This window comes from Glycine soja, chromosome 19, assembly GCF_004193775.1.
Source record: "Glycine soja cultivar W05 chromosome 19, ASM419377v2, whole genome shotgun sequence".
Taxonomy (NCBI): domain Eukaryota; kingdom Viridiplantae; phylum Streptophyta; class Magnoliopsida; order Fabales; family Fabaceae; genus Glycine; species Glycine soja.
In genome coordinates, this window is record NC_041020.1 from 167,604 (window position 1) to 237,445 (window position 69,842).

Below are 69,842 nucleotides of genomic sequence, written 5' to 3' on the forward strand. Positions count from 1 at the left end.
TTTTGGAACATTTTCGTCCCCTTGTGCCCATTAGACTTTTTTTATTAACAGTAACAAACAAAAATTAACAAGTGATGAATTTATCACATTTTTTCACTTTCGAAGATTAAAATTTAAATTTTCATCTTTCAAAGATGAATCTATCAACACTCTATACATTTAAAAATAAAAATAACTATTTATCCAAATAAGTTTAATAACTTGATCTCGAAATAATTACTGTAACTAAATTCAAACGATTTCATGTCTATTATACGTCACAATTAGAAGCAAAGGTCTTTATCTCTAATAAAGTTTTCTTTTTAGACATATATATATGAATACGTACTCTTCTTGAATTTGCAGTATCATACGTTGATATTTTTCTTTGAGCGCCACACACCCATGATACTTTTTAATGATTAATGAACCCGTGATTTCATATTAGTATCTCATTAATTAATACTCAATCTCAAATAGTTTAAATCAACTTAATTAAATAATAAGATAATTAATTAATATGTATATCAATATTTACTCTCTTTTTTAATCAGTACGTAATAACACTATCAACTTGTTATAATTATTTTTGAATTATTTTTTTATCAAATAGTAAATAAGATACACAGTATAGCAGAATTCTTGCAATGCATAATCGTGAAAGATGTGTAATTCGTGAGGAAAAATTAGTTGAGAAAACACGTTGAACGCGAAGGAATCCAATATTGAATTGAATTCATAGGAGAAATGAAGTTCTTTCTCAGCTTCTTCCTGGCCCTAGCTACTAGCTAGCCTGTCAAGTGTCAATGTCTTTTAATTTCTTTGCTGCTGTTTTTTCTTCAACCGTACGTGGTTTATTGCAATTCACATGATCGAGTTGTTTAATTTGAACTAGTATTGGATGGTAGCAACGTTTTTAAAATTAAACCTGTGCATGATTTATAAAATCAGTCAAAATACTAATTCAACATATAATATAATTGAACTGTTGTCAAATAATATATGGAAGTAAAGTTCCAGGTTGGTGGTTATATTGCCCAAAGCAAAAGTATCTCCCATTTAATGAATGTAAAGTTTCAAATTGAGTACTCTATTTGAATGTAAGTAAGCCACTGGTATTATAAGAAAAAGGAAAATAACAAATGTGTAACGAAAGCTTTGTAAAACAGGTTTATTTATCATATTATACTTTTGGCTAAATCATTATTTTAGTTTTTAAATACGTAAATAGGTGAGAATTTAATCTATTAAAAAATAGAGTTCTGATTTATCTGCAATAGTTACATCTTATATATAATTCAGTGACAAATTAATTCCTTTCTTTTAAGGAAAAAAAATAAATTTTTCAATTTAGAAATTAATGTGAATTTGATTCTTAAAAAATATTATACAAATGTAAAATTAATCCTTAAACATTTTAAGTTAATAATTAAGTAATCTTACAAATTCAACGGTCGAAACATTGTCACACCACTTTTTATATATTAGAAATTAACTCAAAATTTATTATGTTCTTTTAGGAATTAAATTAGTATTGATTTACACATCCAGGGATCATAAAGAGATATACTATTTTAAATTTAAAGTAAATTTTTCTCTAATTATAATATAATATATACTTATTTATTTTTTAAATTGGCATACAAATATATTAAATTAAAATTAAGATGAATGATAAATTTGATATACTACAGGTTTAATTAAGATATTTTAGTAAGCTTATTGATAATTGCTCAATAAAATTATCATATAACAATTAAAAGTAAGAAAAAAATATTATAAAATATTACAAATTCGTTTGAGTTGTTTTATCATAGATGACTTGATAGTAGAAACAATGGCACATTTCTATGTCACTTTCACGTGTTTTTAAAAAAAAAAAATGAAAAGAAAGAATGCATGTGTCCATTATTTATGAACGTGGCTCATATAATTTTTCTTGAAAATGATATATTTTAAGAATCTGTAGAGAAGATAGAACGTGAGATTAATATTTTGAGCAGCAGTTTAAAGATGCAGTGGGAGAAATTACTATAAGATCCGAAATTGTATTAAGTGTTCATGATTTTTATCAATTTTTATATGTGATATATACTGGAGCTTTTTAATTTATATGAAATTAAAAGAAATTAATTAGTTGTTATTTTTTTCTGGTTCTTTTTGTAATACCCAATTAACTAATTACTAAGATTAAAAACAGTTAATGTAATTAGTATCGTTAAATTTATTTTCTCTTTTAAAAAAATATTAAACTCATCTTAAATTTATATTTTTTTCCAAAATTGTCTCCTAACATTACCAAGACATACTAATTTTCTTACTTTTTTAATTTTTTTAATTTTAACTCTTTTAATCTCTTTCATCGTTAATACATTTATTGTTTTTATTTTATGGGCTATGCAGATAGTCAAAATAAATTTCCAAAATACTTTTTTACAAAACAAAATTAGACTACTAAAGACTCTAAGAGATTAATATATTATACTTATTATTTATTGAACTTACAAAAATGATTCACGATTAAAGTTATTTTTGTGAAAAAATAATCCATAAAAATATATTTTAGATTAGATCTTATAAAAAAAGCACTAAACTAAATTTTTTTAGTTCATTTGATTGGACGAAGCAAAAAATTAGAAATTTGAATTACAAAGAAGATGGAAGGAAGAATAAACTTAAACTTTTGTAGAAGTAAACTTTTCTTTTTCTTTATATTCTATTTTCTCTCCAATCAAATAAAAGAAAAAAGTTCATTATCCGCATTTTTTCCTCCCACTTTACTTTTCTTCAACCAAATGTATTGTCAAAATTAAGTAATTAAAATACTACATAAGATGGTATTAGATATTTACTTTATAAATTGTAGTTTTATTTCATTTATGTTTAGAATAATGCGATGTTGACATATAAATAATTATATGGCACTTATTAATTGGCATAAATTAGGGCTGTATAAATATATTCTTTTACGAGAAAATCATTCAATGATTGAACACATATTTTAGTATTATTTTAATCTTTATTTCTCTATTTATAGTCTAGATTGAGTTAATTAGAGTAATCCTAATTTTAACATTGTAAAAGAGAAACCGTGAAGATAATATTTTTTATTATCAAGTAATTGATTTGTAGTATTTATGAGTTTTGTGGTGATTAATATGCACATGATTGATATTTTAGTGAATTTTTTTTCTTCCAATCACTTTAATAAAATTTATTTTTTTAAATCATATTTTTTTATTCAGATTAGTAAGATATTATTTAAGAAAAACCAGTCCAATGTAAATCAGACCAGTGTCTTGTTGACAAGGTGAAGATAATATGAGTTTGGGTAGGTAGAGTATTTTCTTAACAGAAAGTTTAGGAATCGTGTTGATGTGTTGAACTTCACTTCACCACCCCTATAAATAGAAGGAGAAGCAGAGGAATAAGGTGTTGGAATACAATACAATAGAAGCCAGAAGCAATTATATTACAAAATCTCATAATATTAATAATGTCTTCCGATATCTGTGGCATTCTCCCTCGTATTCTCATCGTTTCCAGGCGAACCGTTCGCAAAAACAAGTTCGTTGATTTCGTTGGTAAGAAACTAACAATAAGCTAACTTCATTTCAACTCTTAACAAAAAAAAAAAATCATAATTTACCATTTAATCATTTTTTTTTTTGCAGGAGAATACCACCTTGACCTTATAGTAAGCTACGGTGGGGTGCCCGTGATTGTCCCTCGCGTTTCCGGCGTTCACACGTTGCTCAACAGCTTTGAGCCAATTCATGGTGTTCTTCTCTGCGAAGGTTTTTTTTTTTTTTTTTTATCGATAAATATTAGTTGTTAGTATTGTTAGTTTTTTTTATCGATAAATATTAGTTGTTAGTATTGTTAGTGTTTTTTATGAGAGATTTGAACCCACAGCCTTATATTTCCTTTCTTTTCTGTGAAGGTGAAGATATTGAGGCATGTTGGTATGATCACAACGACGATCATGACAGTGATGGCTTGGATCTTTCCCAAGAGGAGTTGGAAGAAATCAGAAGGCTTCATGCGAGTGACACCTCCATTGACAAAGAGAAAGACTCAATTGAGTTGAGTCTGGCCAAACTCTGCCTCGAAAGGAACATTCCCTACTTGGGAATCTGCAGGGGCTCCCAGGTTCTCAATGTTGCATGTGGGGGTACCCTTTACCAGGACATAGGGAAAGAGCTTTCAAAAAAATGTGATCAAAGCCAGAGAGTGATGCACATCAACTATGATGATTATGATGGTCATAGACATGCTGTTAAACTGGTCAAAAACACCCCTTTGTGTCATTGGTTTCAGGGTGAAGAAGAAGAAAAAGAAGAAGGGGAAGAAATGGAGATTTTGGTGAATAGCTATCACCATCAAGGGGTTAAGAAATTGGCTGAACGTTTTATCCCTATGGCCTTTGCTTCTGATGGTTTGATTGAAGGGTTTTATGATCCTGAATGTTATAATCCTCAAGATGGCAAATTTATCATGGGATTGCAATTTCACCCTGAGCGTATGAGAAAGCCTGATTCCGATGAATTTGATTACCCTGGATGCCCCTTCGCCTATAAGGTTGCTTATAGTTGAGAGATTTCATTTATTTCATGATATTAATTGAGTACTCATTGAGCTAACATGCAATACATTATTATTGTTATGCAGGAATTTGTAAAGGCAGTGATTGCTTATCAGAAGAAGCTGAATAGTTTGACATCTGTGCCAAAGCCTCTGAAACTTAACAAGGAAATGGAGAGCAAGAGGAAAATTATAGTGCGTAGCTTCTCACTTGCCAAAAACCTATACACCATGGGTCGCGGGAATTGCTCCTCCAAAGACTCTGAACTTGAAATTGGAGCAGAATTTTTGGAGGTACTAAATTCCACATTTTTCATATTTATTTAATTTTGACTATATATAATATCTCTTCTTGTTTTGTTTTCTTTCAGTTTAGTAGTGTTTAAATTTTTAAATTATTTTTAATCTTCTGTCAACTTACATGACTAATTATATTATATCTATTTGGTATAATATTTCTTACAAATTTTCATCTGTCACTAGATTAATCAATTTAGTACAGTATATTATAAGAAGAATCAACTTAGTCTAAATACTTTAATATTAAACTTAGGGATTAAAAACTAAAAAAGTAGATGAACCACAAAAAGGGTGTTCTATTTTACCCTTCAATTTTTAAGCATATAGAATTGTGATAAACAGTTTCCATTCCACCGACATTTTGACTTATTGAAGAATGAAAGTATGCATAACTTGCATGCAGTCAAACACGGCGTTAAGTGTGCAACAAGAGAATCGGTTAAAGCAAATGGGGGCAACAGTTAGGAATGGAGGGTCATACGTTGAGAGACTGAAGCTGAATGAAGTAAGGGAAAAAATGGCCAAAAATGTAATGGGAAAGATGTCAGTGGAGCAATTGTCTGATCTGCTCTCTTTCTACCGCACCATGGACCAGATTTGCTCTCAAGTATTGGAAAGAAAGCTACATGACGTTGTCAATGACTTCACTTCATGACTTGGACTTATATTTTGTTTTTAATTTGGTGTCTTTTACCATGCCACTCACATGAATCTTGTGTGCTGTGCCTCCTTGATTCCCTCTGTACATGTTTAATATCAACCTTTTCCCTCTTCATGAAAGTGATGTTAATCTCTCTTGCTTGGGCTAGGATTAATATTATATATTGAGAAAAAAAAATATGCATTCACATTGAAGTGAAAAAAGTTTTATATACTCTTGTATATTCTTATAACAAAATCAGACAGTCTTTATGGTTGAAATTGGGACAGATGTTTCATAACTGTACAATCCAAATCACTGCCATCCACCTAGCTAGCTAACAAATGGAAACTAACTAAAATCATATCTGTCTCCCACTAAAAAGAGATTTACATGCAAATGGACAAATGTCTATCCTCCACGTACATTCATACAGTAGTTATATCCACTGGATTCAACGAGAGACTAAAGACAAACAAGTGTAGTAATCATGCCATCAAGTTAAGAGTTTTATGGTTACTCACAATGGATGTTTCTAATTCATCAATAAGTGTTAATTTGAATTTCGATTTTACGTGTCTGAATTTACTGCAGTGAAGGACAACAATTTATACTGCTTCACATCATTACTATGTAGTATATAGTAAATGTATTTTATTTTGACTACAGGAAATTGGATCCAAATACACAAAATGTAGTGTCATTGGTGTGTCGTGTGTGAAATCTAGTAACTAAATTTAATTCCTACCCATTATGGTCAATACAAGATGATAGACAATTCGATCGTTTATATTTGCCTCATAGTCCCATTGTTCCATCTAGACTTGAATTAAGTTCTAGTAGTCGATCCCAGAGGGACAACATATATAATACAAAGGTTTTAGGAATAAAATACTGCTGGATAGAAACAACCTTCAGAACTGGTTAGGAAATTGGAGCATAAGTAATTAGTTGTCCTTCGATCGAAGGCAAAACCTATTTCAATATGACGAACCTCGATACAATGTTTCAGCTCTCAGCCAACATAAGTCATGACCACCCCTGATATGTACTGAGGAGGTAATTCTTACAATATTTATGTGGCAGGATTAGGGTATGTTTCTTTCCAACATCCTTTCACTAACATAATTGTGCTAAGGTATAGAACTTTTCTTAAGATATAAAAGGAGAGACACTAAGGTGGTTTCAATCTCTTTCTTAAAGACAGGGTGATCTTGCAGTAGCCTTCTCTAGTGTTTTATCATAGTGTGAGAAACCATCAGGGATTCTAACACATTGGCCAATACCATTCAGTAGCCACAACAAGTGTTAAAGAGTTTTTTGGGAAGATTCTACAAGGAAGCCTTACTTAAGCCTAATTTTTTGTTTCAAGATATTTAACTCTATATAGTAGTTTTAGTCCTATCCTTGGCTAATTTAAGACCTAGGAGCATAAAGGCGTTCAGAATCAATGTTGCAAATTATGTCAGTAAAAAAACATCTTCAAGAAGCTGGGGTTGACTCTACTACCCTAATTTCTTTTAATACAAAGGAGAAGGAATAGGAGAAATGTCACGACAAAGCTAAGGTTCAAGGCTAAGACCGACATCAAAACACAACCACCTTTACAACTAAATTGGGTAGGAATCAAGGGGCAAGTTGAATAATTATGCCCCATTAGTGATGAACCAGCAAAAATTTATGATGAAATATATTAAATTGAACCCACACAAGTCCAACACCCACCGACTTTAAGAAGAAAAGCTAATATAAATAGGAAGAAGTTTTGTGTTTTTCATGATGATTATGGCCATGCCACTAATGAATGCATTCATCTGAAAAACATATTTGAGAAAGGATTCCAATTAATTAGAGACATATAAGGGGAACATCAATAAGAAATTCTGAGAAAAATATAACATGAAATTGAATGAAATCCAATAGGAATATTTTGACTTTCACAAAACATTTCAGTTAGTTCTGATTTTCTTTTATTAACTAAAAAATTTATTTGATTGTTCAATAAATAAATTTTTTGTTAGCAGTTTTTTAATGTTTTCTTAAACATTATTACAAGTATCATTTTTTTAAAATATTAGTTTTTAATTTTTTATATTTTTTTTCTTTTTTATCCTTAATATATTTATCAAATTTCATAATTATCCTTTTTAAATCAATCATGATTTTATTATTTTTCTATAATCTTGCACTTTTTAGTTACTTCATTAGTTAGTTTTATCAAATACTTATAATTTAATAAGTTAATTTTTCATTTCAACTACAAGTTTTCTAGCTTCCCACCCTCAGCTACTTCGATAATTTTACACTTTTTAGTTACTTGAACAGTTAGTTTTATCAAATACTTATAATTTAATAAGTTAATTTTTCACTTTAGCTACCAGTTTTCCCAGCTTCCCACCCTCCGCTACCCACTAATCTTTTAGTTTCACTTAATTTTTTGGCTAGTTTGACCAAACATAACCTTTAACGAAATCAATTTTAAGCTTATGAATGGATGTCAACTTTATGCATATTTGTTCTTTTGATTTGTGTTTCCTTCATGGTCTGAATAATGTTTGATTTGTTAAATTTTAGCCTAATTGAATTAATAGAATAGGAATATTTTTATTGATTGTTAAATTTTAGTCTAATTTTGTGTCAACCGATAGACATGAATATAGCATAATTTTTAATATTTTTTAATTTTTTCTTATAAAAATTTAATACAAAACATCTGAATGTCGATATATTAACAAAATTTAAATATTTTTTGTTAATAATAAAAATGTTTCATATCTTTTCTAATAATATTCTATTAACAAAAATATTTTTATTAATAATAGAAATAATACAAATATGACTTCAAATGTTATTTATAGAAAAGTCTTTTAAAATTTAAATAAAATGTTGTTATTATTTATTATTTTCTATCCCATATTTCTTATCTACTTTTTAAATATTTATTAGCAAAATATTCCTTTATTTGTGTACTCTTTAATATTGATGTGAAAGGAATAAAATGAAAAAAATAAAGATTTAAATAAAATTTCAACAGAACCAAAGCAAAAGTAACAATTAATATAATAACCATCAAAAGAAAAAAAAAATACTATAGGGGCCAAAATATTATCTAAGGCTTTTGATATTACTAGACTAATTACTTATATGTGACATGACCTTATACTAAGGTTAAAATAAAATTAATTATAGAGAGATAAATATTACAAAATAAAATTATAAAATTAAAGGTGACTTCACAATCAAGAAAGTTTAACTCAATTAGTTAAATATAATGTGTGAGTTTTGTAAATCTTTAGATATAATGTGTAATTCTTATGGAAAAAAAAAGTTTAGTTCACAAACATTAATGATACAGTCGTTAATTATTACTTCAAATAAATTACATTAAAATATTAATGATGTTATCTAATATTAAATGTTAATATTTGTTTCGTATTTAATTTGAGGTGGAATTATATATTATCTCCTCATATATTTTGTTATATAAGATTAGTTAAAATAAAAATTAGTTTTAATTTTATGTTAAAAAAATTAATTTTCAAAAAAAATGTTATTTATTAGAAATTAAACATTTGGAAAGTTACAAAACAAAAAAAAAATATATAAAATCTCCTTTAATAGACTTCTTGACCTGCTCACAAGAAATCATCTTGTGTTATGAAGGACTAGTCTAATCAACCCCTACGTCAAACTAATTCCCATTGATAAAGAAAATAATGTTATAACTAAGCTAGTATGTGTTGTTATAAAGATAAAGTTAGCCAAATATATAAATGTCATGCTTAGAAAATGATAAAGATTCATATAATAATTTCTTCGTAATGTTTACCCATAAGTTGAAGAATAACAATGTATGCATTATATGTAATATATTATTTTATTAAATTATCCTTTACTCTCCATTAACTTCAAGAGAAAATAGAAAAGTACAAAGAGTTCTGTTCCATAAGTAACATCCTTCCTATGGATTCCAGATAAAACATTCAGTAGACCTTGGATTAATCTTACATGGTCCAATCTCAAATATCTCCCAATAACACCGACTACCAAAACAATGATCTCGATCTTGTCTATAAATGTCAAAATAACGCACTGCTCCATACCATACAAAGCGACAAAAGTACAAGGTTACATCTTTAAATAAATTAGGCCTAACACTAAAATTATATGTTTCGCCAACATTTAGTAATTGAGAGCCAAGATCATGATGCTTGTCTTTGCAATGAACAACTAGGTACTTCATAGTTAAATGGTTGGTTATTTCAATGTTTACTTTGGAAGGAAGAAGTCCATCTTTTACTTTGGAAGGTAAAACTTCACTCTCGGTGCCCTTCATCTGCAAACCAAGAAGTACCATTATCAATACATAAAGTACTAACGTAACTTTGGAGATTGAAACCATAATTTCTCAATAGCTTCATACACTGATTTCAAAGTATATGTGTTTCTTTATACATAAAGTTGGGCAAATACACACACATATATATATATATATATGGTAATTTGTGTACGCCTTCAATGTACCAATATGAATTAATTAAGAATCATTTATTATAATTTAATATTTTTGTATTGTTTAACTAATGGGATATTAAATATTTTCCTATACAAATACAACCGTCTCATTTTCAAACATATTAATAGATGTTACTCCCTCCGTGTCTTAACAAAAGTGTCGTTGTTTTACACAAGAAAAATTAATCATTAAATGAAAGAAAATAGTAAAACTTGATATAAAAAGTTGCACAAATACCCATAAAAATTATGGTAATTTGTGTAAGCCTTTAATGTACCAATATGAATCAATTCATAATCATTTATTATAATTTGATATTTTGTATTTTTAATTAATGAAATATTAAATGTTTTCTATACCAAAACAAACAATGACCTCATTTATAAACCTATTAATAGTTGTTACTCTCATCTTAAAGGAAGTGTCATCCTAAATTATTTTATACATGCCAAGAAAACTAACCTTATTAATAATTAGATGAAAGAGAATAATAATTTTATAAAATTAACCTTATTAAATAGATGAAAAAAGTATTATTAATATTAAATTCAAAAATTAAAGTGACATTTATTATGAATATTAGTGGAAAAGAATAATTAACATTGTAAGCCTTCTTAATTTTTAGACCATTATCCAAAATACGATTATTTTTTATCATTTTATTTAATTATTTTCAATCTATCTCTCGCTCCTTCCACTTTCTTTAGTAAGATTCTCTCTCTCTTTCTTTTTTCTTTTTTCTCCTTATCCCTTCTAGCTTTTATTGTATGTTCTTTCTTTCTTTCTTTCTTTTTTCTTCTCTTCACAAATAGCAAACCCAACTCTCTCTCTCTCTCTCTTTTTGTCTCTCCCTTTCATCATTTTCTCATTCTTATTCTTCTTCTTCTAAAAAAATATTAATCCCTTTAGTCTCCATCTTCGGTTCTGTTTCTCTCTCTCTCTCCCTCTCCTTTTTCTCATTTCGATTGGTGATCCAACCCAAGATGCATTTTCTTCCCCAGGGCTTCGAAAGGGTACTCTTGGAACACCAATGAGCATAAAATGGAGAAATAATAAAATGTGTTTTGTGCCTATGTAATTTTTTGTTTGTTTTAATGATCTGTTTTCCTTTGTATTTTTTTATGTTGTGCTTCCTACGTTATTTTTTTTCTCTCATCGTGACATATATATTTATATTCTGATATAAGAAATTGATGTTGTAAGAAGAGCCTCTGGGCAATGGGGTACGAAGTTTTTTTTTATAAGAAATTGATGTTGTGCTTCCAATGTTTTTTTTTTCCTCATCGTAACCTATATATTTACATTCTAATATAAGAAATCAAACATAAGTCAGTTGAGGCTTTTTTCAATCTAATTACTTTATTGATTAAAACATTGTTACTGGCATGTGATTAAGGTATTCCTTTGTCATTGATCCAAGATTAAGTTATTCTTATTAACTTTGCTCCTTTTAGGACAAGGAAAAAAGGAACTACTTGAAGACATTTACTTGAGAGAGGGAATATAAATAGTATTCAAACAAGAGTTGACTAGCTCATAAATAGTTATCAGATTTAGAAATTAAGAAAAAATTTGTTTTGAGAATGAAGAATCATTGTGAAAAGATAGAGAATTTTGTTTTGTTCTATGAGGGATTTTTAGAAAAGGCTATGAGTGAGGTTGTGTGTATTGATACAAGGAGAATAAGTGAGTGTTGTGTGTGTGAATTGCCTTTGTGCAGTGTATGTATTGGTTGTGATTGAGTGTTGAGTGGATTCAATGAGAAATGAGTGGTTATTGTATTTTTTTTTTATCAGGAATAGTTATTATATATGCTTTCTTTATTTTTTCCCTTCATTTTTATGTCTCATTATGAGTGTGTGTCAATTGCTATTGTAAGAGAAAAAATGATTCTGAGAATAGAAGGAGAAAGATGAATCATGATCTGACTAATGAATTGTGCTAATTTCTTTTACTTTTATGATTCTGGTTATATTTTTTAGATCCAGAACAACCAATATTATTGCTTGCTATTGTCAAAAAAATGACTCTAAGAATAGGAGAAAGATGAATCATCATCTAACTGATGAGTTATGCCATTTTTTTAATTTTATGGTTTTAGTTATATATTTTTTAGATTAAGAACAATTAATATTATTGTTTTCAAGCTAAGAAATGAGGTAATTGCTTTCAATTGATTGATCATTCTAAATTTCATTTTTTTGCCCAACATTTTTTATGGAATGTTGTTACAACAAAGAGGAAAGTTTTCTTTTCATGGCTATGCGGTTTTCATCATCTGTTTTCCATATCATTGAAGCATTCTCATCTTCTTGCAGAAATTAAAACTGTGTAAGATTTTATTTTAAAAAATTGAACTTATCTTCACTTATTTTGTTATTTCTTTTGATATGATATATGATGTTGTTGTATGGGATTAAGTTAATGTTTGTTTCAGTCTTGCAATGTTTAAGGTGATAAAAATCTTAATTTTTCATTTTGTCTTTCTTAGTTTAGTTCTCAAATTTCTATTTTCCTTATTTTTCTCATATTTCTAATTTTTTTTTTATCAAATTGAGTCTTGCTTTCTTCCTTTTGTTTTATTTCCTTTAAAGTTTCTTTGTTGAAATTTCTTCTTTTTCTTCATTTTCCCAAAAAAAAAAAATTCAACTTGGTTGGGCTTGAACTTGGGGTTGTAGTCTCGACTATCATAATGAGATGAGTAATTTCGTCTTTTGATTTATTTTTCTTTTTTTTACCATACACTTTCAATCTTCTTTTTTTTCTTACAGAAATATCTTAAGCTAAGAGAGTTCTTCTTTTTCTTTCCCATTTCTTTTTCTTTTTTGTCTACCAAATTATTATTTGATTTGCCTTTCAAAAAAATTATTTTTGATTTTGTTGCAATCTTCTATTTGTGTGTAGGCAATCAATGTAGATGAATCCCATGTTTTTGAAAAGTTAAAGATACATAAGTGCTTCCTTTTTTCGGGTAAATGATTTGATTTTTCATGTGAGGTTTTCTAATGTATAAGTTTAGAATCATTTAATATAAAATTGTTCGTGAAAGGACTTTGAATTTTGAATGTTAGTTTCTTCTCTAAATTTATAAAAATTGTTCCTAATAAGCAGGTATAATGTCTCATTTTTTAGTGGCTATGTGATTATCTAGGAAGTGAGTTTTCTTTTGTCTTTGGCCAACAACAAAGATGCTTAATATAATTTGATTAATTGGTTGATTAAGATACTACAAGAATTATAATGCATAATTGGGGCCATTTGGGTGTTCTTTTACTACCAATAAATTGTTTGTTATCACTGCATATAGAAAACAAACATTGCATACTTCAAATAGTTTTCTTTTATTATCACTAAGGTTTAAAAATATAAATATGCATATTGTACATCAATGATACTATCATATATTATCAACTAAGGTTTAAAAATTATTTTCTAACAAAAAAAGAGATTAGTCTATAAGTTTAAATGGATGAAATAGTGAGACCATACTCTGAAAAATCACATATATAAAGTCCTGATATTATTATTATTATTATTAGATATGTTATTATTATTATTATTATTATTATTATTATTATTATTATTTCAGAATATATGAAATGCAAATAACATGTGACTAGGAATAGAAATCTAAGATTGATTGTAAGAAATGTATATGAAATTTTTTATTCTTTTTCTTGATAAAACACATTCTAAAACGGTTCTTTGAAAAAGCGTCGTAGAACGTCTACATTCTAAGACGATTTTTCCAGGAAACCATCTTAGAATCTTCAAAATATTTTATTTTTAAAAAAAAAATCATTTTAAGACAATTCTTGAAAAAACTGTCTTAGAATCCTATAAACCATTTACATTCTAATATGGTTTTATCAAAAAACCATCTTAGAATCCTCAAAATATTTTATTTTATTTTATTTTAAAAAAATATTCTAAGACGATTCTCGGAAAAACCGTTTTAAAATCCTTAATATATTTTACTTTTAAAAAAAATATTCTAAGACGGTTCTTTGAAAAAACGTCTTAGATTGTACACATGCTAAGACGAGTATATTCCTAAAAACCATCTTAGAATTATAACTTTTCTAAGACGGTTTCCTGAGAACCTTCATCATAGATGCAAACTTTCTACGATGACGATTAATAACCATCATAAAATGTCCTAAATAATCGATGTAAAATATCTATTATGTAGCAACGATCCTCAATGTCTGTTTCATGACTTTAACTGATTTTCTTTATTGTTGGTTGTGTCTATTGAGCTAAAGTTTAACACCAACTATCATCAATGTCTTGATTATATATTATATATTATAACATTGTAAAAAATAAAGTATAATAATAACTATATTTAAATTATATATTTGCGTTCAAATTATTATCATTGCTACATCCATTAAAACTTTAATACACTTCACCTAAGGTCTACCCTACTTTGGATTATTAATTTTTATTATTAATTTATCTCAAATTGTAAATTTTCTAATATTCAAACAAAAATTTATTTCTTAATCTATTCAGAATTTTGTTACTAAAAAAATGAAATATAATGGAGCCCAGCGGAAGGACTGTGCGCATGGACGGGTTAAAGCAGAAAAATATTTTCTCAAATCCAACAACCCCTAAACTATGCTGCACGTTTTTACCCCAAAAGAAAAAAAGAAAACTTCCAGTCGTGGGCTCTAAATCCCATCATCATGGGAGGGAGCAACAGAGCAGAGAAGTTAAAGATGATTTATGGAGATAGCCTCTTTCAGCTCTTGAAACTCCTATGCATCATCTGCTGAATATTGCCCTACAAGAGAAGACAAAAGAACCATATAAACATTTACACACAATGATTCTTGGAAGGTCATCTCAACGACAAAAACCACTTACCACTTGAATCTCTTCGGAGAACAATTAAATGGGCACAATTGCGAAATCACAACATAAAGTCAACAATAGCTACACAACTTTGATGTTATTGTTGGAGGATATTATAGTATTTTCTCATCTTCATGACTATTCATTGTTGCCCCAACAAAATACTACAAACTAGACTTAAAACATCGACTCTTCACTAGAATTATTTAATATTAGACCTTGATGAACCCAAATTACTTATGTTGGATTAAGTCCATATATGCATGCAACCAAAGCAATCTTGACAAAATGTTCTAAAGAACAATTGTCACTGCCCCAGTCTTGCAGTTAAATTAAATTTTAGACAAGTGTAAATGTATCCAAAAAGAGGATGGTATGATGAATGATTAGGAATGATTGCAAGATAGCATTGCATACTCCGATAATCAGAGAAAAAACTCTAATTCTTTGGTCTTACAAAGAGAAAAAGTGACTTATTTTAGAATGAATGGATTAACAGTTCAGTCACAAGAATTGTTCTGAGGACAGTGTATCACTTTCGAAAAAATATATCAAATGCTCTCCTAGCTATTTAATTGTTCAAAGAAAAATCAATTTGATTAGGATCACAGTGGAATTGTTCTTTAGTCCATAAAAAACTTGTTGATTTATTATATGCATGTATGTATATGACAACAAATAAAGATCCACTAACGCGCTATAATCCAGCCTTGAAATTTAATCAGTGAAATAAGTTACTCCACTTATTGAATATCAAGTATTAGATATGGATGCACTTGATTCACTTTTTTTGCTGAAAAGGTTCAGAACTGATTACATGAATTTATGATGTTCCAGTTGATGGACAAAAGTACATTTTCTTTTTTGGATCATAAACTTACACATGAGAAAAATAAATTAACTCACTGGCGAATCAACATCCCATGTTGAAGTAGCCTCCCCCAAACGGAAAACACCACTATAACCCTTAATCATCCCTTGATATCCGAAACATAAAAGTTACTCAGATAAAAAATTTCAACCAAAACAAAACCACACGATAGTGAAACAGAAACAAATTCTGAATCACCTGTTTACTAGTTTCATTGCTTTACCAACACAAACAATCAACAAACCAGTAGCCATTGGGTCAAGAGTCCCAGCATGACCTACCTGTAAATGAATAATATAAGTCTACAAGAAGAAGCAAGCATAAATAAAGATCTGGTGGAAAAGAATTTTTTTCACTTTGACAAGGTGACAACTCAGCTTTCCTTAAACCGTGAATGAAGTCCAACCTGCCAAAAATTTACATCAGTTATATATGTTTCCATTGACACACCAAAATGGCAACTTGAGTAAAACGCGGTAGCAATATCTACCAAATAAACAAAGCTTTAAATCAAGCTAACATCCTATAAAATCGATAAAAAAAACGACACCACCAAAAACAATGAAGCTTACATAACATAAATCATCAATCCTCCTCCACCAGAAATTATTATATGATCCAAGATCATCATGTATGTTTTATCCCAAAAAAAAAAAATTAATTTTAAGAGAACGAAAAAACTATCAAAATTTTTTAGAAACATATTCCGAATATTTTTATATTTATAAAAATGAAAAGCATATTTTAGCATAAATTATATCATATCAATATTCTCTTGTACTTTTTTTACTCCTCTCTCAAGGTGTTAAACATTTTCTTTTTATAAAATATTTTTTTATATAAACATTCACTTTTTTTAATTTATAGAAATCAAAGACAACTAGACAATTCACCACAATTCACACATCTACTTGAACAAACTCCTTGATTGTGTTATTTTTGTCTGGTGAGAATAAACATATCCAATATGATTCTTCTTAAATTTGTTAATTATTTGAATAATTATTAACTCTCTTGCATTTTTTTAACTAACCCTTCTATTTACCATATAAAGAAAGTATTAAATTTTTTATTTTTTTTTAAAACAATAAATATATTTTGTTCTTAATATAATATTGTTTTATAAAATATTACGAGCATTTACACTTTACCAATTAAAAAAATACAATAGGAGCATTTAACATTACCCTCTTTATTCTTACATGACAAAGTTTCAATTTTATTTTAACTTAAATATCTTTATAATTATTACAAATTATGTTTATTTTTTTATTACAACATTTTAAATATTAATTTTTTATTATTTAAAGCGTCATCTAAATCTAAACTGTTTTAAATACCAATTAAAGTTCATACACCTTAAAAAAATTAAAGCCCATATAAGGCCAAGATCTTAATTTTTATAGGGTACTACTAATTAAAGTCACAGAATTAATCAAATAATATAGTATTAGCTACCAATCAATCAAGTACTAGTATGTGATGACAATCACGTTAGTTGTGGCAGTAGTGGTGAATAAAAGTTGAAACAAAGTAACAAAACGAAAAAGAAATAAAGAATAGTAGCGGCAGAAAATTGAAAAACGGAAAATCGAACTTGAAAAAGTCAAAAACCCGCGCTCTCTCCGATTTTTGAAATGGAAGACGACCAATTGGAACTCTGCAACGACGACGGCTTCGTCTTCAAGCGCAAGCGCCGCCGCGTCGACGCCCCACCGCCGCCGCCCTCCGAGCCCGACCAAGAGGCGGCGGAAAAATTCCGGAGAGAGCGCAAGAAACAAACCCTACTCAAGCTCAAATCCAAGTATGAGAAAGAGATTCTTCAATGGGAATCATTCTCGAACACCTTGCGCTCAATGCAACAACTACACACCACTCCACAACAACAGCCCCAACCAAACCTAAGCCTATCTCTTCCTTCCACCGATTCCGCCGGTACCTCCCTCCTCCGCGACCTCCTATTGCAGGTAAAACCCCTCAATTTACTAAATCTTTGACCTAATTTTGCTAGATTCGCAAATTCCTGGGTTCCACTTTTAATTATAGGGTTCATAATCGAATTGCATATAATTTATGCCAGCAGGTGGAGGCGCAGGATGCAATAATTCGTGATGTGTCAAATTTGTGCGACATAGCGGAAGCGGTGTGCGTTAAGAGAGAAGAACAGCTTAAACAAACCTTGTTCGATCTTCCAATCTGGGCTTCTCCGCTCGAACTTATGCAAGGGCTATGTGATGGTGATGATGATTGAATTTGAAGCTGCTACTGCATTACTCTCTTTGGTAATGAATTTGAAGAAGCAGAAAGAAAGGAAATGATGGTCTTTACACCGTCAATTTTAATATTTGTAAGTGTAAACTCTGTAGTAGCACAGTGATGTAGTGTAGATTAGGCATTTGGCAGCGTGGTAAATATTCTTAGATTGAATTGTGTTATCAACAGTATTAAACGTTTTAGGCTGAATGAATGATATTGATGAATTTATAAGGTGGGGAGGCTAAGATGGAATCATGTGGTTTTGTATAAAAGTTCATTAACTTCTAGAATCTAATGTCATTATGTGATTGATTTCTTACTGTTGCTTCTCTTTTGAGTATAATAGGACATCGTTTTTGTTTATCCTTATTACTGTATGATGGCATTCAATATATGATGATATAATGAATTTGTTTATGATGATGTCCTTGAAAATAGAATTTTTCTAGTTCTCTGTTTTCATTCCACCAGTGATTTGTTGAGTATTAAAATTAATGTATGGTTTTAGAGTAATGAAACATTAGACAGGGACAAATCAGAGATGAGTGATTCGGAGTAATTTAAGAAATGTAGGTAGAATTAATGTAGTGAAATGTACACCGGATTTTCAATAAGGATAAGTAAAGAAAATGATACATTAAGTAGTAGTTTGAATAAATTAGGATGTGTAAAAAGTTGCAAACGGTTTTCTAAAACATGATAAGTAATGATGTATATTACTGTAATTAGGACAAATTACAAATAGGTATAAATTACTCTGTAAGATTGGATTGTCTGTGCTTATAAATTACAAATTTACAAATTGGTTGACACACTCATTTTATTCTACATGAGCCAAGCTGGTTGCAATTTTCAATCCTTTTTTAGCTTTATCCTTAACTGGAAAAACCTTAGTCCGTGTCTATAGCCTATCTAATGAGACATGATAAAATTAGTCTCCATTTGTTTTAACAATTAACATCAGAAAATCAATTCTCACGTTTTTTTTAAATGAAAAACATTTTTCTATTTAGACATCGTTTTTTATAGGCAATTCAATGCTTTAGACATGAAGAACATCATCAATTCTAACTAACTTTAAAACAAACAGACCTTCGTTTTAATCCACTCCTTTCACTGCATCTAAAGTTGGTTCAACTAATAAAATCAAACAGTAACTGTTGAACATACATCTCCGTACATAAGCTCTTTAAAAAAAAGTGCAGCTCTTATTTAACAAAGTCAATCCATAATTTTCTTTTTTTGCAAAAAAACAAATGGCAGATTTTGAGTTTTTCTCTTATTAAACCTAACCAACTTACGCACAAGATGTATGAAATTGGCCAGACAAGCGATGCAAATTACAAAGGTATCCTGTACGTCTCATATACGCTGCTAAAAGCACCCCCAAAGCTTAGATATAAACTATATAACACCGCCCATATGATCCAAATCCCAACCATAAACATACGAAACCAAAATATACCACAAACCAAACTCTCAGATCCACCCTCATCAAAAGCCAACAAAAGCAACTTCAAAGTTCGATCCCCTCTCAACAAAAAGGAACAAACTTACATTAAAAAACTAAATTCCTTCTATAATTAAAATCTTGGCTGTTTATTCTGTCTAACCAAAACAAAACTGTCATTGCGCTTTGAGTATGCCAACTCCCACCAGCTTTAAACCCGTGTGCTAGCTCACCATATGAAAATGGTGGGCAGATTGAATAATCTATAACTCGTCTTAAGTGAATGAAAATTTTATTTTGTTGAGAACTATTTTTCAAACCCTCAAATAGATTACTTTATTTGCAAGGTTTTCAAGTCAATTTCATTTAGACGAGAAGGAAAAGGTTCAATAGGTAGTATCACAAATCCTTCTTTTTGAGTAAATTTTGATGCAGCTCCAACCTTTCTAGCAACCTCTACCATTTTTAGGTTCAAATCCCCGAGGGCATCACCTCCAAACATTAACCTGTACAATAATATCCCAACAACCAAGTTTAATACAAACTCCACAATTCCATTTCATTTGTTAGGGTAAACAAAATGAATGAGTTTTTAGAGATTACATTGATTGAAGAGTGTATTAGGCACCATTAGTTACTTTGCTCGGATGTTAGTTGATGGACCCTTAATTCCTTTGTTCTTTCCAACTTGAGATGGTTATGAATTAAACTTCTCCAAGTTAAATGCTTAGGTTTATCCAAACAAAGTTTAGAGCATGTTTTATGATGCTGGTCGTAGTTTAGTGTTCTCAGTTTTGTTAGAAATGTTAATTAGATCCAATTGTAGTTACCTGGCGAGGAATATTGATGGCGTAGGAGGGAGTGAAATTGTGGTCGCGAGGATCGTGGAGGGGCTCGTCGGAGGGACCAAGCGTGACGGTGGAGCAGAAGTTGGCGACGCTAAACGATATCGTTTTGCCGTAATACACATCGCTTGGGTTTCCGAGCAAACCCACCCTCGCATACCCATTGCTTTCTCCTCTCATCTCTATCTCCCCCATCACCCTCCCTATATATATAGATGTCATAATCAAACAAACTTTAAAAATTAGCAACGTAAACAAAATCAACATAAAAATAAAAAACAATAGTTTTTAAAAAAATCATGAATAATTTAATTTAATAATTTAATAAACTATGTTAGATAAAAATTACTACATACATTTTATATTTAATAATTAATTTATATATTATAGTATTATGAATTGAATTGGATTTTAAAAATAGAATTCATTATCCAACTTATATATTAATTGGGTATTAACTGGTCGGGTTGGATTTCATCCCAACTCTAAAAATAAATCCGAATTAAACCAACATATCAGTTTGGGTTCTCACCTTACCCCTAATTGCAATAATGGATTATAGAAAGAAAATACTATTGAAAAGGAAAAACAATGATACTCAAATCATTTTTTACTAAAAAAAATGCAATTATATCTAAAAGACACCTCTATCTAAGAATTGCAAACCAAAGAAAATGAAGAACGGATGGACCAATTTCTCATGCCTCACACTTTCAGAAATTTGACTATTTACTCTAAAAAAGGAGAAAGTTTTTAGATATTTTTATTTTCTCGTTTGCAAGTAATCTTCTGCTGACAAGGCCTATTGTTTTGGCTCTTTGATTTGATTTGTTTTTTTTTTTTAAAACTTCTGGTTTGTTGTTGAGTGCCTCCTAACATGTGGGGTTTTATTCTCTGCCTCCTAAACAAAGGCAAGTGTTGATTTTTTTTTCTATTTTTTTAATGATCTATGTCCATTATTTTGGGGATAAGAGTGCATGTGTTGGGAAAAGTTGCCTTTGGAGTGTGCAAAAGTCGAGTCTTTTTCTCTTGTCAAACTCACAAGGGGTTATAACTTCTTCCATGATGTCATGCAACGGATTCATAATTCATTCCAGTTAAGGGTCTTTTTCTTTTAGTTGGTTGGTATGCTTCCACGTTTTTTTTTATGGACAAATGTTAGTTGTTAATATTGTTAGTTTTTGTTAGAGGGGATTTGAATCTGTGTGTAATGCTGAGAATGACATGATGTGGTTGCTTAGTGTGTGTGTGTGTGTGAGTGTTGCTGCTACTTGCTAGATAGTTCCACATCTTCTTGAGGAAAAAAAAAAAGTGAAATGGGATCTGGGAATGAGGTTCACTCAGTTGGCGACTTCAATTTAGATTCCTAGTGGCTGGTAGATCCGAAACAACTATTTATTGGTCCAAAAATTGGGGAGGGTGCTCATGCCAAAGTATATGAAGGAAAGTAAGTCAAACCTGTTTTGGATTCAATTTTGGTTTTTCAATCCTTTTATGCTAAAATTTCTCATTATTTTTTTCTTGTAAGATTTAGTGCAAAGTTTGTTTCGATTTCTTAGTCAGAATTATTATGCTTCTCCTTTCCATGAGTTTGGCGAGGTTGACAAAATTCGTTTGGATTATAATTGATTTTAAAGTGAGGTGATTTATTTTTATTCTAAAAGCAGTTGTTAAACTCGTAATAAATCTATTGATCCAAAATACAAAAGCTACTTAAATACTTAAAGTTGTTTTAATTCCAAATCAATTATGGACTAAGAATCAACTTCTCAACTACCAAACGTGAGATATATTTACCAAAATCACATTAGCTGGAATTTCAATGTGATTCTGGATGATCCAAGTTGAATTCAAACACACATCCAATTTCCCAGTTAAATCTGTTTGGATAAATACATATTCTGTATCCATTAGGTAGGATTATTTGCTGACTTGTTGAGTTTCTATTGTTGATTTCCTTTAATTGCAGATATAAAAATCAGAATGTTGCTGTTAAGATTATCAACAAGGGAGAAACTCCGGAAGAGATTTCAAGGAGAGAGGCTCGGTTTGCCAGAGAGGTTGCTATGTTGTCGAGAGTTCAACACAAAAATCTGGTTAAGGTTGTATACAAGGACAGAAACAATATTATTTTTTAAAAAAGTCTAGTTAGATATATATTTTAATCAGAATTGGCAATAGACTGATGTTAACCAGTACTTAAGAATCATGTTGGTATTGATGAATTGGGAAGTATCGTGTCTCATTAGAGGTTCTATTTTGGTTTGATGCCAGTTTATTAGGGCCTGCAAAGAACCTGTTATGGTTATAGTTACTGAACTTCAATTAGGTGGGACATTGCGCAAATATCTCTTGAATATGCGTCCAAAGTGCTTGGATATGCCTGTGGCTGTTGGATTTGCTCTTGATATTGCCCGAGCAATGGAATGTTTACACTCTCATGGGATCATTCACCGCGATCTTAAACCCGGTATGCCTACATAAATTTTGTACTTCCTGGTTTTTGTTGAGTCTTATCTGGTAGCTCTTAATGGAAAAGTTTGTTACTTAATGATTTGTGGAATTTTGCATTCTGTGTGAGTTACTTGTTTCCTCTTTACATGCTTGATTAGTTAGACCTTTCAAGCAAATTGGAAAAGGCACCTTTTCTTTGTTGGTCTCTATACTATCTAATTTGGGTAGAATTGATTTTGATATATCTAACTTTGAACTGTTGACAATATTTGGGATGTGTATTCAAATGAATCTCAGTTGTAGATTTACATTGGAACGTGGGTTTTTCATTGGAAAGTGCAAAAACTAAATATTATCCTTGTCTAAATAATTATACTTTGAAAAATGACTTTGTTATTGCTAATAGGCTTTACGACGAGCCATTATACACAGCTAGGCTTTACTCTAGGAGTCTATCTGCTGTAAACTTTTGTAAAATAGTCTATCATTCATTTACACCCAATATTTTGATCAAACTGGCATTGCTATCCCTTGTAAGGCCATATTTTTGTACTAAACATTCTGAGCCATTTTGTTTTAGTTGAGATGATCACGAATATGTTATATTAGAAATGAAGCTTCTGATGAACATACAATTGATAGTAATATTAAGCAGTATCTACTCCTATGTATCAAAGACCAAGCATAATTCTGATAACTTTCTTCTTCCATCCTTTGCAGATAACTTGATCTTGACAGACGATCATAAGACAGTCAAACTTGCTGATTTTGGTCTAGCCAGAGAAGAGTCCTCGACAGATGATGACTGCTGAAATGGGAACATATCGTTGGATGGCTCCAGAAGTACTTCTTAACCACTTTAAACTTTGAACAGTTATCGATCTTCCAATTTTGTGTTAGGTAATTTATCATTACTTCCCTGTTTGATGGCAGCTTTACAGCACTGTTACTCTAAGACAAGGTGAGAAGAAGCATTACAACCACAAGGTGGATGCCTACAGCTTTGCAATTGTGTTGTGGGAACTCATCCATAATAAGTTGCCCTTTGAAGGCATGTCTAATCTACAGGCAGCATATGCAGCTGCTTTTAAGGTAGATTTCATTCTTATAATTACTTGATAATACTTCTGATTAAGGTCATCACACTTGCACAGTTTATGATCCTTGAGAGTGTGTGAATTAAGGTAGATTTCATTTAAATATGATCAGTGTGCAAATGTGCATTTTTTTTTTCAATTATCACACTTCAAAAAAGGACCATTTCATCATTTTTGTTTGGCCAGAGTAACTCTAATTAAGTTGTTGGAATTTCAGATACTTAATATACGCACGAACAACTGCACTTTTCATTTTTCAAGTTATGTCATTCGGCCATCGTACTTTTTTAGTTTATATTCTCATTTATCTCATATACTCTACATGGCTATGATCATAGTTTTACTTTACATGATATGAATATGACTAAGGATTCATGACATAATCATATAACTATTTCAGAATACAAGGCCCAGTGCTGAAGACCTTCCTGAGGAATTAGCTCTTATTGTAACTTCATGTTGGAAAGAGGAACCGAATGATCGACCAAATTTCAGTCAAATCATACAGATGCTCCTTCAATATCTCTCCACCATTTCACCACCAGAGCCGGTTGTTCCTCTGCAGATTACTTCATCTGAGAATGCGGTGTTGCCACCAGAATCTCCCGGTACAAGTGCATTAATGCTTGGAAGAGATGACTCTAGAGAAACCAAAGGGTCTTTCTTCTGCTTTAATCAGTGTTACTGAGGCCTCAAAACACATCGTTTGGTCTTTGGGGTTGTCCCAGATAACCGTTAGGAAAACTAAATAAACCACATTTACCAATTGTAACAACTAAGAACTGGAATCTTAATAAGAAAATGTTAACTAATTTCAAATAGTGAGTTTAGTAGCAATTAGTAACTTACAAAGCACCTTTGTTCACAGCATGAGTGGCTGGCATGCTCTTTTTAACATGTATCCAGGAAATTTTGGGGTTGAGGTTGCTGAGATGTAATATTATTGTAAAGTAAGGTTCATCCAAAGGCCTTCACCTCTTTCTTGTTTATGTATGTGGCATGGATAAAAAAAAAGTGAAAAGGATGAAATGGTTACATTTGCTTTCATGTGTTGCATTCATGAAACCTTGTATCGTTGGCTGCCAATTTGTCACGCTTGTTTCTTTTATCCAAAATGGATCCATCTATTTGCAATGAATTAAAGTTGAATATAATTGATTTATTTTGAACTGTTCAATATAATTAAATATATATCTAAATTAATTTTAACCTATGTTTTACATCAAAGTGTGTTACAATGGGAGAAATTGATTTATTATTTTGTCATTTTTTTAATTATTGCTCACATACATTTTTAATAGAGTTTAATCTCTATGTATTAGTCATGTAAAATAGTTTTACGTTGATATTCAATAAAAAAATTATTATTTAAATTATTTTAAAATAATTATTTTGAAAGTCAACTAAATTATCATATATAATAAATTGTAATTGGATGATTTCGTAAAAATATTTATGTTGTTAGTGTATAACATTTTTTTCTTTTTAGTAAGATTTTATAGTTTTGAATAAATTTTAATCAATAGAATGACATTTTTTTTACAAAAGAATGATGAGTTTAAATGAGCGTGTTTCTTTTACTTCCATGTATAAAACAACGGGTTATTAATTGTTACCACTTCCCCAATTTATTTCTAGATGTTTAAAGTTAATGCATATAAATTAATCAATATTTAATGAAAGTAAAAATTTATTATGTTGATACTTCCTCCACTTCATAAGTATGTTTTTTTCAAAGTTATAATAAGTGTTGTTTTAGATTTCTTTACACATGCTTTAAAAAGTTAATAAATAAATGAAAAATATAATAATTTCATAAAAGCTAATCTTATTATTAATAATAATAATTTAGAGTTAAATGATACTAGTAATAATTAAAAAATTAATATTAGATTAAAAAATTAACATAATACATATTTTAAGACTTATTTTGGCATGACACTTATTAATGCGACAGAAGGAGTACCTTACCCTTGATGTTTGCACTACAAACATAAATTATTTTGAGATAAAAAAAGTAAAATATCTAAAGATGTGAGAAGAGATAGTATTACATATATTTATCATAATTTTCTTTTTATCTTTTTTTTCTTATCATAATATTTATAATAATAATTATTTTATATTTTCTATTTTTTTCTCTTTCTCTTTTATTTTCAATCATACGTGTACATTTCACATTTTCATAAAATAAATGGTCCCACAAGCAATCTGTTAACAAATTAGTACAGTTAACAGTATTTTGGCTTTAAATTAGAATGAGGAAATTATATTTGCACTTTTTTAATATTTTTTTTCAAATTGTATTTGATATTTTTTAAAATTACTTTTATTTCTGTCTATTAATATACATGTATGATTATACTCGATATTCTTCCCTTTTTTACATTATTTTTATTTTTTCAAATGGTCGCACCCCGTGTTTTTTTTTTTCAAATTATACTCGATATTTCTCCTTTTTTACATTACTCATTTTTGTTAATGTCAATCGGAATATGTGAGCAAATTAAATTATCCTAAAATCTTTGTTAAATACTTAATAACAAATCACCAATTGATTCTGCAAATGAACCTTTCTTAAGACAATAATAGTTTTTTCTTTAATATTTGACTCTTACTTCATTGTTGCTAACATTTGAAGAAGATATAATTCTTAATTGAGATATTATATCAAACACCTAACCATAAAAAATAAATACTTCAAAGAAAAAAGTTAAAAACACGAATGCATGAACAAAACACTAAAATGTGAAGAAAATGACCATATTCAATCAACAGGCATAACTGGAAACACGTCAGACAAAAAAAAAACAATCAAATGACGCAACACATAAAAAAAAAAGAAAAAGAAGAAAGAAGGTGTTAACACACGTAACAACAAGATGAGTTCCCGTCGAACAAAAAGTTGAGTTCACTACTAATTAAAGAGTGTATAAAATATTTTCAGGTTGAAAATAATGTTATATCTTTTATGGAGTTAAGAGAAAGAAGAATAATAATATTTTAGATATAAATTTTCATTAAAAGTTACTTGACTCGCATGTGTTTATTTTTTATTAAGTTATTAAACAATATTTAGGAAAGAAGGATCCCATTGTGTTATGAGTTAAATGATTTTTTGTAGGATGAAAAAAAAGAAAAATGTTGAATATAATTTGAAAAAAAAATAGGAGATACAAGTGAAATTTACTCAATTAGAATTTGTTTTAAATATATTGATAATGTAAAAAACTAAATTATATTATTTAACCACAAATTATGATATTATAATAATATTTTAAAAGGGATATTTACAATGAGTTATAATTAATTAACCTTGTAACAATTGATTGATATGAAAAGTAAACTCTTGAAAGTATGCATCATTTATTTCCTTCTTAATTTGAAACAACACAGAATGCATTCACAGCACCACTGTATTGATTGTAAATAATCACATTGCCGTTACCGGACATGGGTCCAACACGTATTCACCACACCAGTGTCCTATGACAACTTTAGAATTCTTTTATTTATTACGTCATAGCATTGCATCATTAAGTGGAAGCAATCTTAACAAGATTGGTTTTATGTAATGGCTTGGGAAGCAAGTAGCCACGGAGGTGGTAATAAGGTAATTTACCACAGTGTCTCTGTTTCGCTCGGTTTTCGGGGTGACAAGACAGCTTCTGTTTCGCAAAGGTTCAGAGTTTTCAGTCAATGGTGGGTGGGTGCTTCCAGATTCGGACTCAAAGAGTTTCTTTTCTTTCGCGCTCTCACACCAACACATTACTAGGTTGTTCACTCGTCCAAGTTAACTCTACACCTTAAATACTCACAACTCACCCCACTTAACGCGTCTTTCTCTTCTCTCCTTCTCCTTCTTTGGCACTATGGCTAGGTGAGCTTAGTTAGCAGATTGCATTGCAAGTTTCATTTTTTGCTTCTTTTCTGAGCCACCCCATTTTGCCATTTTCGGTTATGTCTTCAGACCCCCTTTGTTGAGTTGAGTTGATTGGGAGAAAGAAAGAAAAAACACTTTTTTTCCTTTTCTGGGTGGTTTTGTTTCGGATACTTGTGTCAGAGAAATGTTCCCTTGCTCGTTAGTGGCTTATTTTAGTAAAATAAGTACGGTGCACATTCACATGGTTGAGTTTTGGCTTTTGTTGGTGTTGGTGTATCATGGATGGACGCCATGTTTGGATTTTTTTTTCCTTCTATTTATGGAGAGAGACATATAGTTAGTTAGCGGGTATAATTGACATTCTCATTTGGAGTTTAGTGTGTTCTACTTAACTTGGAAATACTAGCATCTCCTTTCGTCTACTGACACTGCACTCTGGGAGTGAAACAACATTTGTGGAGTGCCAAATAATGATTTGTAGCTTTCTGGATGATCGAAATACAATCATTTTTCTTATAGATGCGATCATGTGAATTAGTAGGATACTATATTATTAAGCGAATCTTGCCACATTTGTTGGGAAAAAAGTTGTTGTAATGTTCATTTATCTATTTCATTTCATAGTCTGGAGAATGAATTCCTGCTATCACCGAGATTCCACTTTTTGTTTGGCCGGCAAAAGAAATAGGAAAGGAAGAAATAAGAAAAACAGAAATTGAAAGAAAAGAGGATGAAGAGAAAGTTTGCTGTATTTTCCGCGTCTAGAACAGTACATGGATTTTGTGTCCCCAAAATTTCTTTGATGCTTTCTTCATGCTTTTCTTCTTTTGTCTCCGTCTTTGTTTGTCTTTATATCATTGATGTTATGAAACATCCTGAATATCATCAGAAGACATGGAATTTTCACTTATAATGCCATCTTGTAAATACTAGTTTCATAACTAATGACTTCAGTTTATTTTCTCATAACTAACACATATATAATAGGAAGTTCTTCTGGTAAACGACGTGTGTTTTGAAGGACTGATGACTTTGTTTTGCAGGAGCTGGCTTATTGACATTAGAGGATTTGCAAAGAAAGTGAAAGATACTACTCTGTCAACAGATGATCAAATGAAGGACTGTGGAACATACAGCGAATGCCCGAAATGTCATTATCATATTGATAACAGTAATGTATGTTAGATTCAATATATTCAGTCTCAGTTCAAATATTGGTCTTCAAATTCACACGTACACTAAAATAGAGAAAACACTATAAGCCTATAAGTAGTAAACTATACTCTTATAGTAGAGTTCTTGATTTTACCCTGGAGTTTGTACATGCTCAATTTCCTTTAACCTAAATCTTTTTTTTTTTTTTGGCCTATTAAATCAGTTCAAGTCTTTAAAGTTTGCAAACCTCACCTTCATAGAAGGATTAAATTCTTGAATCAGTTCCGCATTCATGATTCGTTATGCATGTGGTGGCGAGTAAAGTGTGTGACAATAAACTAAGTAATCTCAGTCGTTATTGAGAAAATTGCTCATCAATGATTGATATTTCAATACACTCATTATTTTTATGCATGTATACATATATTGACAATTGCTCTTCTTATCAATGACTGATATTATTTACTTTATTCTTTAAAGTGAGTTAACTCACTTTAGGGGAGACAAATACAAGGTTTAACTTATTGCATATGTTTCATTAAGAATATTTGTTTGTCTGTGCAGGTTTCTCATGAGTGGCCTGGCTTTCCTGTTGGTGTAAAGTTTGATCCTTCTGATGTTGAGCTTTTAGAGCATTTAGCAGCAAAGTGCTGTATTGGAAACAGAGAGCCACACATGTTTATTCATCAGTTCATCCCAACTCTAGAAGGAGAGCAAGGTATTTGCTACACTCATCCACAAAATCTTCCAGGTGAGGGTTCTTCTGACCTTTTCAAATACGTGAACATTTATCATTTATTCCACAAATCGTTGTGTAATGGATTTTGTTTTTGATCGGCCAAAGAGTAATGGACCAGTAAGGTGAAGTTCATGTGCCAAGCATCTTAAGGATGCTGCTCAAACACTTCCTTACCTATGGAATTGAATAACAGACAATGGTCCCCTGTGGAGTAGGTTGTGAAGTTCATGTGAACAAAATCCATATAAGATAATAACAATGTAAAATCAGTGCGCCTTCTGCACCTTAGCCGAATGTGTTGCTAATTGATACCTGACTAAGATAAAAAGGAAAATAAAAAGGTAACAAAAAATTTGATTCAAGCACATTCAATCATCAAGTATAGGTTTAATTAAATCTCAATCAGCATCTAACAAATATTCCTGGGCTTAGGAGGCCTATTACTTCCCTTTTAAACTAAAAGTAACAAAGGCTTAGAAAAATTTAATTGATTTCCATATCTAGAATCTCTAGATATCAGATCATGATGGAACAAATAAAAAGAAAAGATATCCGATCATGATGTTTCCCTTGTTTCTCTTTAGGATAGGGATCAGGGGAAGCTTGGATTTTATGATTGTCAAACTTAGCAAATTTAGTGGTTCCAGGCCAGTAATGATTATCTTCTAATTCACTTTACATATATTCATTGGTTCTGACTCTGACCAAATGTTAAATGTGATTTTCTGGAGCATATTCTCTGATAAAATTATACTCGTTTTGCTTTAGGTGCTAAGACGGATGGGAGTAGTGTCCATTTCTTTCACAAAACAGCTAATGCATATGCTACTGGACGAAGGAAGCGTCGAAAGATTCATCATCAAGATGGTTTGACTGAGGAGCATGTACGCTGGCACAAGACTGGTAGGACCAAAGCTGTGACAGAAGATGGAGTGCATAAGGGTTTTAAGAAGATCATGGTTCTTTATATAAGATCTAAGAAAGGGACCAAGCCATATAAAACCAATTGGGTGATGCATCAGTACCATCTAGGGAGTGAAGTTGAGAAGGATGGTGAATATGTGGTTTCAAAAATATTTTATCAACAGCATAAGCAGAATGAGAAGAATGAGGAGAATACAATGGTTGAAGATTCTAACGTAGCAGCACAAGCAGGTCCAAGAACCCCAAAACCAAATCCCCCTACTCGACCTTGTACAGCCAAATGTGATGACAATTTTGATGAAAATGAACTTCTGCCATTCATCCAGGTGTGTAGTTATTTTTTATGCACAAAGCTGTCTATGATAACTATTTTAACTGAGGCTCATCACCTTGTATGTAATCTAAATGAAAAAAAGATAGGACCATATTTGGATAAACTTATCAATAAACACGTACGGAAGAAGAAAATAAAAAAGCAAAAAATAAATCAAATTTCTTCCAAAAGTTAAAATCAACTTATGTAACATGGGTTTTCCAAAAGTTAGATGAAAGAGAAAATTTGTATAAATTGAAGTGCATAAGATTTTAACTTACGAAAAAAATATAATTTACTTTAGCTTTGTATTTTCTTCTCCATGATTAGTTATTGAAAAACTTATCCAAACAAGGCTATCAAATACTAAATTCTACAAAAAACAAGCATATAAAAAAATTCTACTTGTGCACCACATTTGATGGACACATCTTGAAAAACTAGTGAACTTGTGTTAATTTTCTCTCAAGAGAAAAGAGGCAAAGTCAACTGACATTTTTCACTAATTTTCCAAACAGCTACAGTATTTGCTTCACTTATGAAATTTTGCTTATTGCATTAGGATGCCAGGCCTATACCTGGAGAATCACATGCACCACCATCTAATGTTCAAGATGAGGACCCTGCATGGTTGGCTGGTGAATCACAAGCTGACTGTGACTTCGATGGCTTGGAAGACATATTATTATGCAAGGAGATGTTACAATCATCTGCTCTCCTAAATCATTCTGGATTGACCTCCACTTTTAATGGCGATGCAAAGGCGAACAAGTTGGTTGCACCTGGAAACAATAATGATTATGGATCTCATGGAGTTTCTGTCCTGGACACACTGGAATTGGATACTCCTCCAGACTTTGATCTTTCTGTAAGCATCAATTTACTCTTCTTGAGTTTTCCAATAGTTTGTTAACACCCTCTCATTGCTCTGTGTTTCTCATTTTGCATGCAGAATTTACAATTTGGTTCTCAAGACAGCACCCTTCAGTGGATTGACACACCATAAGGTGCTTGTTTGCTTTATAGCAACTTCTAGTTGGTACTGATGCTTAATCCCTAAGTGTTGCAATAATTTTGTTTATTCCTACATGCGAAGATAGTATAAAGCTCGATCAGGTTGTAATCATGTGGTGCTTACAAGCACAAACTTTATGGCTGTGTCAGGTTTCTGGATTATTATAACTTGTATGTATATGTTGTCATAAACTATTAAGGTGAATCTGGAACCTGTGCACTCTTTTATGTGAGCAGTATTTGTGAGAGTGGAGTGGAAATCGAACAGTTTACTAACATACAAACAATTGAATAATTTGTTTTTCAAGTCAATTGGTTGTATGTAAGAATTATTTTTATTTAAAGTTGTTCAAACGTTGCTCTTCTCTGCAAGCATGCATGTAATTATTATTAGAACTATGGAATTGAATTGATTTGTCTCTTTATCTATAACCAGCTTTAAAGCTAAAATTTCACAACCTCGAGTCACTCCGATATGGCTAATTTACTACACATTAGTTGCAATGAGAAAAGGGTCTTCCTGGTTAGAGGTGTTTACTAGTACGGATCATCTGAGTTGATCTAAACTCATATGAATAGTTTGAGTTAAGTCATTTATGTATTTGAGTCAAAACCGAACTGAACCGATTAAAATCGTTCATGTATGGATTGGATCACGGGTTTAGATTTATAGATCCGACCAAAACCAAACGATCAAAATTTTTAGAATTGTTTGATTTGACTTTAAATACTGTTAATATTGAGACAGACTCCAAGTGTGGAGTGTTTGAACTAAAATATTGGAACTTCTTAAGATGCTACTTTCAGGTACATCGTTGTTTGTTTCACTCTTTTTTTTTTCATATTTATTTTTTCTATCATGCTTATAATATTAATGAATCATATTTTGTTCATTTGTTTCAGTAAATCTGATTACAACTAATCTAGTTGTAACAAAGCTTATTGCAAGAAATTAGTTTGTAAGAAATAGTTGTGATTCAAACGATTATAGTAAATTTTGTTGAACAATATTTTGTTTTAATTTGTATTAGTCTATTTTAGAATATTATGTTGATGGTATTAAATGAATCAATTTTATTATTTTCAAACATTTGATAATATTGTGTTAATTCTATTGAATATTTGAATGAATCATGATATAAAATAGTATTTTAAGAAAAAAAATCAAATTTAAGTGGGTAACTCAAGTAATCCGTTGACCCGAACCAAAACAAACCATTTATGAATGGATTGAGTTTCAAAAAAAAAAATTGAAAATCAAACTGAACTAAATCAATCAAATTTAATTGGATTAAATCTTAAATTTGTTCAAAATCACCCAAACCAGGCCCAAGAACACCCCTATTCCTGATTCTACATGTTTAATTTCAAACAATTCAGGTGTAAGTTGTAGGCATGTTAAATGCATTTTCAAACCCATTATGATCCGTTTGTTTGCTTGCACTTGAGAAACTAATATCACTAGCTTTTCCCACCAATTGCATAGATTTAACGTGAAAAACGTACTATTTGGTCCACTCAGGAAGTGTTTCCAAACATGCATTAGAAAGTGGTTGAGATGATATAATTGAAGCACATTTTAATAAGTAAAAGACTACTTTTCAACATTTGCAACAATTAATCTTGGCATTGGAAGACTACATGTATACTTCAATGGAATCAATCTTATTCTATTATGAGATTAGTATATATGACAAATTCTCACTCCAAGTATTTAACGTATCTATATATCTAGGACTCAAACTCAAGACATCATATACCCGTTGATCTATGCGTATATCCATGCAAAGAAAACAATTCATGTGTCAGTTGATCACTATTGTTCTCTTAATTTCATTTATTTCACTGAAAATAATGAGAAAAAAAATATTTTTAAAAAAATTGAAAAAAAAGAGTAAAACATTAATTTTTCCTTAAATTATCTCCATCAATTAATTTGATTCTTAATAGTGGAGAAAAAATAAATACAATGCTTGACTTTAATAATTATTAAACAATTGATCTTAACATAACAGCAAATAATTTAGTCCTTAACTTTAACAATACTAATTATTCCTATAAAAAAACAACTACCAATTATTTTAATCCTTTAGAATAATTAGTTAATTTTTTTAGTACAGAGAATGATTATTATTTTTAAGAAGCAAATTAACTCATGATTGTTAAATTTAAGGGCTAAACTGACCAATTTAATAATTTTATAGATTAAATTTACTAATAATACAAAATTTAGAAACTAAATTATTTTTTCAATAATATTTAAGATCAAATTAATGTGTGATGATTAATATATTATTGGTTTGAGTGGGCTCAAATAATTCAGATAAAATCTTGAATTTGAGCATTTTGGATAAAAAAAATTATAATTAAAAAGGAGACTGATTATAGATATTAAGTTGGTGAATACTTTACCTTAATAATATATTGACCCAAAATTAATTCAACTATTCCAACACCCATACGATTTACAAATAAACAGAACAATTTCTCTTAAAATTTAGCCGCTAATATTTTGTAATTAATTAATTTTTTCATTTTATTTCTAAAGTATTATTTTTTGAAATATAAATTTTCATATTTTGTTGAATTTCACTATAAAAATTGATTTTTGTTTAACTACCATAATTTAGACCTTTACCACCCTCATTGGACTTTAAGAGATTCCCACAAATTTTGATCAGTTTAAAACTTAATTATCCTTAAAGATTTTTATCTTTTTCTAAGAGTATATTTTACAAACCTAGATGTTCTCCCACGAGATAAGGTACATAAATAATGTATTTCAAAATTAATTGAATATATCTAAATATAAAACTTCTCAAATTATAATAATAATTGATTATTAAATTATTATTATTTTCAATTAATCCAAAACCCACCCACGCTAAGGGTGCGTTTGGGGGGACAAAATCCGAGTCTCCAAAGTCCAAAACCCTGTTATTCTTCGGCCTTGCCCATGCCAAACCCCGAAACGAGAAACGCTACTTGTGGCTGATTGGTGACCAAAGAAAAAGCAACACAACAATGTTTGGTGCCAGAAATCTTCAAAGACATTGCTTCAAGCCCCTCTCTTCTATGCTTCAACTTCAATCCAATCTCTACAAGTACCTCTTTTTCCCTCTCTATCTCTCTGCTTAAACCCCTTTTACTCTTTCACCTCAAAGTTCACATCTTTACTTCACTCACCAACAATCACTGTGAATTTTATTTATTTTGATTAATCACTGAAACAATTTCATTGTTTTCTAATTTATCTTGGTATACTGATGCAATTTTATCTGCAATCGCTCTGTGTGTGTTGTGTGAGTGTTTTAAGGAAAAGGGGTTGATTGTGATTTATTTTTGTTCAGAAATGTTGTACCTTTAGGTCACACGCCCGAGTGCAGCAACACCATTAAAGTTGAAGAGGAATACCACAGAGTTGGTTTGTATTGTTATGTTAAGCAGTTGAATCTTTTGAATGGACCGTTGTCCCGGGCAATGTCAACTTCCAAAGGTAGGAGTATGCGCAGCAAGGTGGAAAGGCGAATGCAGAAAGAGTCTGGTAAGACTTTAAGGGAGATTCGGAGAGCGAAAAAGTTGAAGAAGAAACTCATGACTGAGGAGGAGAGGCTCATTTACAATCTCAAGAGAGTGTGTTCTCCAACTGTCCTTCCATTAATTGTTTTTTGGAGCTCAATTTGTGAGCCGTGTTTTCAGTTCAACTGTTTTTTTGTGGTGTGATAAGTGTCTGAGATGTGTGTTCAAATTTATGATATGGTTTGTAAGTCTGTGTATAGACATCTTCATCAATCAGTCATTCTAGTTCCAAATGTTTTAGACTATACTAAAATGCATGTTTTTTTTAAAGAAAATTATCCATGTACATTACTTCTATGTGAAAGTGGTAAACAGAATTGGCTTATAACATGAGATGCCTGAAGCTAGGTTTCTCAGTAAAATGGGGCAAGCTAAAGAGTTTTCATGATTACAGCTTATTAACATATTTGTAATGAAATTCAGTTGATTGATTGAACATTATGGAACCTGAGATACCTCAAGGAAGTAAGAATTTGTTTGTTGATAATAGATGAGGACTATCTTTATGTTGAGAGAGAGTAATTCTTAAGATTCTTCTTGTTTCTTCATTGAAGACATTGAATATTTCCTATTAGCTTTAATTTGTTTCATTTTGGTTAATTCTCTGGCTTTGATTGTTTAGTTATTAGCACATACTGATAATCATAAAATGGAAAATTTCAAATTATGATAACAGATAGCACATTGATGGCTGATATAATTTTTACTTGGTGTTGTTGTAGTGCTTGTTATATGAACATTTGACTAAATCTTATTTCCCTACCTTCAAATTTTTCAGGCCAAGAAGAAAGTGGCATTGCTTCTACAGAAACTCAAGAAGTATGAGCTACCGGAGCTGCCTCATCCTCGGCATGACCCAGAGCTCTTAACACCTGAACAGCTACAGGCGTATAAAAAAATTGGATTCAGGAATAAGAACTATGTCCCAGTTGGTGTTCGTGGTGTCTTTGGAGGAGTTGTACAAAATATGCATCTCCATTGGAAGTTTCATGAGACTGTGCAAGTTTGTTGTGACAACTTCCCCAAGGAAAAAATAAAAGAAATGGCTTCAATGCTTGCAAGATTGAGTGGTGGAATTGTGATAAATGTTCATAATGTGAAAACAATCATTATGTTCCGCGGCAGAAATTATCGCCAACCCAAAAATTTGATACCTATTAACACCCTTACAAAGAGGAAGGTAGGCTTGCATTGCTATATTCCTTATTTGACTGTGCCACTTTCTGGGTATCTAAACAGAGGTGATGCTTTGCATGTAATGATTAGGGTGCCTAAGGCTTAACTTCAGAATCATGAGCTGTGATGTTTACGTGCCAATATTGTTCATTATCATGTAAAAATAATGACACTTGCCTGTTTATCATAGCTGTATTGGTAAAATTACACCCTCACATACAAAAAACTCCACTCTCTAAAAGAATGCAAGGGAAGAAAGTTGAAGACTGTTTGTTAATGACTAACCAAAGTGAAATGCTTTTGTTTTATTGATTATGCATACATGACAACTTATATGAAAGTATAGCTATTGTTAGTCTTGACTGCTCAAATTTGTTGCCTCTTTTATTTTTCTTTGAAAATTCATCATTTTCGTCACTAGTAATGTACCTACTATATAAAGAACTTGATGTTGGAGGAGGTAATGTATTTGTTGCTGTCATTGTATACAGGCTCTTTTCAAGGCCAGATTTGAGCAAGCTCTTGAGTCTCAGAAGCTAAACATAAAGAAAATAGAACAGCAGCTTCGACGGATGGGAGTAAATCCCGAGGATCCAGCTGCCATGGCCAGCATCCAGAGAGTTGCTTCCACATTCTTCAATGCCATAGACCAGAAAGAAGGAAGCCCTTATGTCTTCCGTGAAGGCAAGCAGTCAATAACAGAACCTGCTGAAGGTTTTGAAGAGTCAGAGCCTATAGCTGATAGTGATCAGGAAGAGCTAGATCGGTTCATTGCTGAGATAGAGGATGCAGCAGATAAAGAATATGAAGCTGAAGAGGCAAAAGAAAAAGAAGAGTTTGGAAGAATTAGATACTGGAACAAAGAAGAATTTGGTGGAAGATACAGAAGATCAGATGCTTCTACAAATGATGACCGTGATGTTGAGGCTAGAGGCTCAAGGGTTTGGCAGACTACACATCCTAAGCGCCATGCTGTCGATAGTGATGATGAAGAGAACACTCATTCTGACAATGACGATGATGATGAGGAGGAGGAGTGGCATTTCAATAATAGTGCAGATGCTAGTGATCTTGACAGCAATTCTGAAGGATCTGATGGAACTAGACGTAGGTTCAAGGAAAGTAGGAGGAAAAGAGAGAAGCAGAATAATCCTGGTATTGGTCGGGCCAGAGATAACGAAAGTTCAAGTAGACATGCTGGAGCTAAATTTAGGGGGAATATGACTGTAGAAGATTCTGAATCAGAAGGCATGCTTAGTGATGTTGAAAATGCAATGTGGGAGTCTGAGGATGAGGAGCAAGAGAATAACGACTCAGGATATTTGAGAAAGTTAAGTGATAGCTACAAGAGTAGTAGCAGTGACGATGAGTATGCACATCAAACAACGAGCAACAAGAAGAGTGGTGCGAGGGATCATGAGGGTAAGGTTGGTGGTTCTGCTCAATATCATGATAGTTTTGATGCACCAAAGAGTGTGAGAGGAAAGAAGCATGGAGTTAATAAAATTGATTCTGAATCCATAGATGAATTTAGCTGTTCAGAAAACTGGCTGTGGCCTTCAGATGCTGCTGAGGAGACTGGGGACTACCCTACAAATCAAAATAGTAATAATGTGATCAAAAGTGATATCCCTAAGAGTCAGAGGAGAACACTAAAAGAGGCAGATGAGGCTTGGGACAGTGACTAGCCCAGTAAATGCAAGACCACATTGCATTGTGGTATTTTTGAAGACTTGAAACAAATAATATTGGTCCAAACAAAAACATGAAATGAAGCCCAACATACAGCCTGTTTATTCAGTTCTCACACGGTGCTTCCTCTCTAACAACACTGTCTCATGTTATCTGCACAAATGCAAAAGTAATTACTAGCCTACTTGAGCACTCGTCATCTTATGTATGTGGCATGTTCTCAGGGAGAGTTTGAACCACCAGACTTTGAATATCTGCAAAAGAAATTTGTTTGTGGCACTTTTTGTAGTCTAGGCATTGAATTAAACAATTGGAATTCAAAGAGATGTGGTTTTATTATTTGAAAGGTACATAACAATATATGTCATCTATCTATAATTATAATAATATTAATAATATATTTTAACTTAAAATCAATTTGTATATTTTAATTTTTGGAAAAATTAAATGATAACACTTTTATAAAAATTAAGTAAATAAATTAATTTTAACTCACGAGAAAAGTTTAATATTTTTTTCTTTTTATATATGGATTTGGAGCAAAGATTATCCAAATGAGATATAGTAAAAGAATAATTTGTTGATGAATCACATCACAAGGTCCCTTGCTTGGGCGGTTCTGAGAGTGAGACGGTGGAAGATGGAGGCATTAAATGAAATAGCAGTGAATGATGCTTTTTTGGCCATTTTTTCAACCTCAAGCATGCTCCTAATAAAGACAGTGTTAAATGTCCTTATCACACCCATGCAATGCAATAATAATGTGCTGCAGATTTTATATAAGAGTGCTTATATTATATTATGAAATTCAAAAGTTTTAAACATTCAACAACAACAACAACGCCTTATTCCACTAGGTGAGGTCGGTTACATGGATCAACTTCCGTCATAACGTTCTATCAAGTACCATATTTCTATCCAAATCATTAAGTTCGAGATCCTTCTTGATAACCTCTCTTATAGTCTTTTTGGGTCTTTCTCGGCCTCGAATTGTTTGTCTTCTCTCCATCTGGTCTACTCTCCTCACTACAGAGTCTACCGGTCTTCTCTCTACATGCCCAAACCACCTAAGTCTATTTTCCACCATCTTCTCTACAATAGGCGCTACTCCAACCCTCTCTCTAATAGCTCCGTTTCTAATTTTATCCTGTCGAGTCTTACCACACATCCACCGCAACATCCTCATCTCCGCTACACCTACTTTAGTCTCATGTTGGCTCTTGACCGCCCAACATTCTGTTCCGTACAAAATCGTCGGTCTTACCGGAGTCCGATAAAACTTTCCCTTTAGCTTAATCGGTACCTTTGCATCACATAACACCCCCGATGCTTTTCTCCATTTCATCCATCGTGCTTGAATGCGATGATTCACATCCCCTTCAATTTCTCCATCATCCTGTATTACAGACCCAAGATATTTAAACCGTGTGACTTGAGGGATAATATGGTCTCCTATTTTCACCTCTGAGTTAGATACCCTCCTACTTTTGTTGAACTTACATTTCATATACTCCGATTTGCTTCTGCTTAGGCGAAAGCCATGTGTTTCTAGAGCTCGTCTCCAAGTTTCCAACCTCTCATTCAGCTCCTCCCTCGACTCTCCAAGGAGGACTATGTCATCTGCAAAAAGCATGCATCTCGGCGCTATCTCTTGGATTTGTTCCGTGAGGACATCCAGAATTAAGGTAAAAAGGTAGGGGCTAAGGGTTGACCCTTGATGCAAACCAATTGTGATGGGAAAATCGTCTGACTCTCCACCCTGTGTCCTAACACTAGTCGATACCCTATCATACATATCTTGGATAGCTCGAATATATGCAACCCTAACCCCTTTCTTCTCTAGAGCTTTCCACAAAATCTCTCTAGGCACTCTATCATACGCTTTCTCCAAGTCAATAAAAATCAAGTGCAAGTCTTGTTGGTCCATGCGATATTGCTCCATCACCCGCCGTAATAAATAAATCGCTTCCATGGTCGACCTTCCCGGCATGAAACCAAATTGATTCTCAGTAACTTGAGTCTCATTTCTTAATCTCCGTTCGATCACTCTTTCTCATAATTTCATGGTATGACTCATGAGCTTGATTCCCCTATAATTTGCACAATTTTGTATATCCCCCTTGTTCTTATAGATTGGCACTAACGTGCTTCTCCTCCATTCCTCCGGCATGCGTTTTGACCTCATAATTTTATTAAAGAGTTTGGTGAGCCACTCAAGACCTCTATCTCCAAGAGTTTTTCACACTTCAATAGGTATGTTGTCTGGCCCCACCGCCTTACCGTTACTCATTCTTTTCAACGCTTCTTTTACTTCCTGTTTCTGAATCCGACGATAATACTTATAGTTCCGGTCTTCTTCTCTTGTGTCTAGACTGCTAGAGTCATATCCATATCCATCATTAAATAAGTTGTGGAAATACACCTTCCACCTTTCCTTGATATCTTTTTCATGCACTAAGACTTTGCCTTCTTCATCCTTAACACACTTTACGTGATCCAAATCTCTAGTCTTCCTCTCTCTACCCTTAGCAAGCCTATATATAGATCTTTCTCCGTCCCTGGTTCCTTGAGCTTGGTATAGTCCGTCAAAAGCTTGGGCTCTTGCCTCACTCACCGCCTTTTTGGTTTCATTTCTAGCTATCTTATACTTATCCCAAATTTCAGAATTTCTACACCTAGACCACTCCTTGAAACACTCCTTTTTTACTCTAACTTTGCTCTGAACACTTTCATTCCACCACCACGATTCTTTACCCCTAGGTCCAAAACCTCTAGATTCACCCAACATCTCTTTAGCCACTTTAATAATCTCTTGGGACGTCTTGTTCCACATATCATTTGCACTTCCTTGTGATTGTCCACACCATCCCTCCCATATCTTTTGTTGGAAGATTCCTTGTTTCTCACCCTTCAAGTGCCACCATTTGATCCTTGGTGCTACCATAGGACTTCTTCTCTTTGCCCTATCTCTAATTCTTACATCCATAACCAAAACTCTATGTTGGGTAGTCAAGCTCTCTCCCGGGATAACTTTACAGTTCAAGCAATACTTCCTATCAGACTTCCTGATAAGGAAGAAATCTATCTGAGAACATGTCCCTCCACTTTTGTAAGTGATAAGATGTTCCTCTCTTTTCTTAAACCATGTATTGGCTATAGAAAGATCCAAAGCCTCCGAAAACTCCAAGATGGATTTACCCTCCCCATTCATCTCCCCTAGGCCAAAACCCCCATGCACCCCCTCAAAACCTCTATCCACGCTACCTACATGTCCATTGAGATCTCCTCCTAGGAAAACTTTCTCTCCTTGGGGTATATCCTGAAGTACCCCTTCTAGATCCTCCCAAAATTTTACCTTAAAGTGTTCTGTTAACCCAACCTGAGGTGCGTACCCACTAATAACATTAAAGTGTCCTGTCCCACTACCAATTTTAAGGCTATGATACGATCTCCTACTCTTCTTACATCTACGACATCCTTCTTCCACTCCTTGTCCACAATAATCCCTACCCCATTTCTTGATCTGATTTTTCCCGTATACCACAGCTTAAATCCCGAGTTGTCTAATTCTTTCGCTTTTTCACCTGTCCACTTAGTTTCTTGTAGGCACATAAAATTGATCTTCCTCCTCACCATAACATCCACTATTTCCATAGATTTTCCAGTAAGTGTGCCTATATTCCATGTACCAAAGCGAATCCTCCTGTCATGAACTAGCTTCTTTACCCACACCCGTTCACGAAAATGTGGGAACCCTTGCTTACTTTTCACTACATCCGGGCGGCGATGCAGCGGCCCTTGCTCTTTTGACACTGTACTCGAACCATACAGGGCGTTGCTTCCGGGCAACGACCTAGCATTCACATTATTACGTAATTAATCAATGTCATAGAGATTCGACAAAGTTTTACGTTGGCTGTCGAAAGCCTAACACAACCCTCTCCTTTTATCCGGGCTTGAGACCGGCTAAGAATAGCAAAGCTAACCTAGGCAGGATTAAAAGTTTTAAACATTCAATCAACATTTTTTTTTCTTATCATATTATATCATTATGATCAAATCAATCATTTACCTTTTATTTCTCTCTTCCTTTTTCAAGGTGTATACAATTCAAGGATTTTCTAAGAAACATTTTTCTTTATATAAAGCCATGTAATGAAGTCCAGCTAAACTTATAACCTGGTATGTTCTAGAAAAGTTTTCCGAGCATAACCCATGATAATTGCTTAAGATACTTAATTTGTGAATGAATTTAGAGGCATTTTTCTCATTTTTCTTCTTAATTGGAGTGTTGTTAAACTCAAATTAATCTAATTGTATAAAGTTTTAACTTTTTAGTTAGCTATTTTATTTTGTATCTTAGTATTTCTAATCTCTTCTTGTAAAAATGGAGGTTGAAATTGAAAACAATATTTGGAGCAAAAGCTTGAAGTGCGCAAGGAAATGCGTTAAAGACGATTGCTAAGCTAGAATTTCAGGCTGAACTAAAATTCAGAGAGAGAGCAAAAGATTCAAGCCTGGCTATGCAAGAACTCGTGGCTGAGCAAGAGTTCTGTTGTGTTCATTTGAGATCTATATACTTTGTCTAAGCTATAGTTTATGACTAAGCAAAAATTGTTGCCAAAAATGGAAATTTTCTGATGTATTTAAAGTGGATGTTTGTTTAGTATACATTATCTCTCTTCATTTTTTTCTCTTGTACGGAGGCTTGAAGTTCCCCCTATTCCTTTGGAGAGAAGTTCTTCCCTTGGATCCTCCTGTCCATTTCTCTTCCACCTTGTTGGGATTAAATGTAAACATATATATATATATATATATATATATATATATATATATATTTGATTATTTGTGTTGTGAAATGATCAACCATGACATGATTTTAGAAAATGATTGTTGTTGGAAAATGCCTTCATTGTCTAGAATTGAAACAAAATACTCAATGATGTGGTGGTCTAGGAATGAAGCTTAATTTATTGGTTATCTTGTGTCCCTAAGCTTAAAACTAGTTCATTTCTTAAGTTGTTGAGGGATCGACATTAAATAAAGAAACTAAAACTCTTTTCATCTAAGGGATTAGAACTAAGAAAACATTTACTAACTGATTTTAAGTAATACCTTTGTTATCGGCTAAATCTTTTATTTCCAGCTTTGTTTTTATTATAAAGCCACAAAAAGATCATTTTAACCTTGATTATGCACTTGTTCTGATTTAATCTTTACAAAATCGACTAAAGTTATTATTTTTATTGCTTTCTTGTAATATTTGTTAGCTTAAGTTGATATTTACTTGAAAAATATTAATATTGCATAAGTTTCTAGGAAAATGATACATGACTTTTCTATTTTACAACTTGAACAATTTGGTATGCTTACCAAAGAGATAGTAGCACATAAAGATGTTTGACTTAACTGTATTCCTACTCCATTTAAATTTAATTTATATGACTTATAATTTTGGTTTTATAAGTTTTTTAGAAACTTTATTTTTTATTTTTAAAATTAAATTAATTTAGTATTTTTTAAGTTTTTACTTAAAATTCTTATGTTATCTTTTTTCTTTACAAAAGTTCTACAAGTTAAAATGAGTGAAAAATTTAAATTTTTATTCAAAATTTACTAATTAAAACCTCAAATTTTATTTAAAAACATAATCTCATAGCATTTTACAAAATCCTTCCATTTTTTATTATCAAGTTTTCACTAAATCCCTAATTTCTAAATACTAAAAATTTAAAATCTTTTCATATTTCAAATCCATAAATTTTAAAATGCTTGGATGGAAAATGAAAATTTAAGAATTTTCAATAAAAAATAAAAGAGAGACTAATTTTTTTTATATAATATTAAAAATAAAAGAACTTATGACTTTGAAAAACAATGATCGCATAAAATTACAATTAAGATATTCTTTAAAATAATTCTCTACCACATTATAATGTTAAAAAAAATAAAAGAATTATGACTTTGAAAAAGATCGCATAAAAATACAATTCAGATATTCTTTAACAAATAATTCTCTTCCACAGAATTTGCTAAGAATAAGAAAAGAAAATTGTAGAGGTCTGCAATGCAAGGCACTCTCATCATCTAGCAAAGAACACTGTAATGGTCCACGCATACAATCATAGAAGACAATTGACTCATTCAGCATAATTTTCACCTAATGAAAATCATGTCAGATACACATAGATGCCTTTTTTGTTTTTCAATTTTTAAGCACCTTTATGTCAGAAACAAGTATTTCCAAACATGTAGCCTGGAGGGTATCCACTCGTGCCCCGAAATTATAATAAAATGAGGATGAACAAAGAAGGATAGAGTTTTCTTCTATGAAGGATGGATTTATGAAATGGTATTGATTCATGGATAGAGACAATACAAAAAATAAAGGTGAGTAAAAAAAATTATGCAAGGGGTGAAGCGGTGGAAAATCAGAAAATAATTACTTTTAGATTTCACTATTTAAATTTAATCATGATATTTTATTTTCTTCATGGTACTAAAAAATGGGGGCAATATTCATATAACATGGTGGAATTGAGTTTGAATTTCATAAATAATTTCTCAGATTCAGAGTCATCATCAATCAAAATTTTCGATAAAAATTAAAATATACTGTATTAATTTCTTGTGAGACTCCTGAGGTTATAAACTTACTATAATCAAAATGCATACAAATTAACCCGGAAGTTACTTAACCTCAATTATAAATCATGCTGAGGAAGACATTGAAGAGTCAAACACACAATGATTTTGACAGTTGAAAACACTACTTAGTGGGCATCTAATTTGAATACGTGATCTTCTTAAGTCTTAGGTGGTAGGGACTCGGACTACTTCCTCCAAATCTTTGAAAATGAACAAAAATTAAACGTCAATTTCCACAGATAAGATCCAACCATTGGCACAGCTCATCCAAGTTAATGAAGTCCACTCACTATACAAGAGTCATTGACATAATTTAGCCACAAAAATATAATCTACCGAAAAGGTTTGATACCTTGTTGATGGATGACTTTGTGTGCATAATAAGAGTTGGACAAAAACAGAATGCAAAAGCAGCCAACCTTGAATAAAATCATCATCATGGCCGATTCTAAGGTGAAGCACATATCTTGCTCTGTTGATGGTTTTATCAATTATTCAATTGAATTTAGATGCAGAATTAAGGGGGTTAAACTTACCACTACATCACTTGGTATCATTAGAAATTAGAAGAAAAAGAAAAAAACAAGGTGCACTATAGGAGAAAACACACACTGGGGGAAATCAATCAAAATTGAACTATAGAAGTAATTTAAACTAGATATGAGTCATTTTGACAACCTAAGTGGTTAGAATATGTGTATATAACCCATTCTAAGAAATCCAAATTCCCATGAGAAAAGATTGGGAATGTCTTGCTACTATATTAAACAAGTAGGGCTAGCTTTATGCATATCTTAAGATAAGCTACAAAAGCTTGAAAAAACTGTAACACTATTTCCCTCACAACAACCATTTGCGAATCACTATGTCAAGAAAGGCCTGCATTTGCTTGGTATAAAGGTGTGTTGTCCCATGAGCACCCCACAGTTATAAGTCATTCAATACTTTTCCTTTTGGTGTTATAGTACACAATATCAGTAGATTTCAAATTCTAAAAAGCTCAGCCACTTTCTCTTCTGCAGTTACCAGGCAACAAGAACTTGTATTTCTCTGCATTATTCAACAAATATGATGGAAGATGAACCGCTGAATAAGAATGAGGAATAGGTCCCAACTTCCCAATAATATCCTTAAATGTGTACTCTTCAGGGAGCATGTCAAATAGGTCATCCCCTTTGCATATCACATCCTGAATCCTGTTACAGTTCAAGTAATGCGCGAACCTCACCCGATCGTTATGGCTGTAAGCTTTCATCTTGAATACGAATTCACTTATACGGCGGAAACAGAAGCTACAATGCCATCCAGCATCTGCCAACAAGACATCAGCCTGCCTATAGTGTGCATAACATGTCTTGCCAGTCTGGTATCTATGTATTGACGCTCTCCAACTTTGGTTGTCTAGAAAGAACTCGAACGAGTACAAGTAATTCCTCATTTGAAGGTGAAGAACAGGAGGGATACCATTGCACCACCTCAAGAGGTTAATTGTGTGAGCACTAGGAATCTCATCAACATCAGACATTATCAAGAGATCGTCATCTTCTATTCCTGCTATCTTTAAAAGCCGGTCCAAGGCTACTCTTTGGTATGCCTCTTCAACAAAAGGATTCTCGCCTTTCTTAAATCTTCCTCCAATCATCCCATACGTTAACCGAGACTCAACAAACCTAAAATTGTCCCTATTGCTTGCGAAAATCGACGGTTTGGGCAATCCTGTAAATGTTGAGTTTGATTCGAGTATCACATAATGTGTCACATATGGATACATTTCTTTCCAGCGAATGGTGAGGATGTCAACTTCATTGCTAAACAAGACAGCATCAAAGACTCGTCTTGGCGATTCGCGAATTCTCCAACCATGAAGTCTGCACAAGGTCTCCATTGACACATTCTCATGATAATAATGAGGGATTTCATGGAAGGGCTTTGGAGGAGATTCCCACAGGGGTCTCAGAAAGTATGAGATTTTCAGCCCATGAAAATACAGACTGAAGATTCCCATTGGAACAACAAGAAACAAAAACATATAGGTCTTGAAATTCAACCCTCGCAGAATGCAACGAAGCCTTGACATGCTCAATGCTGCGCGAGTTCCCTGCTGCATAGAAAACAAAACCACTCTTAAGAGTCAGAACATATGAGTTGGAGAAAATCCACAAAAATTTTAGTTTCCAAAATCCAAATTCATAGTTTCCTGAGTAAAGGTAAACCAATTAATGAAGGGACAAATATAGGTAGGGGGTTTGCAAAGGGTGAAAGAACCAAACATTCAAAGTTGAACTGAATCCATAATTCACATGCTAGATAGAAAACCTACACTTGAAACTTAAGTGGTTCAAAAGAGTCATTCAAAATCAAAATCTGATACACATATATGGGAAGTAAGGAGGAATAAACTGAGAAAAGTTGAAAGTAACAAAAACAATAAAGTTGGGATTCAGAAAGAATAAACATAAGACTAAAATTTTATTGATATAAAAAATGGGATTTATAATTTGAAGTTTCCATTTTAGCATTGACAACAGAACAGAACAGAACCTGAAGTGAGGATTAATTGAAAGTTTATTTTTTGATCGACAGAAAGTACAAGTACCTGGCCATATATATCACCACTCTTCTTGGAATTATAATACCCTTCAGACATAGTAGACATGGTGAATGAAACAACAACAACAACAACAAAAAGGTGAAGCTATAGACTATAGTGCACTGTGTTCGTGGCTGGAGTATGTTCTTTTTCTGTGACTCTGAGCCAAGCCTCAACACACCGTACTATAACATCAATTGTATTTAAAGCCGTTTTGTTTTTCTCTCTCTCTCTCTCTTTTTTTATATATACATATATATATTTCCATTGCCGTTTTTTTTTTATTTGGTACTAGTGTAATTAGTGTTCCACTGATACCAAGATATCCCACAAGTTTTGGTTTGTCTGATCTTAGTCAAATTTGTTTATTGCCTCTTTCCAAAAGCCTTTTATGCGAAAATCTATTACAGGTTCGATTCCACGAATTCAACATATATTATTACACCTATTGGATCATTAGAGATGTAAGATTAATAAGATGGTAAAAGTAGGAGAAAAAGAAGAATAAATTATAAGTTGAGTACCTTACTAACAAAAATTAACATATTAATGATTAATATTTTTTTCGGTAAGAAAAATCATTGGATGATTTCCATTGCGGTTTTGTTCTTTTTATTTATTTTTCACTTCATTTTTTTTATAACCGTATTTATTTATTTTTTACCCTTCCATTCCATGAATTGGAGGAAGGAGAAAAAAAAGTAAGGTAAAAGTAGCAAGTAATGATTTTACTTTGGAAATCCTATTTCCTTACTTACGAAGGTTACTGTGAAATGCGAAATTAACAATATAGAGTTTTAGATTATATTTAAATGGTTAAAATTAAAAATAAGTTATTCACTTGATTTTTTTAGGTTATTATATGATTATTAATTAATTTTCAATCTTAATGTACGATTGTCTGGTTATTAAACTTACTTATATAATATTTATGAAAAAAAGTAAATATAATATTTTTGCATCTTCAAACAATTAGAGGAAGGAAATTTAATATAAGTATATGAAAAAAGTATTATTTTCTCTATCTTTCTCTCTCCTTCACCTATTCTATGTACCTAAAAAATGGCATTGACTTTGTCATTATTGTTCTATTTTTATGCTTCTTCTTGTAGTCCCCAATGTTTAACTGTATGTCTTCCTTTCTTAAGTAAAAAATAATGGTAAATTGCTTATAGATTCGCAAAGTGATATGACTTTATTAAACTCAAAAGCCAAACTTAACATTCCTTTCCCTTGTAAATTCCAACACTTGGAGTTGGAACAGCTTTCCCTTTTTATGCTTTTTTAACCATTGAAAAGCTTCTCATTTAGATTAGTTGAAGAGAGGAGAAGAAATTTTAATATATCATAAATAAACGGTAAAATAAAATATGTGCACACTTTAATTTTGATCCACCACGAGCTTTTTTTGTCCTTTGGCAATTCCACTAGCTGCGGTAAATATGTCTTTGCCTTTTCTCCTTGATCTATAACTCATGCAAAATTATTGGAAAGTGTATTATTGTCTAAATTTATCAAATTATAACATAATAAACTAACAAAGTTTTTCCTTCTCTGAATAACTTAAAATATACATGGATTGGAAATGAAAAGAAGAAGAAGAAATCACACACACATAGTCTTTTTTACATGAAAAGTCCCTTAATTTAGTCTACAAAAAATCTCTACCTTGTTACATGTTGGCCACGTGCTCTGTTGGGAAGAGATAACATATTAACATCACCATTCAGCACCACAAGAGAAGGATCCAACCATAAATTCGGATCTTTGCTCGAACAAGTTAACATTTTTTCTTTCATCAAATAAACTTGTAAGTGCCGAAGAAGCATCAATTTGGCATTATTATAGTAAACCACCCAACCCAAGAGAGATACAAGGTTTTCCTACGATTATATATACCAATTTGGTTCTATATTTTGGATATAATTTTTTACGTTTTTAACGTGATTTCGAGTATGTCTTAACGTGACTCTTTTATTTTCAATGGATTTTCATATATGCTACTATAAGATATACCACATCATTGTGCTTCCAATATTTTATTTATTTTTTATTGGAAATGAATTTTTGGAATGCATGTTTACAATGTTGTTATTATTTAATGAAATGATCAGAAAATAGATTATTGTCTGAGTATTAATGATTTTTTGTCAAATTTTATTTATCTTTCGATTAAATTTCAGATTAATTGGAATCTCTTTTTTCTAATGAACGAGAGGATTAAGATAAAAAATATTATTATTTTTATTAAAACACTCTTTTAAAAATCATCTCTACTATTAGTTGAAATTTGTTAGAAATATTAAATTTTAGTGAGTTTCACCTCTTATATAATGAGTTTCTTTTATCAGTTTTATATTTTTTTAATAAATTTTAATCAAAATATCAGAATTTGACTTTGTTTTCTTTATCTAAAAAAATCTTATTTTTTTGAACATGAAAAGAAAATAAAAAAGCCATTGTAATGGCCTGAAATACCAAGCCTACCAGACTAAAAAAATGGAAAGAAAGTTTTATCATAAAAATGAGTACCTCGATTTACTATTTGTACCTCATATATATTATTATTTTGCTTTTTTATTTTATTTATATTATTATATAAAGATAGTCTATAATCACTAGAACTAGAATTCCTATATAATACTTGCTATATAATAATTCCATAGTAGTGTATGTGTTAGGCAAAAGTGTAATTTACTACTAGTACTCTTCATTTTGGTGGACCCAAAAAAGTGATGCAAGAAAAAATTTTAGAACTTCATTGGCAGGTGATAGCTAGCCCATGGGTTTATTTTCCAGAAACAGCCCAAAATGAAATCCAAACCATTAATGGACTCAAAAATAATAAATAAAGAAATCTGTATTTGCGACTGCAAGTGTCCGTGGCTTTGAAATTGAATTGCTGTCGAAGAAAGAAATCATCAAATTTCTTAGCTTCGGTACATTTTTTTCTATTCATCTCTCACTATCACTTTAGGGTTCTGAATCCTCAATGTTGGAGTTATATTTCGTTTATGATCATTGCGAATTGAATTAGATTTGTTGCTTTTTGATTTTATTTTTTATTTTTTATTTCGTTTTCAAGGATTCTGAGACATTCATTCTGTGATCTATGAAGATGGATTTGATGTCTGGTTATAAGGTATAATAATTTGATCCTGAGTAGTAGTAGTAGTAGTCTTTTCAAATTACTTTTGTGAAATTTCTAGTTCGAGATAATAATGACAGTGAGCAACCCGAGCTTATGGAGAATTTATCTTTGTTTACAAATTAATGAATTTTTACCAATTATTGTGCAGGGGGTTGTTGGGCTTCTTGTTGGCAACGAGAATTCCTCAAATGAAGATAGGTAAAATGTTAATTTTTTTTAATGTTCTTAAAATTCTTTTGCTATGTTTTACACAGCTCTGCCATCATGTCTCTTTCATAGAATCCCATGTGACCTTGAATAAATGTAATTGGAGATTTTCTACAAGCGTTGTGTTTTGTTGGTTGATTGGTTCCTTTTTCTTGCTAGTTACTGACTTCGGCTGTAGAGTAATGGGTCCTGAAGAATGTTTGTTCTCCTTTTGTAAAAGCCTTTTTCTAATGGCATTCTTGATATAGTTATTTAACTGAATATTATGGAAGTTTTCCATTCACTGCGTTTTCAAAGTGATTATTTATTAATATAAGGAACATGTACTGCTGCATAATCCTTTCTGGTGGAGCGCCTAATACTTAGTGTCATATTTATTCTCTTTGTATTGTTTGAATAGATATGTTGAGCGCTTGCTTGACCGGATAAGCAATGGTAAACTACCAGAGGACAGGAGAAATGCTATTACTGAGCTTCAGGCTGTTGTCTCAGAAAGTCAAGCTTTCCAGTTAGCATTTGGGGCAATGGGTATGTCCCATATCTCAAAACAGTCTTAGTGTTTTTTTTCCTCTTGTTTGATTTAATATGTTTGATACGTCTTTGCAGGCTTTCCTATAATGCTAAGTGTCTTGAAGGAAGAACGTGATGATGTTGAGATGGTGACAAAACTCTCTTCGCTGTCCTGTCTACTGTCTAATTGTTTTTGTTGTTTTCTTTTTGGTACTAAAGGTTCCAGATCATGAAGTTCATTTTTGTGAAGAAGACATTAAGAAAAGGAAAAAAAACACCTTAAAAGTGAAAGTGTGAGCGTGTTATTCAACAGTTTAATTATTAAATTCATAAAGTCTTACATCAGGACTATCTTTTTATTTACCAAATTGTTAATTTGGTATTATGGTCGAAGTTTACATTAACATTTGTAAAAGAATTTCATCACCCATTCTGGGTTAGTGGGTTTAGCATAGAGCTTCTTCAGTTAACTTAATTGTGTACACTTCTATATGAATCAATGTTCTGAAATTTATTTTACTCAGCCGTACAAGAGTTCTATGATTTTATCTTCAGCTCTGGTCTTTATGGGTTTTTGTTAGGATTTTTCATATTTGAAGATATTTTTTATTGCCAATGCAGTACTCCAATAGTCAACTTACTGTGTTGGGGTATCATGTGCTGGCTGTGCTAATCTCATTTATTGATGGACCCAGGTTTAGTTAGATCGTGAAGGTTCTTGATTGTGGTTATTGAATTAAAACTGTTCGGTATTACAGTCTTGCCAGTTGCTACCGTTCCTTGTTTCTCTGTCTGTTCTTCATTTTTTAAAGGGATTCCCCCCCACCCCCTATATTTGTAACATTTTCTTTTAAGATACCAAGTTCCAACAGTGTGTTTATTGGAAAGTACATCCCTACAGGTTCGTGGTGTCCTGGAAACACTTGTAAGTGCATTGACTCCTATTAATCATTCAAAAGGGGCAAGTAATGAAGTTCATCCAGCTTTGATGAACACTGATTTACTTTCTAGAGAAGCAGATTGTATCTCTCTTCTCCTAAGTTTGTTGGTAAGAATTTCTTTATTAAAATCAAGGAATCTATTCTCAATTATATCAATTGTAATATTTTCTTAGTCATTTTTGCTTTGGGGGTGTACATCGACAGGAAGAGGATGATTTCTATGTACGATATTATACTCTGCAACTATTGACTGCCCTTCTCACCAATTCTCCACAGAGGTATTGGATTTATAGCTTCCATTTTTGTTTAATTCCAAAGTTGTTAAATAATCTAGCTTGAACTGCCCCCTTACTGACTTCCTCTTCAGGTTACAGGAAGCAATATTGACTATCCCTCGTGGTATAACTCGACTAATGGACATGCTTATGGATCGTGAGGTACAAGACTTCAATGCTCTGTAATCATTTCAATAACCTTTCCAAACTTTATTGTTGATTTTTTGACATGTCTAAACAAGATATAGCTTTTTAACATATTCACTTATAATAATTTGGGGGTGCAATCTGATCCTTTAAATTCTCAATATTTACTGTTGGAAATCTTCTGGTAAGTTTTGTTCATTAATCCTCTTTTTTAAAAGAAACCCTGAATATGCTATTTCTTTTTGAGAATATTGATGCTTGACTGTTGTTTATACTGGGAAAATGATCAAGGTTTACCTTCCAGGTAATAAGGAATGAGGCATTATTGCTTCTTACTCATCTGACCCGTGAAGCTGAGGTAACTTTTTTGCTCTAATAGTACTGCACTTGACATTTTTTTCCTTTTAAAATTTTCTTTAGCAGTAAATGTTTGTTATCTAAATAAATTTAATGATTATAGGAGATTCAAAAAATTGTCGTCTTTGAAGGTGCATTTGAGAAGATTTTCAGTATCATAAGAGAGGAGGGAAATTCAGATGGTGGTGTTGTGGTACAGGTGATAAATGGTTACTCTATGACAGTACTTTATTTAACTTGCTTTATGAGCTACATGATGTATGATATTAATGCATGATTATGGTCTACTTGGAGCCTGCAAATTTAAAGCTACCTATGTTTATACTTATATATATATGTATATATATATATATATATATATATATATATATATATATATATATATATTTTCTTTTGATAAAATGCTTTTTTTTAAATACCTACAAAAAGGATACATGCTCCTGTTTCTAATAATTTTGGGCTAATAGTGTTTGAAAACCACTATGTCCAAAAACATGTTGTTTATGGACTTTTTTTTTTTTGGTTCCATTACCTGATCACATCTTCTGATTTAGGTATGATGATAAATCAAAACAGAAAAAACAAAAACAAAAGATGCAGAAATCAAGAGTAATCAAATATGTATTATTTGTCATCCTTTGTTGTTTGTACAAGGCATTGAAAATTGTTTTTTTATTGTTGACCAAAGATTTCGTATCTAAATCTTATTCATGTAATTATATTTTGAGCATGATTAAGCTTTGTATAGCTTTTGGTCTAGATACTAATTCTTAGGTTGCTGTGCAGGACTGCCTTGAACTGTTGAACAATTTGCTTCGTAGCAATGCATCCAATCAGGTTTGTTGATTCTGTTGGGTTTATTCAGTTCTAAACCTGGTGCTGATTTCAACTCTTTATGGTTCAGGTACTACTAAGAGAGACTGTAGGACTTGACTCATTGATATTGATTTTGAAGCTGAGAGGAAGTAGTTTCACTTTTAATCAACAAAAGGTTAGATTCATTCAATTTTTCACTTTAGTTTATGCTATTAGTGAAGTGAACCCTTATAGCTAACTCTTTGTTATCCATGCCAGTAGACAATCAATCTACTCAGTGCATTAGAAACCATTAAATTGTTACTAAAGGGAGGTTCTGAGTCTGATCCTGGGAAAGATATGAATAAACAGACAAATAAGACTACTCTGGTTCAGGTTTGTTGTCAACTTAGTCTTATGATGCTTGCATAAAACAGCAATCTGGTGATCTTATCCTTCTGTTTTTTGGATTTGGTTGTAGAAAAAGATATTGGACCATTTGTTAATATTAGGGGTTGAAAGCCAATGGGTACCTGTTCCTGTTCGCTGTGCGGTAAGATAACTTCCTTCTCTCACATACCATGCTTTGATGTATTATCTCCAACTTAAAAATCTGTATTAAAATTTCACACACACACACACAAACACAAACTGGTATTTTCTTGCTGGCATTATCTTTCATAGATTACTTGTGCATCAGGATATGGTTGTGTATTGTTGCTCCATTCTAAGTAATGAGAAAGTGATATGCTTGTATTTGGGCGATAGTAATTGTTGTTCAAGATGCTTTTTTGTGGTAAAATTAATTAAAAAACTAGTCATGTTGTCGATGCATCAGTTATGAAATTGTCCATGCATCCACCTCACTTTTGATTCACATACATTTCAAAAAGCATTTTCTTTTTTATTATAGTAGTAGTTCCATTTTCATTTTTCTTGTAGCATTGATTTTTATTTTTTGTTCTGAAATGCTTAGTTTGTGAGAAAATTTTCTGTTGCGAAGAAGCACAAAAGGGTGCTCAGTTTTATACTGTTAAATTCAATCTTTGTTAGGCAATGCGATGCATTGGTGATTTGATTGCTGGAGATTCAAAGAATCGTGATCTTCTTGCTAGCAAAGTTCTTGGAGAGGAGCCACACGTTGAACCTGCTCTGAACTCTATACTTAGAATCCTTTTGAGAACTTCTAGCATGCAAGAGTTCATTGCTGCTGATTATATTTTCAAAAGCTTTTGTGAGGTTGGTTATGCATACTTCTTTCTCGATTTATTGCTTAAATAATTCCTTGTCACCATATATATTAACATAATTTAAGAGTTAATAAATTTTGATTGGTGTTTGTTTATGGTTTTCAGTTTTTACTACATACATTTAATTTCTGCTACCCCCCTCTTGATTAACCTTGTCTAAAACAGAAAAATGCTGATGGCCAATCAATGCTGGCGTCTACGCTAATTCCACAGCCATATTCCATGAATCATGCATTCCTCGAGGAGGATGTCAATATGTCTTTTGGCAGGTTTGTTTTGTTGGTGGTGCTTTAATGACTGCCCTTGTCTTTTGATAATATGCTATCTTCAATCAGCTTAAAGATTGTTAACTGTTTCTTTTTCAGCATGCTATTACACAGTCTTACTTTGGGTGAAAATGGTGATCTTGAGGTATGTGATATCTATCTATTTGATCTTTTAACCTGTACAGTGGAAGGCAACTTTCATGACATCTTACCATGTGAGAATTATATGATTAACATTTTGTTAAAAATGTAGACTTGTTGCAGAGCTGCTAGTGTTCTATCTCATATGTTGAAGGACCATCTCCAATGCAAGGAAAGGGTATGCCAATGTTTCCCCATTTCATTGTATTTTGAGCTTTATTCTACTATCTGTTTTGGCAGAGTTAAGGACTCCAGAGTCCATTGTGTTTAATCTTTATGCATAAATAATTTTAGTTTTATAACTAAAAAAATTCATAAAAGAATTGATGTACTCAATCATAACATGAAAATTATAATCTATGGATATACTATAAATATATAACTTAGAAAGGCAAATTACCACATGGGTATTTGGTATCCAATTTCTTCTTCCCCGAAACCCCCAAATTATTGCTTTTACTCTAAAGTGAAAAGAGAGGAGGAGAAATTATCTAAACCACAAAGACCCTGCTCTTGCCTCCACTTCCTAGTTCTAAGGAACTTTTTTTAAAATTATTTTAAATATTGCTGTTGATAAATTATTCTGCATTCAGGATTAAATTTAAAGAGAAAAATGATCATTATATACTACAAGATAGGATGACTAAAAAGATAAAAAGAATTATATACAGATAAACTAAATAATATGCATTCAAATTTGATGATCTATTTGACATTCAATCTTGTTAAAAATTGAGGATTTAACAGTTTTTATTCTTTGCCATATAGCTAATAGGAAGATCGTGGAATACATTCATTCAATTTGTAAATGCACTTTATGCATGTAAGATGTGTCATTTAGAAGTTTGTGGCATGGCCTATAAGTTCATAATTACTGCTCCCTCTGCCCATTTTTCTTTGCACTAGATGTTGTTTTTCCACACTTCTGAATATATGTATGAACAGTTAGATTAAAAAGGAAAGTTCAGAGAAATCTTACGAGAGAAGTTGCAGGTTTTAAGAATTGAAATTGAGGCAGCACCCATGCAATCTTTAGGAGCTCCAGAGCCACTAATGCATCGAATGGTGAAATATTTGGCTGTTGCTTCTTCCATGAAATTCCATGATGGAAAGTCTAGTACATCAGGAAACTCTTATGTTCAGGCCATTATCTTGAAATTACTGATTACCTGGCTAGCAGATTGCCCCAGTGCAGTGCACTGCTTCCTAGATGCTCGCCCCCACCTTACTTATCTTCTTGAGCTGGTATCAAATTCTTCTGAAACAGTGTGTATAAGGGGTTTTGCGGCAGTTGTCTTGGGTGAATGTGTGATCTATAACAAATCCACTGACCGTGGAAAAGATGCATTTGCCATTGTTGACACAATAAGTCAGAAAATTGGGCTTAGTTCATACTTTTTAAAATTTGATGAGATGCAGAAAAGTTCCATTTTTTCTAGTTTGGAGTCATCCCTGACCCACAGATCATTCGCTAGATCTTCAGCAGCTAGCATGGCAGATATAGAAGATGTAGATGGGAATGATTTGTCAGAAAAGAAAAATCTGGACCATCCAATTCTATCTTCAATCTTGGATTCTAACTTCATGAACCTTGTCAAAAGTCTAGAGGCAGATATTAGAGAACAGATTGTGGAGGTTTATAGCCGTCCAAAAATGAAGGTGGCAGTAGTGCCAGCAGAATTAGAGCAGAGGAGTGGTGAAAGTGATGCTGAGTATATAAAGCGGCTGAAGGTTTTTGTTGAGAAACAGTGCTCTGAGATACAGGTGAGTCTTGAATCTGTTCCTTTTAGGTACTCTACCTGACTGACTGTAATTAGGAAGGTGCTGTTGAATGTACTAAAATAAACCTTCAAATTCCATTTGCTTAAAGTGAGATTCTGGAATTAGTTTTAAATCATATGCACATGATAATATTACCAAAAATATTCTTGTTATGTGTTTACTAGTATATACTATTGTCTGCTTACATCTTCAATTTGTTCGGTAAGTAAGGTTTGTTTCTGATGGTTTTCACATTAATCCATTATGGACTAATAATACCTTAGTATGTTAATAATTATTACTATGGCGTGCTCATCTCATGAATGTAAGTGAGATTTCATTACAATAGGAAGTATGTAGGAGGCAGGTGGCTGTGCACTTGTCATGATATATCTATCTAATTTGGTGATTTTTCTTGTCATCATTTCAGGATCTTGTTCTTCGAAATGCTTCTATGGCTGAGGACCTGGCTAAGACAGGTAGTACTTTGCAGCCTGAGCAAAGAGTGAGTGGGGGCTCAGATAGAGTCCCAATTGAGACACTGCATAGAGATCTCCAAGAAGCATCTCAAAGATTGGAGATGCTTAAGGCAGAAAAGGCTAAAGTTGAATCTGAGGCGATAATGTATCGGAATTTAGCTGGAAAGACAGAAGCTGATCTAAGGAGTCTGTCTGATGCCTACAATAGTCTGGAGCAATCTAACTTGCTACTGGAGAATGAGGTGAAAGCACTGAAGAGAGAAGGGCACTCAACATTCCCAGATGTGGATGCAATAAAAGCTGAAGCAAGGGAAGAAGCACAGAAGGAGAGTGAGGGTGAGCTGAATGATCTGCTTGTTTGCCTTGGGCAAGAACAAAGCAAGGTAGAAAGACTTAGTGCTAGATTGTTGGAGTTGGGAGAGGATGTTGACATACTGCTTGAAGGCATTGGTGATGATGCTGGGGCTGCTGAAGATGGTGAAGATGAGGAAGATGATGAATAATAGATTTTTTGTCTCTACCTCACTTTTTACATTTTATGTTGAATTGTACAGTCTAACACGAATTATGGTGAATGGATCAGTGCTTGTATTCCTTGGTTGGATTTTAAATTATGATCCTTGAGGAGCTGTTGCTGGTTTTATTTTATTTTGCAATATTCAGGGTGAATAAATTATCTCTACATTTTCTTTATTTTTTCTCTCTCTCTCTCTCTTTTGTAGTGTAAACCTAAAGGGGTGGGCACACATAAAAAATCCTACCCTCCTTCAATTGAAAGACCAAACTTTGCTAGAGTCAGCCACCTTAATTGCCTCTTTATACACATGACTCCAGGAGTAAACTCCTCGCTTTACAATAAACTCTCATTTATAGAAGAGCATCTTTCCTACACCAAGTCAATTTAAAACCTCTAGACCACCCAATTTGAAGGCCACTAATAATAGCCCATCATGTCTCAGCACTTTCACCATCAAAGCACCCTTCCATGGTTACTTCGCTTTGTCCTCCGCAAGCCCGTCGCATCCCTTGTGAGGCTTTCAAGATATGACCTTTCTTCCTCTCCCATAACAAAATCTTTTTCAGTTATATTCTTTATCCCATTGGCTACACATAAACGTTGTTAGAACATGAAGTCAAATCTTCGACTAGAAGCGAGATTTAAAAATGTTCAAGAATGTCACAAGTTGAAGTGCATGGATGGAACACTAAAGGCTAAGGCTCCGTTCGGGTCATTTTTTGTTTTTCATTTTGAAATTTTATAAAATCAAAATCAGTTTTAATTTTAACTTTGATTTTAAAAATGACTAAAATATATTTTTCGTCCTCACAAAATGTAAATGTGTGATATTTTGGTTAGGAGTTGAATTCAAAAGATCTGATCTTACGTAACAATATGAGTGTGTGTCAACATATCAAGTTCTAATTGTCACGTGATAATGACTTAACATTTCAAGATTTCAGATGAATGAATCCAAACATTTAGATATTTATAAGAATGAAAAACACATTTTAATTTTTTTAAAATCTTATGCAAAATAAAAAAGGAAATTCAAAATCAAAGTGCCACTCCCAGGTTGCAAAATCAAGATGGTTGCCATAAACAACATTCATATACTCGGACTAAGTGGGCATTCACATTCACCAAAAACAGCACCCAAGAGATCAATTTCAAAATAATTCCTAAATTTCTTCCATATTTCTTCATCAAAATTCTATAATTTTGTTATGCTACTAAACGAACGAACAATCAAACCTGAAGATTGGATCAATCCCAAAATGAACAATGAATCCTAAAATAAAAACCAAAATCAACAACAAAAAGAGGAGGACTTAACAGAGGATAGTTTCAGAGGCAAATTTAACAAAATAAAACTTAAGCTCCAGTAATTCAAAACACAATTGGAACCAGTAACCAATCCCTCGTTGCGTCTATAATCCCCGGGCCATAATATAACAAGTAGATTTTATCAGTGTATACAAGGAGATGAAGTAATACAATACAATACAATAACATGTTCTTGATCATAGGGCCTAAAAATTTATAGATTCTCCAAACGAAAAATGAAGATCCAAAAAATGAAAAAGTTCCATGTTCCTTGAAATTCAGTGATGGCCAAGGAAGTCAAGAAGTTTGATCGTGAACTTCTGTGCATAGTAATGGCCTACAGCCACATGTATCTAGGGGAAGATTGTCTTGAAAAGGATTTCAAACAAAAAATTGGCGTCTTTCTGTGCTTAAGCTCTTCTGATCATTACAAGAATTGTTCCAACTTTCAAGATTTTAAGTAGATAAAATACTAGCTAGCTCAAATACTGCACTCTGAGCCATTGCTCAATAAAGATATGTTCATAACAAAATCTTGTTTCTATGTAGAAGAATATCATTGGAACTTCACAGACACATTGCAAAAATAACGAAGCAACTTGACTCTCAACCTGATGGATAATATTGTAAGAATTGGCATGACACCAAGCAATTATTGTTAAGTTGCAAAAATAGATGTCCATATATATTGCTGAGGCCTTTGTTATGTTATGAATTATGATCAGCATCACATTCATGCACAGCTAATTTCTGTCTTTAGGGTAATGTAAGCCTACTAAGTAGACAAGCAAGTGCATGTATACTAAAGACCACATAAATCTCCATTGACTGCATCAACTAGGTCAATGAAAGCCATAAAGAACCTTGCGAGGATCCAATTGTCCACTGCAATAGCTTGATGAAACCGTAGAGAGTTCCTGATATCCCATCCACTCTTCAGAGGGCTTCAAGAGAATAGGGGTATCGATAGCTGCAGAATTCACACACATCATGATCTTGTAATCATCATCTCCCAAATCAGGGATAGCCTTGGCCTTCTTACCCCAGGGATTCCATACCACTGCACTCTCATTATCACCAAACCAATAAGTGACATCAATTGTAGATTAAATTAACAAACTTATGTAAATCTGAATGCTGGATCTGGCCCTTATAAAGTGAAAAACACGTTGTAGAGACTAAAGTAAGTAATCCCCTTGTTTTTGATGAGGAAATGAACAGTTGATATTATGTGCACTTGTATAACAAAACATGGATATTTTAAAATATCAGTCGTTGATTTTCTCATCAATAAATTAGGATTGTTTTACTCTCTAAAGTGACTTGTTCAGATTAGAAGAGCCAAATAGATACAATGCCATGCAAAATTTTTATTCTCTGACTAATAACTAATAACAACCTGCATCTGGCATTCCTTTCTTCTGGAGTACAAAAGTTCTTTTTTTCTCATGGTCTATGATGGCAATTTTAGTTGGGCTATGCAAGTACACTCTGTCCATCTACAAGGTAACCACAAATGTCCTTAGAGAACACTTGAAAAAAAAGTTGATTTGGTATCTATTATATATATTCATACACTCGAAAATCAATCAGAATATATATAGGTTATGTGCACTTATGTGCTTATGATGTCAATTTTCTTAGCCTGTGAGACACCTCCAACCAATTGAATGAAAGGACCAGAAAATCAAATTATACCTCTCCATCAAAAGTGAGTGCATCTGCCTGCTCTGTGAACCTTGATCTGTTCAACAGATTGTCAAAGTAATCCAGTGTCTCCAATCCCTCAATACGCACTTCACTGCAGATTCATTCAACCTCTCTTAAAGACATATTTAAGCAAGATAATTCAAACTAGTATGTTTGAGTCATATAGACCATAGGTTGTATAAATGTGCAAAAATAAATGCAAGAAAACAGCAATGATGAATTGATGATTTGGAACATTCTTGGCATCATCTTAAAACAAAGTAAGCAGTTAATCTATATCTAAGATGCACACCTGATATCTGATACAGATAAATAGTTGCATAGTGTAAAGGAAAAAGAAAACGCTTTGTTAGCAGTGTTTCTGACTCGTGGAATCAAAATTAGCTTGCCAGCATTGAGAGAGATGCGAAGCCGGAACTCAAAACTGCAGAAGCAGCCAAACAAATACGGGCAAGTTAGACATTTGATGGTTCCATTCAGCAGTGCTTTATCTTTAATGAGTAAAAATGTAGAAAGGGAGAAGGAAAAAGAGGCAAACACAGTTTGAATCCATATATACCTACAGGGTGTCTTTAAGTCAACTTCTGTTGACTTCAATATTAGATCCACAGATGACTGATTGTCTAAGGGAGGAAGAGGTGAAGGGTCCCTATCCAATGACCACATCCTGTTTCTTGCAAATCCATGTTGTTCAAGTGAACTGAGATCACCAAACTGAAATAGAAATTGCATTGAAAATGTTCAACAAAAGTCAAATATGTTTTCACCACCAGTGAGATGAAATAAAACTAACCCGTGCTAGGCAAGCTGATATTCCTCCTCTGATTGCTTTATGCTGTTTCTTGTTAGCCTGTTCAGTAAAACATCCCCATAAATAACATCAATTATATGTAAACTATCGCAAATAAATGAAACAAATTTAAAAGAAATTTGATCTTCAAATATCATTCAAGGTTGACAATAAAATAGAGAACATGAATTCAACTTCAAGCACTAATTTTGCATTAGTGCTTCTTATGAATGTTTTTAAAATTTAAATCAATACAGAATTTGAAAGGTCATGTTATATATTCTGTTAATTAATTAGCTAGACATGTTACGTCATATTGCTAACATTCCTGCAGCAGCTATTGCCTTTCAAAATGGAAAGCTTCTTATGCATAGAACAACACCACTGTGGAAATTAAAATATCCAGTAAAAATTAATCTGAAGACAAATTATGATAGATTGTTATCGACGGTAAGATTATTAATTTTTTGTATAATTACTTTGAAATTTATATTGTGGACGCCTTCTAATTTGTGGACAATAAAAAAACTTCAGTTTGTTAATTTTTTGTATAATTACTTTGAAATTTATATTGTGGACGCCTTCTAATTTGTGGACAATAAAAAAACTTACAGTTTACTCGTTACATGAAAATTAAACTCTACTATTTTTTTACCTTACTGCTCATAAAAAGAAGTTCTTCCTTTCGATGATTCTTCCAAGAAATAATCTGCCCTCCATAAAGAAGAACCTGAAATTATATTTCAATCAGATAAGAACTGTTATGTGAAATTACCATTTCCATATCAGATCTATATTGTTAAACCATGACTGATTTTATTTTAAAACTATATTCATGTTGGTCCAATAGTGTTGAATACAAAAATTTAGAATTTACTCAAATGACAAGGTTTGTATCACCTGCCTAAGCATAGATTCTGTACTCAGAAGATCTAATAAGATGTTAGCACTCACTGCTTCAGATGGCCATAGATTATTAATGAAGTCCAGAATATGAAAAACTTTCTCAAAATCCTTCAAAAAAAAAGTATTCCTAATTTAGACCTTCTATAACTTATATCTAAAGTTGATAATAAGCTAGACAATCTATAACCAGCCCATCAAATTTAAAGCATAATATGAGCATACAATATATTGCAAGGAAATCCCATTTTCCCAACACAAAAAGACCCTTTATATCATAAGGACTTGAGAAGGAGTTGTAAGGTTGGTTGGGTGGTTAAGAAAGAAGGAAAGGAGGAAAAGGTCACGAGTTCGATCCATCTGACTAATAAAAAAACTAACAATTAATATTTTTCCATACAAAAAGGACTTGACAAACACAAAAGGTGAAACCAACCTCAGCTGATGAACCCTTTGGCTCAGTCAATATAATCCGTGGCAATCCATCTTTGTCCTGAAATATGTTCAACGGCATTGGTTGCAAATGATTTTACTTTCACCTTGCTCCAATCCAGCTGCAAGCAACCAAAACAAGAAACAGATTTCAGTTTTCATCTGCACTAGTCACCATAACAACACCACACCATATACACATAAAAAAAGTTATATTACATAAAAAGATCGATCACCATGAACCCTTTTGCAACACAAAAGGACCCTTTATAAAAAAAATGGATGAGATTTTCATTTTTCAAGCAGAAGAAAGCATAAGGAATAGTAAGAAAGAAGCAATTACCTATTGAGTTGTATGAAAAAAGGGGTTAGTGTACTTTGGTGGCTAATTTTTACTATAATATTATTAAGTGTGTATCAGTTTGGTGTTGCAAGAGGCAGAGGCAATGGCAATAACTCTGCCTTTCTTCAAGAGTCCATGTTAGATTTTGTATGTTATATATAAGGCTATTATAGATGTGAAACCGTGAAGGAGCAAAAAAGTGAGGCTGGTTAACGTTGAAGTTGGAGAATATCCAACAGAAATCAACCGCTGGCATCGGATTCTATGTTCCATATGTCTTTTTCAAGAGTTAACTATCTGAAATGTTGTGTTCTGGTTGGTCCACCTGGTACACGTGACCAATATTTCTGCCATGTTAATGTTAAAGTTATAATAATAGTAATAAAAAGAAATCTATGATAATATGAACGGTGTGCAAATTACATAAAGTTGACCAAAATCAAATCGATAACAATATTGAAACTAAAATTAGTGGTGCTGATATATGTTTCTGTGCAGTGGGGCTTTAGTGTTATGCAGATTTCTATTCGTATACTGTTCAATTACTAATCAAAGCATTGAATGTATTGTTGAATCCTCAAATGAGTGAAATAATAAGTTTTACTACATCAAAGAAATTCTTGGGAATGTCGATTACAAATTTTCAGTCATTAATTTAAGTGAGTAATTTTGCGATATGACTACTAAATCCATTAGGAAATAGTTGTGACCATTATCGATATGCATGTGTACTGGCAATTTCTAAAGGAGACCACTCTTTGTATTGAGATTAGAAAAGACACACCAAAGATATGTGAAAGGATTTTGTAGAGAACGCTATTATTTTTATAATTTTATTGGGTTTTGTAGAGTGATATATATTATAATAGAAGTTTTTTAAAGTTTGTTTAGAAATTTGTATAATCTTTATTTGAAATAATGGATATTTTGTTGGAGTTTCCATAGTCATGAATAAGCTGTCGAATCATGTTGCATATGTGTGTCCAATGTTTTTTCTATAGTGTACTTTGTGTTCTGTTTTCATTTTTTATGATTGTAGTAATCACTTAGTCTGTGCCTTCAATCCAAACATATTTCTTTTTTAAGAATATTCGAAGATTTATTACAACTCGCATACTCCATTCGATTAACTGAAATAGACCCTCTGTACAATCCAAACACATCTATTGATCTATATATGCATACTCCAGCTTATTTCATGTAATGAAAAACTCCAAACCCAGCTTATTCAAACGCATTGCCAAAACCAAAATGAACAATTTTTGTTGGCAAGTTTTTTGCACCCTTTGCTTTACATCGATCCTTATATCAGTTATATGTTGTTTGGAGAAACAAAAACATCTTGTACGCTGATCCTTGCACGTTGTTTGGAGAAAAATAGACATCATGTTTGAAAAAGAAATATCTTCAAATACTACGAAAAAAGTAATGCCTGAATAATGTAATAAAAAAAGTTTAATCTAATGTTAGGATTTTTATAACTACACCCAATTAGAAATTATTTTTTTTATATAATTTAAAATAATTAATACAAAAATCATCAATTTTATTATAAATAACATGATAATATAAAAAATGCCATATGATATATTTGGTCTTTTATTTTATTTTTTGTTCAATTTTATACTTTATCTTTTAAAAAACTCATTTTAATCATTTATTTTTATTAAAAGGTCGGAAATGATCTTTAATGTTGATGTCGTACCATCCACTTTCTTTTTGTTATGTCTTTGTGCATCTTCCACCATTGTTTTTTCTCAAGTCATACATTCCAAGTTTAGAAAGAAAAAAAATTACCTTTTGTAATGGTTTTTAGAGGTCAATATTTTTATATTATTAACGGTGGGTTAAGTTTACCCTAATGGAAGAAATAATTTGAACATTTTAATTAATAAAAGATTAAAGTAAACTTTTTAAAAGATAAAAATCAAATTAAACTCAAAAAATAAAATAAAGAACCAAATAAATCACTGGCCTATAAAAAAAATTCACTTTGATATAGACAAAATACAATACATAGCAAATAGTTTTGTATTATTATAATACAAATTCATACAATTGGTGTGCTAAAAATATATATATAAAATATTATAAGAATATTGTAAAAAATATTATATGATAAAATAATGTAAGTCTATTAATGAAAAATGACTCAATTTTTTAATTAAAAAAATCAAAAAATATAAAGAACCATAATGAAAAAATTAATTTGTCAAAAAATAATGTAAAGTTAAAAAATTGACGTTCAAAATTTTGAACAGTTTTTATATAAATATAAATATAAAGTACAAAATATCAAAGAATCTAATTTGATTGGTTGAAAGTGTGTAAGAATTTTTATAAATTTATTGTTATCGGAATTTGATTCTCCTGTAAATAAAAAAACATATAGTTAGAAATATCTCCTTTTCATTGTATTCAAGAGGGAAAAAAAACAGAGAAAAAGAGAAGTCGAAGAACATCCAGCAGTAACAATTGGAATTTTCTAATTTTTTTTTTTATAAAAACTCATCTATTCTAATAGTAGTAACATTCTCAAATTTGCCTGACTTTTCAGAAACCTAACATAAATTCTCCAAGGAACAATCATCTATCAATATTTGTGAAAGATATTCTTAATGTTTTTGTTTGGTGCGGTGGCGTTCACAGCTAAGCTAGCTAGAAGTTGCGTTCTATCTACGCGGATTTGAGTGGACAGAAGAAAACCCAGAAAGAAACAAGTTGTGGGCCAAAAGCATCACAATCTTAAATACTCCTATTTGCCGCACAAACCTAACATGGGAATGGAAAATGATCTATGAATGTAGGATTTATGGATAAGTTTACTCTATTTTCTTGTACTATAATATAGAAGGGCGGTGATGAGGTGACCAAAGCATATTGAAGCCTATGTTCCATACACAAGTTTGTCAATTTCATGCTACAAAAAGTTTTTAAAAAAAGTAGAACACTACTCATGCTTTATCAAACTACCACCACAAGTTGGCAGACAAAATTTAAATGTAATATTGATCGAAGGATTAAATGGTGGAGTATAAGTGTGAAATGAGAGGTTTATGTTAAATATTAGGGTTGAAGATGAGTTGAGCTAAATTGAATTAAATTTCACTTGAAAAGAATTGATTCGATTTGAAGTTTGACTTAATTCAAACTCTCAAATAATTCAGTTTAACTTGTCATCTTAATTCGATTTAAAATATAATTATTTTACATACCTTAATTATAAAAATAATATTTTTTTGATTCTAGGTCAAATATTACAAATGTTTCTCAACCTATTGGATCAGAGAGCAATCACTCATGTTGCTCGACTGTTGTTGGCTCAAGAAAATCAAACATTGATTCTTACATATATGATTCTTTCACATGTAAATGCAATAGGATCTTATTGTGTTAACCTTATAAATTAAAATAAAATAATTAAAAAATAATTATATAAATTAATAATATAAAAGATATAATTTAATTTATATATTATTAAATAATAAATTTGTTAACATACATTAATTAACTTAGTTTTCAATTTGAGTACATTACCAAGTTATAATTAAATTATCTCAAAATATACTAACATAACTTGCTAGCATACTCTAATGTAAAAACAAGTCGGTAAATATAAACATATATATATATGAGAGAGAGAGGCATCAAATTAATTATTATTAAATTATTTTTTATCTTTATTATTTATTTTCTTAAAATTTAATAATTTTAATGAGTAATTAATAATAATCATTAGATTTTAAGAAAATGAATAATAAAAATAGAGAATAACTCTAAAAGCATTACTCATGGAATAAGTTATCCATTGAGGGAGAGAGATGTTTATTTACAAACCAAGTTAATAAGACTTTTTTTTAATGAGCTTAATTTTTAATTCATGTTTAACTTATTTAATTCATAAACTAAATTCAACTATTTAATTATTTAATTGAGACTCAAATTATCTGTTGAAGGTGATTTGATTAATTGCATGTCAGCCTTGTTAAATAGAAAACCTAAAACACAACAGATTCTTCAAGTTACCTTGTTTTGAACTCCATCACACGTACAACATCTTCTTCAAGTGTCTTATTACGAGTGGCTTTCTCAACCCAGAATCTGCAATGGTGCTCTTTAACGTACATATGATTGGCTTTATATATATACCTGTTGGTGTTTTGGGTTTCGAATTAATGTGTATTCGCTGGATGATACCTATAAGTATTTGTTGAAGCAAGCAATATTCAGCATTTCATCTTATACTGTGAAGGGGCCGGGAAAAATAAATCTTATGGTTTCGGTTTCTTCCTGCTTTAATTATCATTACTGGTACGTGCATGCGTTTTGTGACCCTTGGTTATTTTTCTGTTATATTGTAAAGGAAAATCTAATTAATCATCTAAAAAAGCAAATTAGAAATCCTATATATATATATATATATATATATATATATATATCATAATAATTAACACAAATTATAAACACCCCTTTTTCCCTCACGATCGAGTATCAGTCAAATTCACCCGGATATATCATCATAACTAAACTGAGAAATAAAGCCAATGATAAAATTTGTTTCAGGTACGTAACTCTAACATTCGCCGACAAATTCACCCATTTTAAGTACCTACGAAATGCATTTCTCTATTATTCGTCTTTTCGAGTTGATAAAATAATTAAAGGCAATCGTTGAGATAGACATGGAAATCTTTCATAGATATCATCATGACCCAGTGATAATTAAATAATTTGTGTACTTACGTGAATTTATAAGCAACAGATAGGAAAGTATCAGCAACAGAGGAATATATATGGGGGGGAAAAAATCAATACATAAGGACAACAAAGATTCCTGTTTATTAGTCATGCATTTCAACGACTGGAAACTGTTTAAACATGCTAGCCAGAAATTTAAGTAGTGTTGCTCATTATACTCAAACAATAATAGATGGAAAGTGAATTGAAGACGGCGATGCCTCTTGTTTTATATTAAAAGGATAATACAAAAAAATCAACAACTTAATTTATAATAAAAGTAATGCTTCCAAATCAAACTATGAAGATAGAGATGGTGTACAACTGATCATATATATATAATCAATATTAATAACGTTTTTTCTAGTCCACAACTTCATTGCCTCTCTTCTTATATATGAAACAAGAGAAGGAAAAAGAAAATTAAAGTTATGGAATGTCTCTTTCTTACATTTGCAGGTTGTCGTTGTTCTTGGGATTGCTTGGGAGAACGTAATCTTGTTTTTCCTTGGTGCCATAATCTCTTTTCCCTGTTTTATCCATTTTTTGCTCTAAATATCTATTCAGTTTTTTCTGGTAAATCTCAAATTTTAATCTGGAAAATGGAATTGTCAATAGGCAATTAAGTTCTTCGATATATAATTTCTTGTCATATATTCAAATTTTTATTGATGGTTAAAACTATTCTCTTTGGATGGTTTTGGTCATGAGAAATGTAAAAATTATATGGATATTTGATCTTTCCAAGAATTGATTATAACAATAAGATATAATTAAAGAGAGAAAGATACAATTCTATAACGCGTTGACTCACTACATAATTGATCGTCAATTATAAGGTTTAATAATAGTTTATGAAAAAAAGCATTTAATTTCTAACAAGACCATATCCTCTTATCCTATAACTCAAGAAAAGGATGTTGGCTGGTTCTGATTGCGGTTTCTGTATTTATAGCAGAATGCATGTTGCTTGCTGTTGGGGTTTTGTTTGTATTCTGCTATGTTCAACAGCCATGTACATGTTTTGGATCTTGATGCATGATACATCTTGTACCGGTTTTAATAACTCTTGGAGTAAGATGATTCTTCCTCATAAATAGATAATATTATATTTTGCTTTGTTATAAAAAAAGAGTCCAAAACCGAAATTAATTATTGAGGGGTAAAAGAAAATTTTATAATTGATTAAAGTTCGTATGTAAAAGCAACGTGTGTAATCTTTTGATTCTTTTGGATTGTTGAAATCATTTATTC

The 69,842-nt window shown here is 31.7% G+C and overlaps 8 protein-coding genes and 1 pseudogene across 15 annotated transcripts; 6 read left to right on the top strand and 3 right to left on the bottom strand.

Moving 5' to 3' along the window:
- The first annotated feature begins 3,317 nt into the window (after positions 1-3,317).
- On the top strand, positions 3,318-5,733 carry LOC114399581 (putative glutamine amidotransferase GAT1_2.1). Of its 2 annotated transcripts, none has more exons than XM_028361781.1 (5): positions 3,318-3,563; positions 3,654-3,776; positions 3,923-4,560; positions 4,651-4,857; positions 5,206-5,463. In XM_028361781.1, the coding sequence occupies exons 1-5, from the start codon at positions 3,476-3,478 to the stop codon at positions 5,326-5,328; spliced, it is 1,179 nt and encodes a 392-aa protein (XP_028217582.1). In that variant the 5' UTR covers positions 3,318-3,475; the 3' UTR covers positions 5,329-5,463. The 2 variants fall into 2 exon arrangements, with proteins under 2 accessions (XP_028217582.1, XP_028217581.1); XM_028361780.1 differs by having other exon boundaries at positions 3,325-3,563; positions 5,267-5,733.
- An 11,557-nt stretch (positions 5,734-17,290) lies between these two features.
- Positions 17,291-18,336, top strand: LOC114399595. 2 transcript variants are annotated; one of them, XM_028361800.1, is made up of 2 exons: positions 17,291-17,720; positions 17,834-18,336. In XM_028361800.1, exons 1-2 carry the CDS (start codon positions 17,391-17,393, stop codon positions 18,002-18,004), a joined length of 501 nt encoding a protein of 166 aa, XP_028217601.1. In that variant the 5' UTR covers positions 17,291-17,390; the 3' UTR covers positions 18,005-18,336. The 2 variants fall into 2 exon arrangements, with proteins under 2 accessions (XP_028217601.1, XP_028217602.1); XM_028361801.1 differs by having other exon boundaries at positions 17,292-17,720; positions 17,837-18,336.
- An 861-nt stretch (positions 18,337-19,197) lies between these two features.
- LOC114399741 (probable glucuronokinase 2) lies at positions 19,198-20,507 on the bottom strand. The gene is made up of 2 exons (XM_028361958.1): positions 20,290-20,507; positions 19,198-19,965 (listed from the first exon to the last, which is right to left on the bottom strand). The coding sequence occupies exons 1-2, from the start codon at positions 20,497-20,499 to the stop codon at positions 19,948-19,950; spliced, it is 228 nt and encodes a 75-aa protein (XP_028217759.1). The 5' UTR covers positions 20,500-20,507; the 3' UTR covers positions 19,198-19,947.
- A 541-nt stretch (positions 20,508-21,048) lies between these two features.
- Positions 21,049-24,900, top strand: LOC114399881 (annotated as a pseudogene).
- Positions 24,901-27,474: 2,574 nt separating this feature from the next.
- LOC114399819 (SUPPRESSOR OF GAMMA RESPONSE 1-like) lies at positions 27,475-32,241 on the top strand. Of its 2 annotated transcripts, none has more exons than XM_028362037.1 (6): positions 27,475-27,735; positions 28,782-28,914; positions 29,458-29,644; positions 30,401-30,882; positions 31,432-31,737; positions 31,822-32,241. In XM_028362037.1, exons 1-6 carry the CDS (start codon positions 27,728-27,730, stop codon positions 31,873-31,875), a joined length of 1,170 nt encoding a protein of 389 aa, XP_028217838.1. In that variant the 5' UTR covers positions 27,475-27,727; the 3' UTR covers positions 31,876-32,241. The 2 variants fall into 2 exon arrangements, with proteins under 2 accessions (XP_028217838.1, XP_028217839.1); XM_028362038.1 differs by having other exon boundaries at positions 27,476-27,630.
- A 2,546-nt stretch (positions 32,242-34,787) lies between these two features.
- LOC114400860 (CRM-domain containing factor CFM3, chloroplastic/mitochondrial-like) lies at positions 34,788-38,672 on the top strand. The gene is made up of 4 exons (XM_028363511.1): positions 34,788-34,987; positions 35,234-35,516; positions 36,241-36,642; positions 37,130-38,672. The coding sequence occupies exons 1-4, from the start codon at positions 34,908-34,910 to the stop codon at positions 38,324-38,326; spliced, it is 1,962 nt and encodes a 653-aa protein (XP_028219312.1). The 5' UTR covers positions 34,788-34,907; the 3' UTR covers positions 38,327-38,672.
- A 6,918-nt stretch (positions 38,673-45,590) lies between these two features.
- On the bottom strand, positions 45,591-47,791 carry LOC114398431. Of its 2 annotated transcripts, none has more exons than XM_028360626.1 (2): positions 47,575-47,791; positions 45,591-47,076 (listed from the first exon to the last, which is right to left on the bottom strand). In XM_028360626.1, the coding sequence occupies exons 1-2, from the start codon at positions 47,632-47,634 to the stop codon at positions 45,979-45,981; spliced, it is 1,158 nt and encodes a 385-aa protein (XP_028216427.1). In that variant the 5' UTR covers positions 47,635-47,791; the 3' UTR covers positions 45,591-45,978. The 2 variants fall into 2 exon arrangements, with proteins under 2 accessions (XP_028216427.1, XP_028216426.1); XM_028360625.1 differs by having other exon boundaries at positions 45,591-47,079.
- A 2,565-nt stretch (positions 47,792-50,356) lies between these two features.
- Positions 50,357-58,541, top strand: LOC114400318 (golgin candidate 6-like). Its single transcript, XM_028362725.1, has 20 exons — positions 50,357-50,507; positions 50,654-50,710; positions 50,868-50,917; positions 51,327-51,454; positions 51,533-51,585; positions 52,338-52,484; positions 52,582-52,655; positions 52,745-52,814; positions 53,104-53,157; positions 53,260-53,355; positions 53,943-53,993; positions 54,061-54,147; positions 54,234-54,347; positions 54,433-54,504; positions 55,005-55,190; positions 55,367-55,470; positions 55,567-55,612; positions 55,721-55,786; positions 56,602-57,372; positions 57,800-58,541. The coding sequence occupies exons 2-20, from the start codon at positions 50,681-50,683 to the stop codon at positions 58,349-58,351; spliced, it is 2,751 nt and encodes a 916-aa protein (XP_028218526.1). The 5' UTR covers positions 50,357-50,507; positions 50,654-50,680; the 3' UTR covers positions 58,352-58,541.
- A 1,160-nt stretch (positions 58,542-59,701) lies between these two features.
- LOC114400319 (putative glucose-6-phosphate 1-epimerase) lies at positions 59,702-64,059 on the bottom strand. Of its 4 annotated transcripts, none has more exons than XM_028362727.1 (10): positions 63,852-64,059; positions 63,513-63,630; positions 63,074-63,187; positions 62,829-62,903; positions 62,177-62,233; positions 61,943-62,097; positions 61,676-61,807; positions 61,372-61,474; positions 61,073-61,172; positions 59,702-60,733 (listed from the first exon to the last, which is right to left on the bottom strand). In XM_028362727.1, exons 2-10 carry the CDS (start codon positions 63,588-63,590, stop codon positions 60,516-60,518), a joined length of 1,032 nt encoding a protein of 343 aa, XP_028218528.1. In that variant the 5' UTR covers positions 63,591-63,630; positions 63,852-64,059; the 3' UTR covers positions 59,702-60,515. The 4 variants fall into 4 exon arrangements, with proteins under 4 accessions (XP_028218528.1, XP_028218529.1, XP_028218530.1 ...); XM_028362728.1 differs by lacking the exon at positions 63,852-64,059 and adding an exon at positions 63,728-63,822; XM_028362729.1 differs by lacking the exon at positions 63,074-63,187 and having other exon boundaries at positions 63,852-64,048.
- Positions 64,060-69,842: the final 5,783 nt, after the last annotated feature.

What these genes read in the sequence shown, in the direction of transcription:
- LOC114399741 (XM_028361958.1), bottom strand. Translation starts at nt 20,499, where the DNA reads ATGGGGGAGATAGAGATGAGAGGAGAAAGCAATGGGTATGCGAGGGTG.
- LOC114400319 (XM_028362727.1), bottom strand. Translation starts at nt 63,590, where the DNA reads ATGCCGTTGAACATATTTCAGGACAAAGATGGATTGCCACGGATTATA. An exon ending in GACTTAAAGACACCCTGTAG is followed by an intron (nt 61,808 to 61,942) that starts GTATATATGGAT and finishes CTGCTTCTGCAG; the next exon opens with TTTTGAGTTCCGGCTTCGCA. An exon ending in CACTCACTTTTGATGGAGAG is followed by an intron (nt 61,173 to 61,371) that starts GTATAATTTGAT and finishes GTTACCTTGTAG; the next exon opens with ATGGACAGAGTGTACTTGCA.
- LOC114399819 (XM_028362037.1), top strand. An exon ending in TCATCCACAAAATCTTCCAG is followed by an intron (nt 29,645 to 30,400) that starts GTGAGGGTTCTT and finishes GTTTTGCTTTAG; the next exon opens with GTGCTAAGACGGATGGGAGT. An exon ending in CTCCAGACTTTGATCTTTCT is followed by an intron (nt 31,738 to 31,821) that starts GTAAGCATCAAT and finishes TTTTGCATGCAG; the next exon opens with AATTTACAATTTGGTTCTCA.
- LOC114398431 (XM_028360625.1), bottom strand. Translation starts at nt 47,634, where the DNA reads ATGTCTACTATGTCTGAAGGGTATTATAATTCCAAGAAGAGTGGTGAT. An exon ending in GTGGTGATATATATGGCCAG is followed by an intron (nt 47,080 to 47,574) that starts GTACTTGTACTT and finishes TTTTCTATGCAG; the next exon opens with CAGGGAACTCGCGCAGCATT.
- LOC114399581 (XM_028361780.1), top strand. Translation starts at nt 3,476, where the DNA reads ATGTCTTCCGATATCTGTGGCATTCTCCCTCGTATTCTCATCGTTTCC. An exon ending in CAAGTTCGTTGATTTCGTTG is followed by an intron (nt 3,564 to 3,653) that starts GTAAGAAACTAA and finishes TTTTTTTTGCAG; the next exon opens with GAGAATACCACCTTGACCTT. An exon ending in TTGGAGCAGAATTTTTGGAG is followed by an intron (nt 4,858 to 5,266) that starts GTACTAAATTCC and finishes ACTTGCATGCAG; the next exon opens with TCAAACACGGCGTTAAGTGT.
- LOC114399595 (XM_028361800.1), top strand. Translation starts at nt 17,391, where the DNA reads ATGGAAGACGACCAATTGGAACTCTGCAACGACGACGGCTTCGTCTTC. An exon ending in TCCGCGACCTCCTATTGCAG is followed by an intron (nt 17,721 to 17,833) that starts GTAAAACCCCTC and finishes AATTTATGCCAG; the next exon opens with CAGGTGGAGGCGCAGGATGC.
- LOC114400860 (XM_028363511.1), top strand. Translation starts at nt 34,908, where the DNA reads ATGTTTGGTGCCAGAAATCTTCAAAGACATTGCTTCAAGCCCCTCTCT. An exon ending in CTTCAATCCAATCTCTACAA is followed by an intron (nt 34,988 to 35,233) that starts GTACCTCTTTTT and finishes ATTTTTGTTCAG; the next exon opens with AAATGTTGTACCTTTAGGTC. An exon ending in TCATTTACAATCTCAAGAGA is followed by an intron (nt 35,517 to 36,240) that starts GTGTGTTCTCCA and finishes CAAATTTTTCAG; the next exon opens with GCCAAGAAGAAAGTGGCATT.
- LOC114400318 (XM_028362725.1), top strand. Translation starts at nt 50,681, where the DNA reads ATGAAGATGGATTTGATGTCTGGTTATAAG. An exon ending in ATTTGATGTCTGGTTATAAG is followed by an intron (nt 50,711 to 50,867) that starts GTATAATAATTT and finishes ATTATTGTGCAG; the next exon opens with GGGGTTGTTGGGCTTCTTGT. An exon ending in CTGTTCCTGTTCGCTGTGCG is followed by an intron (nt 54,505 to 55,004) that starts GTAAGATAACTT and finishes AATCTTTGTTAG; the next exon opens with GCAATGCGATGCATTGGTGA.